The following is a 52852-nucleotide window of genomic DNA, read 5'->3' as shown; positions in this document are numbered from 1 at the left end:
ATATTATATCACAAAACAATTATCGTTTATCGTAAACAGGTGTGATCATATTATTACATCTATATAATGTGCAGCACTAAAGCACAATATCAACTGTGTTGTTTCCTGACCTAGATGTCCTTTCTTTAGAAGGTTTTAATACCAAAACTCTTTCAGTTTTGTGGTTAGATGTTGCATATTCCTAAAATAATGATTTTAATCAGGCTACTAGAGCAAATCTGTGGTCGGCTAATATTTAAGCACAGAAAACCTGTCCACACTCCTTTACTTTCCAATAATGTTTTATAAGAGGCTAGTATTTTATTCATATAAATCTATAATGAATTATATAGCAAATGTATGGTAATAAGGCCATATATATTATATAGGGCTGATAGACCCACTATGCTTGTGAGAATACATGACTTGTTTTAGGGAGCATTTCAGTCCTTTTCTTTTTGAGAAAATGGAGAAATGCCAGATGTTGGTTTTACTGTACTTGTTAAGCCTCATTCTAACATGAGTGTGTGTTGTTGCAGTGTGAAGTTCCCGTTCTCCTGACTGACAGCCAGACAGGAAGGAGAATCTCTGCTCGCCAGGCAGAGAGCGTGAGGAGGCCCTCAGCCTGCAGACAGTGTGCATGCTGCAGGGACGACCAGGTGAGACATTCCCACATTGTAAAATAAATTTCACCTTAGAATCCTGTAACGAGGACAGAATTTGTGAAGGGTGTTTTATTTTGACAAAGTTGTCCTCTGCAGTGTATCTGATGTAGATTTTCCTCTTGTGAGACTGTAAAAGTATGTTGTTTCGTAAGAAGCTTACTGACATCCTCTCATGTGTTGATGACCAGGGGCCGACTCTAAAGAGAAAGCGCCGGCTCTCTGCTGCTACTGGAGACCTTCCCCAGAAGAGGAAGCGCACCTCCGTGGCCCGTCCCCTGCCTGAACATCCAGAGGTTTTGGACAGTGTCCCCACTCCGCAGCCCTCCACTCCTGCTCGTGACGTTCCAGGGTCTTTGGATTTGGTCCTGAAGCCTCGAGCCACCATCCCACCTGATGACCTTCCAGTAGTCCCCAGTGTGGCCCCCAGCCTCCAGCCCTCCACTGCTCCACTGCACCACGACGGCCCTCTGAAGATACTCAACCTTTCAGTAGACGGGTACCAGCAGCTCTACCACGAGGTTGTTGATGATATGCTGAGGTACGTTGTGTCAAAAATCTGTGATAATTATCTAATTTTACATTCACTTCAAAATGTATTGGTTCATTTGTCCACGTACCAACATTTAAATCACATATGACATTATGATTTAATTTCCAATTCTTCCTCTGCTTACAGGTTCAAGAACGGCCGTCTGCGTCCATACAGTCTAGACCTGGGACGCATCCTCAAGCAGAAGCTGTGGGAGAGACTGGACCGTCCTCTGTTTACCCAAACAGTCAACGGAGACGGACTGGTGAACGTGGAGGTCTCCTACCGGGTTGGAGTCTATCCTCCTCTTTACGAGGTGGACACTTCAGGGGAACCAAGACCGGGGACCCCACCAAAGAGCTAAGAACTCTGTTATGATCAATTAAGATCAGATCTGTACATAATATTGCAAATAAGTTTAAGAACTGTAGTTTTAAGTTTTATTAAGTATTTTTAAGTTAAGTATTGTAGTTTTAAGTTTTAGTACGTTAGTTTTAAGTTAAGTATTGTAGTTCTAAGTTAAGTGTCGTAGTTTAAGTTAAGTATTATTGTGTTAAGTTTAGTATTTAAGTTTCAAGTTTAAGTATTTTAGGCTTAAATTAAGATTTGGAGTTTAAGTTAAGTATCGTAGTTTAAGTTAAGTATCGTAGTATAAGTTTTAGTTAAGTATTGTAATTTAAGTTAAGTTTCGTAGTTTTAAGTTTTAGTATTGTAGATTTAAGTTAAGTATTCTTAAAAAGTTTTATCAGTTTTTTAATCAGTAAATGCAGCCTTTGTTAACCAACTCTGTTATCCAGCTTCAGCCTCAACAGGGACCAAAAGCACCTGCCAGGACAGGACAGCCCCTACAAACATCTGAAGTACTATCCTCCACCCTCCTCCTACAACCGCTACCATCCAACCTCCAGCCAGACATCCACCTGAGAAATCACAAACTCCTCTCCACCTTCAGCCTCTTTCACTCTGCCACAGATCCAACCTCTGCTTCCAGCCGACAATAGCCATCTGTTGCCTCGACCCAACTGCTGCCCCATGCTCCACCCACAGATCCTGGAAGGTAGCTAGGGACAGATCTCCACCTACAGCCTCTGAAGTGTCGTGCTCCAAACAAGCTGCATCAACAACTTCCATTGACCATTTTTCCACCTGCTCCACCAGCTGCAACTTCCGCCAGCCTCCACCTGTAGCCTTTGCCAGCAAACTGAGGTGCCGCCTCCACCTGCAGATTCTGGCACACCGCTGCCGCTAAAACCTCCACCTACAGCCTCTGCCATAACATGCAGCTGCCGCCTCCACCTGCAGATTCTGGCAGACAGCTGCCATTCAAACCTCCACCCACAGCCTCTGCCATAACCTGCAGCTGCCGCCTCCACCTGCAGATTGTGGCAGACAGCTGCCATTCAAACCTCCACCCACAGCCTCTGCCATAACCTGCAGCTGCCGCCTCCACCTGCAGATTCTGGCAGACAGCTGCCATTCAAACCTCCACCCACAGCCTCTGCCATAACCTGCAGCTGCCGCCTCCACCTGCAGATTGTGGCAGACAGCTGCCATTCAAACCTCCACCCACAGCCTCTGCCATAACCTGCAGCTGCCGCCTCCACCTGCAGATTTATGGCAGACAGCTGCCATTCAGACTGCCGCCTCCACCTGCAGATTTATGGCAGACAGCTCCACCCACAGCCTCTGCCGTAACCTGCAGCTGCCGCCTCCAACTGCAGATTCTAGCGGAAGGCTGTAGACTGAACCTCCACCTACAGTTATCAACTTGCAGCCCCGCCTCCACCTGAAGATCCTTGAAGACAGCTGCAGCCTGAACCTCCACCTAAAGACATCACCGAGCACCTCCGCCTCCACCTGAAGATTCGGCCAGACAACTGTACCTCCACTTACAGCCTACTCCATCATCCTGGACACCTCCAACCTGTTGACATGTGAAGACCTAAGAGTGGAACAGAAGGGACCAGAGACACACTGGTAAATAGAACATTTGAGATAACATGTAAAGAGTGTCTCAGTGTCTAGCCATGTATTTTAAGTTCATGTGGACTTCAGAAATGATCAAGCCTGTAGAAGTGATTAATTGAAAACAAGGATGTTATATATTTGAGTGATCATCTTAAAACAATATCTGACGTGGAAACTATTCATGAAAGGAAAGACCTGAAATGTTAGAAAGTCTGATTCCATTCTGAATGTAGATACTCCTAAAATTGACTCTTATTGTTATCTTTTTTTAATGGAGGTTTGGTTATTCATGGTGTTTTAATACAACACATTTTCTTTGTGGGTTTCTCCAGACGCTGTTGGACTTCACACATCCAGATCTACCAGGAGTTGATCTAGGGCCGTCAGGACAAATCCTTCTACAACACGAGCCGTGTTCCAGAGATGTTTATTCTTCCTCCACATTCACCACCAACTCCTGCTCTTCATCCAAAATGAGAACGCCCCTCCCCATCTCTGTTCCCCACCATCAGTTTCTCCCAAAGCAAGTTACTGGAGATCTGAAAGCAGAGACGCTCCAACCAAAGCTCCCTAAAAATAATTTGCTCCTTATTGTGTACGTGTGAACCTTTGCACTGATGTTCATTAAATTAAATCATTGTCTTATCAGATCAGTCTTGTTTGTGTCACCAGGTATTCACATAAATACAGATACATTCATATCAGAGATCCAAGTAAATTTGTGTAACATCATATTTTTCCTCACACTTTTCACAATCTTCTTTTCAAGAGGAAAAAAACATCGCAAATATACATATAAATGTTTATTTTAAAACACTTTGTTTATTTCTTCCATAGATTTCTCCTAAATTCATTAGATAATGCCTTATTTTGCATATTAAGCATTTCCGATAACTTATAATACAAAACATAGTTGTATTATTGTAAGTAATCTATTGTGGAAGTTTCATGGTGAAATCTATTAGATATACTAGTTTTAACCTATTGCATTTCACAATCATATCTTTAAAGGCTGTTTTCTCAAAATGGCTTTTCTTCTCATACTTTGAGACAGTAATCTCCACTTCAGTAACTCTAACGTACAACAAAAAAGGTTTTTACAGAGGGGTTTGTTCATTTATTCTTAAAAACCTGGACGAACATTTTTTTTATGGCTGTTGACAGTATTTTCTGATTTATATAGTGATGCAAATTTAGATCCCAAATCAATATGTAAAAAAAGAGTTTGACTCTATTTTCTCAACAAAATGAAACAATAGTTTTGAACCTGGCTTCATCCAGATTTCAGAAATGTGTTCCAGAAACTTTTACAATTCCAAACATATTTAATGAGATTGTTCCTAATTTGCATATCTAAACAAAACATTTCAGGAAAATTGTAATAGAAAAATATATTGTCTTTATGTAAATATTCAACTGGAGAAGTTTCATGGTGATATCTGTCTTTTCTACCCTATTCACCTGTAGTGTTGTCCCTTAATGAAAAAGTAAATGACTCATTAAAAGGCATTTCATTCGTGCTTATTAAGGATGACTCATCAGAAAGTGGTTCCCAAAAACTTAAGCCATCAGTATAATTTGAAAGATGCAATACAATATTAACTATTTATAATTACCGAAACTATATGTGGGCAGGTTCATTATTTACCAAAGAATCCAGTTTGATATCAGACCTCATGTTTCAGGAGTTAACCTCCAAAATATAAAGTGGTGAATAAATGACCACATGGTGGTGCTATCACATCAAAAATCACTTGTTCCCTTCATGGTCTAACTTTTCAACAAATGTTGATAAAGTCTGATGTTTTTTAGATATCCTGGGAACAAACAAACAATCAGGACCAAATAGCCTATATCTACTTTATGTGCCTGTCTGTGAAATAAACATTTGCAGTATTTTTACTATCAGAATCAGCTTTATTGGCCATGTATGCCCACACAACCTGCACACTCAGGTTTCTCAACATAAATGCACAGAAATAGATAAAAAAAAAAAAAAAACAAGAACAATAAGAACAACAAAGTTAAGCATAAACCTTTAACAGCTATGTATAAATTAAATATAAATATATATACAAATGTATTCATATGAACATAAAACACAACAACAAAAACAATGAAATGGAGAAAATAGTGCAATGATGCAGAGTGCAAAGACGCTTGAATAAATATGGAAAGATTGTCAAAGGATACTTTATATGCATGAGGTAGGCGGAATATGTATTTATATATCTGACACTGTAAGACTGATTAAGTTCTCATCATAGAGACTGCCAGTGGAAAGAAGCTGTTCTGGTGTCTGGTAGTTTTGGTGTACAGTGCTCTGTGGGGCCTACCAGAGGGGAGGAGTTGGAACTGGTTGTGTCCAGGGTGTGACGGGTCTGCAGAGATGTTTCCTGACTCTGGAGAAGTACAAATCCTGGTTCGAGGGCAGGCTGGGGTCAATGATTTTCTCTGCAGACCTGACAGTCCGTTGCAGTCTGTTCCTGTCCTGTTTGGTGGCCGATCCAAAGCAGACAGTGATGGAAGTGCAGGAGAAGCGGAGTAGAACTGCGTCAGCAGCTCCTGAGGCATGTTGAACTTCCTGAGCTGCTGCAGGGTACATCTTCTGCTGAGTCTTTTTCAGGATGGTGGCGATGATGGAGGCCCACTTTAGGTCCTGGGATATTGTGGATACCAGAAACCTGAACCCAAAATTGCCCTCCCTGACCAGTCCACTTTCATCTCCACAGTTTTGAGCTTGTTCACCTCCAGGTTGTTCTGAGCACACCAGAGGGCCAGATGTTCAACCTCCCGTCTGTACGCAGACTCATCACCGTCCCTGATGAGGCCCATGACCGTTGATGAGACTCCTGAAGTACAGTCGTTAGTGTAGAGGGAGAAGAGCAGTGGGCAGCTGTGATGTCCTTCAGGTGGGTCAACACCAGTCTATCGACTGATTTCATGACTTGTTATTTTCTTGTATTCCACCAATGAACAGTTCAACAACTAACCTGAGGTTGAAAATCTTTCCGGCGTGTTTTGCACCGTCGGGTAGTGGATGACTGCTGCTACACCTTCCTTAATAACTGACATGTCACTGCAGTTTTTCTCAATTGTTTACAGACATTTTCTGAAAGCAGACCTCGTACTCTCAGAACTCTACACACAAATCCAAAAACGCACACACAACACAAAACAAAACAAAACACAAATCTCCTGCTAAATTAAACTATTTATTCAAAGCAATGTTGTTTCACACACACACATAAACATACACCATCATGTGAATAGACATTTCTAAGAACTTATTGAAGAGAGATCAGACTTAACAGAGGCCATTATTGTAAAATAGGAAATCATAAATACAAGGGAACACTTGGACTGAATGTCCACTTTGCTCCATGAAGAGATAGATCTGTATAAAGCACATGTAGTCATGGTCACATTAACCTGTTGAGGAAACCAGAGAAAAAGTTAACCTCCTCGTCCTGCCCTCTGTGCATCTTTATATACCTGCTGCCTCCACGTTCCCATCAACAATAACAACAGAAGTATTTTGCATTGATTTTTTAAATATAATTTGTATATGATGAAGAAATAGCGATGACGATCTCTCTCCTTCATGAGTTTATAGAGATTCATTGGACTTATACAAGCTACTGACTAAAAGACTTCTCTTTGTTATGATGTTATTTAACTACATGTGTACCATGTTATTTAAGAGTGATGATTAAATAGGAATTAAAAAAAATGTCAGCAGTCTAAACCAACATCACGTCATTCATATGGAGGAGAGTTCTGGCTGATTCTATTACAAAAATGACATATTATTATCATTGTAATAATTACTATATGATCATTCAGACGCATACAAATAAAAAAGACATTCACGTTTATATTCTATATAATTATTCCAGGGACATGCAGCAGAGCATCATTAATAAATCAATATATAATGATATAAAGACTAAAACAACATTTTTTAGCAGCAATAAGACTGAGCACGCAGTCAGATGTGGAGATAGATATTTAGATATGGACTTGATCTCAGGCTGGTGGGATAAAACATTAGATTACTGAGGTGAGATGTGATGGAGACACAGACACAAAATGGACGCGGAGGATTCCATGGTTGCTATGGTTTCTCTTCAGGTACATCGTTTATATGCGATCGTCATTTAAACACAAACAACAACTCAAGCGGTCAACAAAAGTTTTTTCTCTTGAACTCGAAATATTTTTGCAAATTACCTCTTCTACTGCAGACTTCTTCCTTCCTGACAAGAACTAAAGACTCACAGAGACTGACGAGAGCGACTAAACTAACTTCCATCATGGAAAATGTGAGATTTGAACACTTTGAAAATCGACATTGTTTTCTATGTGTTTTACCGTCGAGACTTTCAGATATGTCAAAGTGAACTGATCATCGTCTCTGTCATGATCACTCCTCCACCCCGGGGGGTCACACACAGGAAACATACGATAATACACTGTGTTATGAATAATGGAGGAGACGGTCGTTGTTACTGTAATGATTTACACTGTTAGAAGGCTGCTGGACTAAAGTACTGAACTGTACAGGATACATCTGTTTAGTAAAAAAAGACCAAAACTCACTCATTAATCAATCTAAATCACTGCTTTACTGTACATCAATGTTTTCATTATAGTCTTATATATATAATATATTATATCACAAAACAATTATCGTTTATCGTAAACAGGTGTGATCATATTATTACATCTATATAATGTGCAGCACTAAAGCACAATATCAACTGTGTTGTTTCCTGACCTAGATGTCCTTTCTTTAGAAGGTTTTAATACCAAAACTCTTTCAGTTTTGTGGTTAGATGTTGCATATTCCTAAAATAATGATTTTAATCAGGCTACTAGAGCAAATCTGTGGTCGGCTAATATTTAAGCACAGAAAACCTGTCCACACTCCTTTACTTTCCAATAATGTTTTATAAGAGGCTAGTATTTTATTCATATAAATCTATAATGAATTATATAGCAAATGTATGGTAATAAGGCCATATATATTATATAGGGCTGATAGACCCACTATGCTTGTGAGAATACATGACTTGTTTTAGGGAGCATTTCAGTCCTTTTCTTTTTGAGAAAATGGAGAAATGCCAGATGTTGGTTTTACTGTACTTGTTAAGCCTCATTCTAACATGAGTGTGTGTTGTTGCAGTGTGAAGTTCCCGTTCTCCTGACTGACAGCCAGACAGGAAGGAGAATCTCTGCTCGCCAGGCAGAGAGCGTGAGGAGGCCCTCAGCCTGCAGACAGTGTGCATGCTGCAGGGACGACCAGGTGAGACATTCCCACATTGTAAAATAAATTTCACCTTAGAATCCTGTAACGAGGACAGAATTTGTGAAGGGTGTTTTATTTTGACAAAGTTGTCCTCTGCAGTGTATCTGATGTAGATTTTCCTCTTGTGAGACTGTAAAAGTATGTTGTTTCGTAAGAAGCTTACTGACATCCTCTCATGTGTTGATGACCAGGGGCCGACTCTAAAGAGAAAGCGCCGGCTCTCTGCTGCTACTGGAGACCTTCCCCAGAAGAGGAAGCGCACCTCCGTGGCCCGTCCCCTGCCTGAACATCCAGAGGTTTTGGACAGTGTCCCCACTCCGCAGCCCTCCACTCCTGCTCGTGACGTTCCAGGGTCTTTGGATTTGGTCCTGAAGCCTCGAGCCACCATCCCACCTGATGACCTTCCAGTAGTCCCCAGTGTGGCCCCCAGCCTCCAGCCCTCCACTGCTCCACTGCACCACGACGGCCCTCTGAAGATACTCAACCTTTCAGTAGACGGGTACCAGCAGCTCTACCACGAGGTTGTTGATGATATGCTGAGGTACGTTGTGTCAAAAATCTGTGATAATTATCTAATTTTACATTCACTTCAAAATGTATTGGTTCATTTGTCCACGTACCAACATTTAAATCACATATGACATTATGATTTAATTTCCAATTCTTCCTCTGCTTACAGGTTCAAGAACGGCCGTCTGCGTCCATACAGTCTAGACCTGGGACGCATCCTCAAGCAGAAGCTGTGGGAGAGACTGGACCGTCCTCTGTTTACCCAAACAGTCAACGGAGACGGACTGGTGAACGTGGAGGTCTCCTACCGGGTTGGAGTCTATCCTCCTCTTTACGAGGTGGACACTTCAGGGGAACCAAGACCGGGGACCCCACCAAAGAGCTAAGAACTCTGTTATGATCAATTAAGATCAGATCTGTACATAATATTGCAAATAAGTTTAAGAACTGTAGTTTTAAGTTTTATTAAGTATTTTTAAGTTAAGTATTGTAGTTTTAAGTTTTAGTACGTTAGTTTTAAGTTAAGTATTGTAGTTCTAAGTTAAGTGTCGTAGTTTAAGTTAAGTATTATTGTGTTAAGTTTAGTATTTAGGTTTCAAGTTTAAGTATTTTAGGCTTAAGTTAAGATTTGGAGTTTAAGTTAAGTATCGTAGTTTAAGTTAAGTATCGTAGTATAAGTTTTAGTTTTGTAGTTTTAAGTTAAGTTTTAGTATCTTAAGTTTAAGTTAAGGATTGTAGTTTTAAGTTAAGTATTGTTGTTTTAAGTTTTAGTACATTAGTTTTAAGTTAAGATTTGTAGTTTAAGTTAAGTATCGTAGTTTAAGTTAAGTATCGTAGTATAAGTTTTAGTTAAGTATTGTAATTTAAGTTAAGTTTCGTAGTTTTAAGTTTTAGTATTGTAGATTTAAGTTAAGTATTCTTAAAAAGTTTTATCAGTTTTTTAATCAGTAAATGCAGCCTTTGTTAACCAACTCTGTTATCCAGCTTCAGCCTCAACAGGGACCAAAAGCACCTGCCAGGACAGGACAGCCCCTACAAACATCTGAAGTACTATCCTCCACCCTCCTCCTACAACCGCTACATCCAACCTCCAGCCAGACATCCACCTGAGAAATCACAAACTCCTCTCCACCTTCAGCCTCTTTCACTCTGCCACAGATCCAACCTCTGCTTCCAGCCGACAATAGCCATCTGTTGCCTCGACCCAACTGCTGCCCCATGCTCCACCCACAGATCCTGGAAGGTAGCTAGGGACAGATCTCCACCTACAGCCTCTGAAGTGTCGTGCTCCAAACAAGCTGCATCAACAACTTCCATTGACCATTTTTCCACCTGCTCCACCAGCTGCAACTTCCGCCAGCCTCCACCTGTAGCCTTTGCCAGCAAACTGAGGTGCCGCCTCCACCTGCAGATTCTGGCACACCGCTGCCGCTAAAACCTCCACCTACAGCCTCTGCCATAACATGCAGCTGCCGCCCCACCTGCAGATTCTGGCAGACAGCTGCCATTCAAACCTCCACCCACAGCCTCTGCCATAACCTGCAGCTGCCGCCTCCACCTGCAGATTGTGGCAGACAGCTGCCATTCAAACCTCCACCCACAGCCTCTGCCATAACCTGCAGCTGCCGCCTCCAAGATTCCTCCACCCACAGCCTCTGCCATAACCTGCAGCTGCCGCCTCCACCTGCAGATTCTGGCAGACAGCTGCCATTCAAACCTCCACCCACAGCCTCTGCCATAACCTGCAGCTGCCGCCTCCACCTGCAGATTGTGGCTGCCATTCAAACCTCCACCCACAGCCTCTGCCATAACCTGCAGCTGCCGCCTCCACCTGCAGATTCTGGCAGCAGCTGCCATTCAAACCTCCACCCACAGCCTCTGCCATAACCTGCAGCTGCCGCCTCCACCTGCAGATTGTGGCAGACAGCTGCCATTCAAACCTCCACCCACAGCCTCTGCCATAACCTGCAGCTGCCGCCTCCACCTGCAGATTGTGGCAGACAGCTGCCATTCAAACCTCCACCCACAGCCTCTGCCATAACCTGCAGCTGCCGCCTCCACCTGCAGATTTATGGCAGACAGCTGCAGATTCAGACAGCTCCATTCCCTCCACCCAGCCTCTGCCGTAACCTGCAGCTGCCGCCTCCAACTGCAGATTCTAGCGGAAGGCTGTAGACTGAACCTCCACCTACAGTTATCAACTTGCAGCCCCGCCTCCACCTGAAGATCCTTGAAGACAGCTGCAGCCTGAACCTCCACCTAAAGACATCACCGAGCACCTCCGCCTCCACCTGAAGATTCGGCCAGACAACTGTACCTCCACTTACAGCCTACTCCATCATCCTGGACACCTCCAACCTGTTGACATGTGAAGACCTAAGAGTGGAACAGAAGGGACCAGAGACACACTGGTAAATAGAACATTTGAGATAACATGTAAAGAGTGTCTCAGTGTCTAGCCATGTATTTTAAGTTCATGTGGACTTCAGAAATGATCAAGCCTGTAGAAGTGATTAATTGAAAACAAGGATGTTATATATTTGAGTGATCATCTTAAAACAATATCTGACGTGGAAACTATTCATGAAAGGAAAGACCTGAAATGTTAGAAAGTCTGATTCCATTCTGAATGTAGATACTCCTAAAATTGACTCTTATTGTTATCTTTTTTTAATGGAGGTTTGGTTATTCATGGTGTTTTAATACAACACATTTTCTTTGTGGGTTTCTCCAGACGCTGTTGGACTTCACACATCCAGATCTACCAGGAGTTGATCTAGGGCCGTCAGGACAAATCCTTCTACAACACGAGCCGTGTTCCAGAGATGTTTATTCTTCCTCCACATTCACCACCAACTCCTGCTCTTCATCCAAAATGAGAACGCCCCTCCCCATCTCTGTTCCCCACCATCAGTTTCTCCCAAAGCAAGTTACTGGAGATCTGAAAGCAGAGACGCTCCAACCAAAGCTCCCTAAAAATAATTTGCTCCTTATTGTGTACGTGTGAACCTTTGCACTGATGTTCATTAAATTAAATCATTGTCTTATCAGATCAGTCTTGTTTGTGTCACCAGGTATTCACATAAATACAGATACATTCATATCAGAGATCCAAGTAAATTTGTGTACATCATATTTTTCCTCACACTTTTCACAATCTTCTTTTCAAGAGGAAAAAAACATCGCAAATATACATATAAATGTTTATTTTAAAACACTTTGTTTATTTCTTCCATAGATTTCTCCTAAATTCATTAGATAATGCCTTATTTTGCATATTAAGCATTTCCGATAACTTATAATACAAAACATAGTTGTATTATTGTAAGTAATCTATTGTGGAAGTTTCATGGTGAAATCTATTAGATATACTAGTTTTAACCTATTGCATTTCACAATCATATCTTTAAAGGCTGTTTTCTCAAAATGGCTTTTCTTCTCATACTTTGAGACAGTAATCTCCACTTCAGTAACTCTAACGTACAACAAAAAAGGTTTTTACAGAGGGGTTTGTTCATTTATTCTTAAAAACCTGGACGAACATTTTTTTTATGGCTGTTGACAGTATTTTCTGATTTATATAGTGATGCAAATTTAGATCCCAAATCAATATGTAAAAAAAGAGTTTGACTCTATTTTCTCAACAAAATGAAACAATAGTTTTGAACCTGGCTTCATCCAGATTTCAGAAATGTGTTCCAGAAACTTTTACAATTCGAAACATATTTAATGAGATTGTTCCTAATTTGCATATCTAAACAAAACATTTCAGGAAAATTGTAATAGAAAAATATATTGTCTTTATGTAAATATTCAACTGGAGAAGTTTCATGGTGATATCTGTCTTTTCTACCCTATTCACCTGTAGTGTTGTCCCTTAATGAAAAAGTAAATGACTCATTAAAAGGCATTTCATTCGTGCTTATTAAGGATGACTCATCAGAAAGTGGTTCCCAAAAACTTAAGCCATCAGTATAATTTGAAAGATGCAATACAATATTAACTATTTATAATTACCGAAACTATATGTGGGCAGGTTCATTATTTACCAAAGAATCCAGTTTGATATCAGACCTCATGTTTCAGGAGTTAACCTCCAAAATATAAAGTGGTGAATAAATGACCACATGGTGGTGCTATCACATCAAAAATCACTTGTTCCCTTCATGGTCTAACTTTTCAACAAATGTTGATAAAGTCTGATGTTTTTTAGATATCCTGGGAACAAACAAACAATCAGGACCAAATAGCCTATATCTACTTTATGTGCCTGTCTGTGAAATAAACATTTGCAGTATTTTTACTATCAGAATCAGCTTTATTGGCCATGTATGCCCACACAACCTGCACACTCAGGTTTCTCAACATAAATGCACAGAAATAGATAAAAAAAAAAAAAAAAAAGAACAATAAGAACAACAAAGTTAAGCATAAACCTTTAACAGCTATGTATAAATTAAATATAAATATATATACAAATGTATTCATATGAACATAAAACACAACAACAAAAACAATGAAATGGAGAAAATAGTGCAATGATGCAGAGTGCAAAGACGCTTGAATAAATATGGAAAGATTGTCAAAGGATACTTTATATGCATGAGGTAGGCGGAATATGTATTTATATATCTGACACTGTAAGACTGATTAAGTTCTCATCATAGAGACTGCCAGTGGAAAGAAGCTGTTCTGGTGTCTGGTAGTTTTGGTGTACAGTGCTCTGTGGGGCCTACCAGAGGGGAGGAGTTGGAACTGGTTGTGTCCAGGGTGTGACGGGTCTGCAGAGATGTTTCCTGACTCTGGAGAAGTACAAATCCTGGTTCGAGGGCAGGCTGGGGTCAATGATTTTCTCTGCAGACCTGACAGTCCGTTGCAGTCTGTTCCTGTCCTGTTTGGTGGCCGATCCAAAGCAGACAGTGATGGAAGTGCAGGAGAAGCGGAGTAGAACTGCGTCAGCAGCTCCTGAGGCATGTTGAACTTCCTGAGCTGCTGCAGGGTACATCTTCTGCTGAGTCTTTTTCAGGATGGTGGCGATGATGGAGGCCCACTTTAGGTCCTGGGATATTGTGGATACCAGAAACCTGAACCCAAAATTGCCCTCCCTGACCAGTCCACTTTCATCTCCACAGTTTTGAGCTTGTTCACCTCCAGGTTGTTCTGAGCACACCAGAGGGCCAGATGTTCAACCTCCCGTCTGTACGCAGACTCATCACCGTCCCTGATGAGGCCCATGACCGTTGATGAGACTCCTGAAGTACAGTCGTTAGTGTAGAGGGAGAAGAGCAGTGGGCAGCTGTGATGTCCTTCAGGTGGGTCAACACCAGTCTATCGACTGATTTCATGACTTGTTATTTTCTTGTATTCCACCAATGAACAGTTCAACAACTAACCTGAGGTTGAAAATCTTTCCGGCGTGTTTTGCACCGTCGGGTAGTGGATGACTGCTGCTACACCTTCCTTAATAACTGACATGTCACTGCAGTTTTTCTCAATTGTTTACAGACATTTTCTGAAAGCAGACCTCGTACTCTCAGAACTCTACACACAAATCCAAAAACGCACACACAACACAAAACAAAACAAAACACAAATCTCCTGCTAAATTAAACTATTTATTCAAAGCAATGTTGTTTCACACACACACATAAACATACACCATCATGTGAATAGACATTTCTAAGAACTTATTGAAGAGAGATCAGACTTAACAGAGGCCATTATTGTAAAATAGGAAATCATAAATACAAGGGAACACTTGGACTGAATGTCCACTTTGCTCCATGAAGAGATAGATCTGTATAAAGCACATGTAGTCATGGTCACATTAACCTGTTGAGGAAACCAGAGAAAAAGTTAACCTCCTCGTCCTGCCCTCTGTGCATCTTTATATACCTGCTGCCTCCACGTTCCCATCAACAATAACAACAGAAGTATTTTGCATTGATTTTTTAAATATAATTTGTATATGATGAAGAAATAGCGATGACGATCTCTCTCCTTCATGAGTTTATAGAGATTCATTGGACTTATACAAGCTACTGACTAAAAGACTTCTCTTTGTTATGATGTTATTTAACTACATGTGTACCATGTTATTTAAGAGTGATGATTAAATAGGAATAAAAATTAAAAATGTCAGCAGTCTAAACCAACATCACGTCATTCATATGGAGGAGAGTTCTGGCTGATTCTATTACAAAAATGACATATTATTATCATTGTAATAATTACTATATGATCATTCAGACGCATACAAATAAAAAAGACATTCACGTTTATATTCTATATAATTATTCCAGGGACATGCAGCAGAGCATCATTAATAAATCAATATATAATGATATAAAGACTAAAACAACATTTTTTAGCAGCAATAAGACTGAGCACGCAGTCAGATGTGGAGATAGATATTTAGATATGGACTTGATCTCAGGCTGGTGGGATAAAACATTAGATTACTGAGGTGAGATGTGATGGAGACACAGACACAAAATGGACGCGGAGGATTCCATGGTTGCTATGGTTTCTCTTCAGGTACATCGTTTATATGCGATCGTCATTTAAACACAAACAACAACTCAAGCGGTCAACAAAAGTTTTTTCTCTTGAACTCGAAATATTTTTGCAAATTACCTCTTCTACTGCAGACTTCTTCCTTCCTGACAAGAACTAAAGACTCACAGAGACTGACGAGAGCGACTAAACTAACTTCCATCATGGAAAATGTGAGATTTGAACACTTTGAAAATCGACATTGTTTTCTATGTGTTTTACCGTCGAGACTTTCAGATATGTCAAAGTGAACTGATCATCGTCTCTGTCATGATCACTCCTCCACCCCGGGGGGTCACACACAGGAAACATACGATAATACACTGTGTTATGAATAATGGAGGAGACGGTCGTTGTTACTGTAATGATTTACACTGTTAGAAGGCTGCTGGACTAAAGTACTGAACTGTACAGGATACATCTGTTTAGTAAAAAAAGACCAAAACTCACTCATTAATCAATCTAAATCACTGCTTTACTGTACATCAATGTTTTCATTATAGTCTTATATATATAATATATTATATCACAAAACAATTATCGTTTATCGTAAACAGGTGTGATCATATTATTACATCTATATAATGTGCAGCACTAAAGCACAATATCAACTGTGTTGTTTCCTGACCTAGATGTCCTTTCTTTAGAAGGTTTTAATACCAAAACTCTTTCAGTTTTGTGGTTAGATGTTGCATATTCCTAAAATAATGATTTTAATCAGGCTACTAGAGCAAATCTGTGGTCGGCTAATATTTAAGCACAGAAAACCTGTCCACACTCCTTTACTTTCCAATAATGTTTTATAAGAGGCTAGTATTTTATTCATATAAATCTATAATGAATTATATAGCAAATGTATGGTAATAAGGCCATATATATTATATAGGGCTGATAGACCCACTATGCTTGTGAGAATACATGACTTGTTTTAGGGAGCATTTCAGTCCTTTTCTTTTTGAGAAAATGGAGAAATGCCAGATGTTGGTTTTACTGTACTTGTTAAGCCTCATTCTAACATGAGTGTGTGTTGTTGCAGTGTGAAGTTCCCGTTCTCCTGACTGACAGCCAGACAGGAAGGAGAATCTCTGCTCGCCAGGCAGAGAGCGTGAGGAGGCCCTCAGCCTGCAGACAGTGTGCATGCTGCAGGGACGACCAGGTGAGACATTCCCACATTGTAAAATAAATTTCACCTTAGAATCCTGTAACGAGGACAGAATTTGTGAAGGGTGTTTTATTTTGACAAAGTTGTCCTCTGCAGTGTATCTGATGTAGATTTTCCTCTTGTGAGACTGTAAAAGTATGTTGTTTCGTAAGAAGCTTACTGACATCCTCTCATGTGTTGATGACCAGGGGCCGACTCTAAAGAGAAAGCGCCGGCTCTCTGCTGCTACTGGAGACCTTCCCCAGAAGAGGAAGCGCACCTCCGTGGCCCGTCCCCTGCCTGAACATCCAGAGGTTTTGGACAGTGTCCCCACTCCGCAGCCCTCCACTCCTGCTCGTGACGTTCCAGGGTCTTTGGATTTGGTCCTGAAGCCTCGAGCCACCATCCCACCTGATGACCTTCCAGTCCCCCAGTGTGGCCCCCAGCCTCCAGCCCTCCACTGCTCCACTGCACCACGACGGCCCTCTGAAGATACTCAACCTTTCAGTAGACGGGTACCAGCAGCTCTACCACGAGGTTGTTGATGATATGCTGAGGTACGTTGTGTCAAAAATCTGTGATAATTATCTAATTTTACATTCACTTCAAAATGTATTGGTTCATTTGTCCACGTACCAACATTTAAATCACATATGACATTATGATTTAATTTCCAATTCTTCCTCTGCTTACAGGTTCAAGAACGGCCGTCTGCGTCCATACAGTCTAGACCTGGGACGCATCCTCAAGCAGAAGCTGTGGGAGAGACTGGACCGTCCTCTGTTTACCCAAACAGTCAACGGAGACGGACTGGTGAACGTGGAGGTCTCCTACCGGGTTGGAGTCTATCCTCCTCTTTACGAGGTGGACACTTCAGGGGAACCAAGACCGGGGACCCCACCAAAGAGCTAAGAACTCTGTTATGATCAATTAAGATCAGATCTGTACATAATATTGCAAATAAGTTTAAGAACTGTAGTTTTAAGTTTTATTAAGTATTTTTAAGTTAAGTATTGTAGTTTTAAGTTTTAGTACGTTAGTTTTAAGTTAAGTATTGTAGTTCTAAGTTAAGTGTCGTAGTTTAAGTTAAGTATTATTGTGTTAAGTTTAGTATTTAGGTTTCAAGTTTAAGTATTTTAGGCTTAAGTTAAGATTTGGAGTTTAAGTTAAGTATCGTAGTTTAAGTTAAGTATCGTAGTATAAGTTTTAGTTTTGTAGTTTTAAGTTAAGTTTTAGTATCTTAAGTTTAAGTTAAGGATTGTAGTTTTAAGTTAAGTATTGTTGTTTTAAGTTTTAGTACATTAGTTTTAAGTTAAGATTTGTAGTTTAAGTTAAGTATCGTAGTTTAAGTTAAGTATCGTAGTATAAGTTTTAGTTAAGTATTGTAATTTAAGTTAAGTTTCGTAGTTTTAAGTTTTAGTATTGTAGATTTAAGTTAAGTATTCTTAAAAAGTTTTATCAGTTTTTTAATCAGTAAATGCAGCCTTTGTTAACCAACTCTGTTATCCAGCTTCAGCCTCAACAGGGACCAAAAGCACCTGCCAGGACAGGACAGCCCCTACAAACATCTGAAGTACTATCCTCCACCCTCCTCCTACAACCGCTACCATCCAACCTCCAGCCAGACATCCACCTGAGAAATCACAAACTCCTCTCCACCTTCAGCCTCTTTCACTCTGCCACAGATCCAACCTCTGCTTCCAGCCGACAATAGCCATCTGTTGCCTCGACCCAACTGCTGCCCCATGCTCCACCCACAGATCCTGGAAGGTAGCTAGGGACAGATCTCCACCTACAGCCTCTGAAGTGTCGTGCTCCAAACAAGCTGCATCAACAACTTCCATTGACCATTTTTCCACCTGCTCCACCAGCTGCAACTTCCGCCAGCCTCCACCTGTAGCCTTTGCCAGCAAACTGAGGTGCCGCCTCCACCTGCAGATTCTGGCACACCGCTGCCGCTAAAACCTCCACCTACAGCCTCTGCCATAACATGCAGCTGCCGCCTCCACCTGCAGATTCTGGCAGACAGCTGCCATTCAAACCTCCACCCACAGCCTCTGCCATAACCTGCAGCTGCCACCTCCACCTGCAGATTGTGGCAGACAGCTGCCATTCAAACCTCCACCCACAGCCTCTGCCATAACCTGCAGCTGCCGCCTCCACCTGCAGATTCTGGCAGACAGCTGCCATTCAAACCTCCACCCACAGCCTCTGCCTTAACCTGCAGCTGCCACCTCCACCTGCAGATTGTGGCAGACAGCTGCCATTCAAACCTCCACCCACAGCCTCTGCCATAACCTGCAGCTGCCGCCTCCACCTGCAGATTGTGGCAGACAGCTGCCATTCAAACCTCCACCCACAGCCTCTGCCATAACCTGCAGCTGCCGCCTCCACCTGCAGATTCTGGCAGACAGCTGCCATTCAAACCTCCACCCACAGCCTCTGCCTTAACCTGCAGCTGCCACCTCCACCTGCAGATTGTGGCAGACAGCTGCCATTCAAACCTCCACCCACAGCCTCTGCCATAACCTGCAGCTGCCGCCTCCACCTGCAGATTGTGGCAGACAGCTGCCATTCAAACCTCCACCCACAGCCTCTGCCATAACCTGCAGCTGCCGCCTCCACCTGCAGATTTATGGCAGACAGCTGCCATTCAGACCTCCACCCACAGCCTCTGCCGTAACCTGCAGCTGCCGCCTCCAACTGCAGATTCTAGCGGAAGGCTGTAGACTGAACCTCCACCTACAGTTATCAACTTGCAGCCCCGCCTCCACCTGAAGATCCTTGAAGACAGCTGCAGCCTGAACCTCCACCTAAAGACATCACCGAGCACCTCCGCCTCCACCTGAAGATTCGGCCAGACAACTGTACCTCCACTTACAGCCTACTCCATCATCCTGGACACCTCCAACCTGTTGACATGTGAAGACCTAAGAGTGGAACAGAAGGGACCAGAGACACACTGGTAAATAGAACATTTGAGATAACATGTAAAGAGTGTCTCAGTGTCTAGCCATGTATTTTAAGTTCATGTGGACTTCAGAAATGATCAAGCCTGTAGAAGTGATTAATTGAAAACAAGGATGTTATATATTTGAGTGATCATCTTAAAACAATATCTGACGTGGAAACTATTCATGAAAGGAAAGACCTGAAATGTTAGAAAGTCTGATTCCATTCTGAATGTAGATACTCCTAAAATTGACTCTTATTGTTATCTTTTTTTAATGGAGGTTTGGTTATTCATGGTGTTTTAATACAACACATTTTCTTTGTGGGTTTCTCCAGACGCTGTTGGACTTCACACATCCAGATCTACCAGGAGTTGATCTAGGGCCGTCAGGACAAATCCTTCTACAACACGAGCCGTGTTCCAGAGATGTTTATTCTTCCTCCACATTCACCACCAACTCCTGCTCTTCATCCAAAATGAGAGCCCCTCCCCATCTCTGTTCCCCACCATCAGTTTCTCCCAAAGCAAGTTACTGGAGATCTGAAAGCAGAGACGCTCCAACCAAAGCTCCCTAAAAATAATTTGCTCCTTATTGTGTACGTGTGAACCTTTGCACTGATGTTCATTAAATTAAATCATTGTCTTATCAGATCAGTCTTGTTTGTGTCACCAGGTATTCACATAAATACAGATACATTCATATCAGAGATCCAAGTAAATTTGTGTAACATCATATTTTTCCTCACACTTTTCACAATCTTCTTTTCAAGAGGAAAAAAACATCGCAAATATACATATAAATGTTTATTTTAAAACACTTTGTTTATTTCTTCCATAGATTTCTCCTAAATTCATTAGATAATGCCTTATTTTGCATATTAAGCATTTCCGATAACTTATAATACAAAACATAGTTGTATTATTGTAAGTAATCTATTGTGGAAGTTTCATGGTGAAATCTATTAGATATACTAGTTTTAACCTATTGCATTTCACAATCATATCTTTAAAGGCTGTTTTCTCAAAATGGCTTTTCTTCTCATACTTTGAGACAGTAATCTCCACTTCAGTAACTCTAACGTACAACAAAAAAGGTTTTTACAGAGGGGTTTGTTCATTTATTCTTAAAAACCTGGACGAACATTTTTTTTATGGCTGTTGACAGTATTTTCTGATTTATATAGTGATGCAAATTTAGATCCCAAATCAATATGTAAAAAAAGAGTTTGACTCTATTTTCTCAACAAAATGAAACAATAGTTTTGAACCTGGCTTCATCCAGATTTCAGAAATGTGTTCCAGAAACTTTTACAATTCCAAACATATTTAATGAGATTGTTCCTAATTTGCATATCTAAACAAAACATTTCAGGAAAATTGTAATAGAAAAATATATTGTCTTTATGTAAATATTCAACTGGAGAAGTTTCATGGTGATATCTGTCTTTTCTACCCTATTCACCTGTAGTGTTGTCCCTTAATGAAAAAGTAAATGACTCATTAAAAGGCATTTCATTCGTGCTTATTAAGGATGACTCATCAGAAAGTGGTTCCCAAAAACTTAAGCCATCAGTATAATTTGAAAGATGCAATACAATATTAACTATTTATAATTACCGAAACTATATGTGGGCAGGTTCATTATTTACCAAAGAATCCAGTTTGATATCAGACCTCATGTTTCAGGAGTTAACCTCCAAAATATAAAGTGGTGAATAAATGACCACATGGTGGTGCTATCACATCAAAAATCACTTGTTCCCTTCATGGTCTAACTTTTCAACAAATGTTGATAAAGTCTGATGTTTTTTAGATATCCTGGGAACAAACAAACAATCAGGACCAAATAGCCTATATCTACTTTATGTGCCTGTCTGTGAAATAAACATTTGCAGTATTTTTACTATCAGAATCAGCTTTATTGGCCATGTATGCCCACACAACCTGCACACTCAGGTTTCTCAACATAAATGCACAGAAATAGATAAAAAAAAAAAAAAACAAGAACAATAAGAACAACAAAGTTAAGCATAAACCTTTAACAGCTATGTATAAATTAAATATAAATATATATACAAATGTATTCATATGAACATAAAACACAACAACAAAAACAATGAAATGGAGAAAATAGTGCAATGATGCAGAGTGCAAAGACGCTTGAATAAATATGGAAAGATTGTCAAAGGATACTTTATATGCATGAGGTAGGCGGAATATGTATTTATATATCTGACACTGTAAGACTGATTAAGTTCTCATCATAGAGACTGCCAGTGGAAAGAAGCTGTTCTGGTGTCTGGTAGTTTTGGTGTACAGTGCTCTGTGGGGCCTACCAGAGGGGAGGAGTTGGAACTGGTTGTGTCCAGGGTGTGACGGGTCTGCAGAGATGTTTCCTGACTCTGGAGAAGTACAAATCCTGGTTCGAGGGCAGGCTGGGGTCAATGATTTTCTCTGCAGACCTGACAGTCCGTTGCAGTCTGTTCCTGTCCTGTTTGGTGGCCGATCCAAAGCAGACAGTGATGGAAGTGCAGGAGAAGCGGAGTAGAACTGCGTCAGCAGCTCCTGAGGCATGTTGAACTTCCTGAGCTGCTGCAGGGTACATCTTCTGCTGAGTCTTTTTCAGGATGGTGGCGATGATGGAGGCCCACTTTAGGTCCTGGGATATTGTGGATACCAGAAACCTGAACCCAAAATTGCCCTCCCTGACCAGTCCACTTTCATCTCCACAGTTTTGAGCTTGTTCACCTCCAGGTTGTTCTGAGCACACCAGAGGGCCAGATGTTCAACCTCCCGTCTGTACGCAGACTCATCACCGTCCCTGATGAGGCCCATGACCGTTGATGAGACTCCTGAAGTACAGTCGTTAGTGTAGAGGGAGAAGAGCAGTGGGCAGCTGTGATGTCCTTCAGGTGGGTCAACACCAGTCTATCGACTGATTTCATGACTTGTTATTTTCTTGTATTCCACCAATGAACAGTTCAACAACTAACCTGAGGTTGAAAATCTTTCCGGCGTGTTTTGCACCGTCGGGTAGTGGATGACTGCTGCTACACCTTCCTTAATAACTGACATGTCACTGCAGTTTTTCTCAATTGTTTACAGACATTTTCTGAAAGCAGACCTCGTACTCTCAGAACTCTACACACAAATCCAAAAACGCACACACAACACAAAACAAAACAAAACACAAATCTCCTGCTAAATTAAACTATTTATTCAAAGCAATGTTGTTTCACACACACACATAAACATACACCATCATGTGAATAGACATTTCTAAGAACTTATTGAAGAGAGATCAGACTTAACAGAGGCCATTATTGTAAAATAGGAAATCATAAATACAAGGGAACACTTGGACTGAATGTCCACTTTGCTCCATGAAGAGATAGATCTGTATAAAGCACATGTAGTCATGGTCACATTAACCTGTTGAGGAAACCAGAGAAAAAGTTAACCTCCTCGTCCTGCCCTCTGTGCATCTTTATATACCTGCTGCCTCCACGTTCCCATCAACAATAACAACAGAAGTATTTTGCATTGATTTTTTAAATATAATTTGTATATGATGAAGAAATAGCGATGACGATCTCTCTCCTTCATGAGTTTATAGAGATTCATTGGACTTATACAAGCTACTGACTAAAAGACTTCTCTTTGTTATGATGTTATTTAACTACATGTGTACCATGTTATTTAAGAGTGATGATTAAATAGGAATTAAAAAAAATGTCAGCAGTCTAAACCAACATCACGTCATTCATATGGAGGAGAGTTCTGGCTGATTCTATTACAAAAATGACATATTATTATCATTGTAATAATTACTATATGATCATTCAGACGCATACAAATAAAAAAGACATTCACGTTTATATTCTATATAATTATTCCAGGGACATGCAGCAGAGCATCATTAATAAATCAATATATAATGATATAAAGACTAAAACAACATTTTTTAGCAGCAATAAGACTGAGCACGCAGTCAGATGTGGAGATAGATATTTAGATATGGACTTGATCTCAGGCTGGTGGGATAAAACATTAGATTACTGAGGTGAGATGTGATGGAGACACAGACACAAAATGGACGCGGAGGATTCCATGGTTGCTATGGTTTCTCTTCAGGTACATCGTTTATATGCGATCGTCATTTAAACACAAACAACAACTCAAGCGGTCAACAAAAGTTTTTTCTCTTGAACTCGAAATATTTTTGCAAATTACCTCTTCTACTGCAGACTTCTTCCTTCCTGACAAGAACTAAAGACTCACAGAGACTGACGAGAGCGACTAAACTAACTTCCATCATGGAAAATGTGAGATTTGAACACTTTGAAAATCGACATTGTTTTCTATGTGTTTTACCGTCGAGACTTTCAGATATGTCAAAGTGAACTGATCATCGTCTCTGTCATGATCACTCCTCCACCCCGGGGGGTCACACACAGGAAACATACGATAATACACTGTGTTATGAATAATGGAGGAGACGGTCGTTGTTACTGTAATGATTTACACTGTTAGAAGGCTGCTGGACTAAAGTACTGAACTGTACAGGATACATCTGTTTAGTAAAAAAAGACCAAAACTCACTCATTAATCAATCTAAATCACTGCTTTACTGTACATCAATGTTTTCATTATAGTCTTATATATATAATATATTATATCACAAAACAATTATCGTTTATCGTAAACAGGTGTGATCATATTATTACATCTATATAATGTGCAGCACTAAAGCACAATATCAACTGTGTTGTTTCCTGACCTAGATGTCCTTTCTTTAGAAGGTTTTAATACCAAAACTCTTTCAGTTTTGTGGTTAGATGTTGCATATTCCTAAAATAATGATTTTAATCAGGCTACTAGAGCAAATCTGTGGTCGGCTAATATTTAAGCACAGAAAACCTGTCCACACTCCTTTACTTTCCAATAATGTTTTATAAGAGGCTAGTATTTTATTCATATAAATCTATAATGAATTATATAGCAAATGTATGGTAATAAGGCCATATATATTATATAGGGCTGATAGACCCACTATGCTTGTGAGAATACATGACTTGTTTTAGGGAGCATTTCAGTCCTTTTCTTTTTGAGAAAATGGAGAAATGCCAGATGTTGGTTTTACTGTACTTGTTAAGCCTCATTCTAACATGAGTGTGTGTTGTTGCAGTGTGAAGTTCCCGTTCTCCTGACTGACAGCCAGACAGGAAGGAGAATCTCTGCTCGCCAGGCAGAGAGCGTGAGGAGGCCCTCAGCCTGCAGACAGTGTGCATGCTGCAGGGACGACCAGGTGAGACATTCCCACATTGTAAAATAAATTTCACCTTAGAATCCTGTAACGAGGACAGAATTTGTGAAGGGTGTTTTATTTTGACAAAGTTGTCCTCTGCAGTGTATCTGATGTAGATTTTCCTCTTGTGAGACTGTAAAAGTATGTTGTTTCGTAAGAAGCTTACTGACATCCTCTCATGTGTTGATGACCAGGGGCCGACTCTAAAGAGAAAGCGCCGGCTCTCTGCTGCTACTGGAGACCTTCCCCAGAAGAGGAAGCGCACCTCCGTGGCCCGTCCCCTGCCTGAACATCCAGAGGTTTTGGACAGTGTCCCCACTCCGCAGCCCTCCACTCCTGCTCGTGACGTTCCAGGGTCTTTGGATTTGGTCCTGAAGCCTCGAGCCACCATCCCACCTGATGACCTTCCAGTAGTCCCCAGTGTGGCCCCCAGCCTCCAGCCCTCCACTGCTCCACTGCACCACGACGGCCCTCTGAAGATACTCAACCTTTCAGTAGACGGGTACCAGCAGCTCTACCACGAGGTTGTTGATGATATGCTGAGGTACGTTGTGTCAAAAATCTGTGATAATTATCTAATTTTACATTCACTTCAAAATGTATTGGTTCATTTGTCCACGTACCAACATTTAAATCACATATGACATTATGATTTAATTTCCAATTCTTCCTCTGCTTACAGGTTCAAGAACGGCCGTCTGCGTCCATACAGTCTAGACCTGGGACGCATCCTCAAGCAGAAGCTGTGGGAGAGACTGGACCGTCCTCTGTTTACCCAAACAGTCAACGGAGACGGACTGGTGAACGTGGAGGTCTCCTACCGGGTTGGAGTCTATCCTCCTCTTTACGAGGTGGACACTTCAGGGGAACCAAGACCGGGGACCCCACCAAAGAGCTAAGAACTCTGTTATGATCAATTAAGATCAGATCTGTACATAATATTGCAAATAAGTTTAAGAACTGTAGTTTTAAGTTTTATTAAGTATTTTTAAGTTAAGTATTGTAGTTTTAAGTTTTAGTACGTTAGTTTTAAGTTAAGTATTGTAGTTCTAAGTTAAGTGTTGTAGTTTAAGTTAAGTATTATTGTGTTAAGTTTAGTATTTAGGTTTCAAGTTTAAGTATTTTAGGCTTAAGTTAAGATTTGGAGTTTAAGTTAAGTATCGTAGTTTAAGTTAAGTATCGTAGTATAAGTTTTAGTTTTGTAGTTTTAAGTTAAGTTTTAAGTTTTAAGTTTTAAGGATTGTAGTTTTAAGTTAAGTATTGTTTTAAGTTTTAGTTTTTAAAAGATTTGTAGTTTAGTTAAGTATCGTAGTTTAAGTTAAGTATTGTTTTAATTTAAGTTAAGTTTCGTAGTTTTAAGTTTTAGTATTGTAGATTTAAGTTAAGTATTCTTAAAAAGTTTTATCAGTTTTTTAATCAGTAAATGCAGCCTTTGTTAACCAACTCTGTTATCCAGCTTCAGCCTCAACAGGGACCAAAAGCACCTGCCAGGACAGGACAGCCCCTACAAACATCTGAAGTACTATCCTCCACCCTCCTCCTACAACCGCTACCATCCAACCTCCAGCCAGACATCCACCTGAGAAATCACAAACTCCTCTCCACCTTCAGCCTCTTTCACTCTGCCACAGATCCAACCTCTGCTTCCAGCCGACAATAGCCATCTGTTGCCTCGACCCAACTGCTGCCCATGCTCCACCCACAGATCCTGGAAGGTAGCTAGGGACAGATCTCCACCTACAGCCTCTGAAGTGTCGTGCTCCAAACAAGCTGCATCAACAACTTCCATTGACCATTTTTCCACCTGCTCCACCAGCTGCAACTTCCGCCAGCCTCCACCTGTAGCCTTTGCCAGCAAACTGAAGTGCCGCCTCCACCTGCAGATTCTGGCAGACAGCTGCAGCCAAACCTTCACCTACAGCCTCTGCCATAACATGCAGCTGCCGCCTCCACCTGCAGATTCTGGCAGACAGCTGCCATTCAAACCTCCACCCACAGCCTCTGCCATAACCTGCAGCAGCTGCCGCCTCCACCTGCAGATTGTGGCAGACAGCTGCCATTCAAACCTCCACCCACAGCCTCTGCCATAACCTGCAGCTGCCTCCACCTCCACCTGCAGATTGTGGCAGACAGCTGCCATTCAAACCTCCACCCACAGCCTCTGCCATAACCTGCAGCTGCCGCCTCCACCTGCAGATTGTATGCAGACAGCTGCCATTCAAACCTCCACCCACAGCCTCTGCCATAACCTGCAGCTGCCGCCTCCACCTGCAGATTTATGGCAGACAGCTGCCATTCAGACCTCCACCCACAGCCTCTGCCAAACCTGCAGCTGCCGCCTCCAACTGCAGATTCTAGCGGAAGGCTGTAGACTGAACCTCCACCTACAGTTATCAACTTGCAGCCCCGCCTCCACCTGAAGATCCTTGAAGACAGCTGCAGCCTGAACCTCCACCTAAAGACATCACCGAGCACCTCCGCCTCCACCTGAAGATTCGGCCAGACAACTGTACCTCCACTTACAGCCTACTCCATCATCCTGGACACCTCCAACCTGTTGACATGTGAAGACCTAAGAGTGGAACAGAAGGGACCAGAGACACACTGGTAAATAGAACATTTGAGATAACATGTAAAGAGTGTCTCAGTGTCTAGCCATGTATTTTAAGTTCATGTGGACTTCAGAAATGATCAAGCCTGTAGAAGTGATTAATTGAAAACAAGGATGTTATATATTTGAGTGATCATCTTAAAACAATATCTGACGTGGAAACTATTCATGAAAGGAAAGACCTGAAATGTTAGAAAGTCTGATTCCATTCTGAATGTAGATACTCCTAAAATTGACTCTTATTGTTATCTTTTTTTAATGGAGGTTTGGTTATTCATGGTGTTTTAATACAACACATTTTCTTTGTGGGTTTCTCCAGACGCTGTTGGACTTCACACATCCAGATCTACCAGGAGTTGATCTAGGGCCGTCAGGACAAATCCTTCTACAACACGAGCCGTGTTCCAGAGATGTTTATTCTTCCTCCACATTCACCACCAACTCCTGCTAATCGTCCAAATTGAGAACGCCCCTCCCCATCTCTGTTCCCCACCATCAGTTTCTCCCAAAGCAAGTTGATGGAGATCTGAAAGCAGAGACGCTCAAACCAAAGCTCCCTAAAAAAAGAATTTGCTCCTTATTGTGTACGTGTGAACCTTTGCACTGATGTTCATTAAATTAAATCATTGTCTTATCAGATCAGTCTTGTTTGTGTCCACAGGAGCTTGCACAAAACAAATGCATTCATTTTAGTAATCCTAGCTTGTGTAACCTTGTCAGACATTTTCTTGTCAAATTTGTCAATATGTCAACAGTATTTTCTGATTCATGTAGTGATACAAATATACACCCAAATTTTCATCTGTGAAAAATCATTGACTCTTATATGGTAACAAAATGAAACAATGATTTTTAACCTGGCTCAGATGTGTGTTCTTGAAGTGTATGCAAAATATTTAATAAGAAATTACCTTATTTGCATATCTAAACACATCCTGTCAGGAAACTTGTAATACAAAAACATATTGTCTTAATATAAGTAAAGTGGTACCCAAATACATAAGCCATCGGTGTAATTTAAAAGATGCTTAACAATATAACCTTTAAATTTACAGAAACTGTTTGGGCAGATTCATTATTTTCCGAGAAATCCAGTTTGATTTTAAACCTCATGTTTCTGGAGTTATCGGCCATAATATTGAGTGCTGCATAAATGACCACATGGTGGTGCCATCCCATCAAAAATCACTTTCCACAAGGTGTCAATGAAGTCTGTAATGTCTTTTTTTTTTTTAAATATCCCTGACAGCTGCTAAATCAGGCCTAATATAGGTGCCTTGCAGCTGGAAAACTATTTTTTTTACATATTGACACAATTCTGTAAAATTAAAAAACAGACTTTACAATTATGACTTCTAGTGGCTTGGTAGATTATATGCAGCAGCCTGCTTTCTACCACATAATGGTCCATTTGTGTAGGAGAATCCGGACAGAATGAATCTACATTAAAAAATCTCCCAAAGACAGATAATAGATGAGGCCTTCAGCCAAGATTTTTGTCTCAATAAGATTTATTTCCATTAGATAGATGGAAAAAATAAATCTGATGTTATGAACTTTTAAATTGTATATGGTTTTTCATTCTGTCAGTCAAATGGGAGGGAGAAGGTCTGTTTTTAGCAGGAGAGGCAGGACCTTTTATAAGGTGTATTGTTGTAAGCTAGGTGATTGTTTGCACGAATAACTTACATCAGTGATTGAAAACGTTCAAACAGTACTGCGTATGTGGATTGAAATTAAGAAATGTCTTCACGCACAGCCTTGCCGTTAAACCATAGACTCACATATTAACCTCGTAGGCTACTTTACCTAAACTAGTCCCCACACCAATAGCTCACATATTGCCATGTATTGTCATATCTCTTACATTTGTTTGCTTCGACTTATCGGACAAAAACTGCAGTAATAAAAGGATTTTACAAAAGAAAAGTTGAAATAAACTACTTAAAAGAGTTGTCAGGAAACAAAAGCTCACAGCTTCCTGCATCTTCTCTCTGTCAGCTTTCAGCTCTGAGGACAGCAGGGATAGTTCACTTCCCTTTTCAGTAGGAGGCTATAATACAGAGCATACACAGGCAGCAGTGTGCAGAACAGCACAAAACATGATTAAAAATGTAAATGAACGCCATTTACAAGTGCCAGTTGTAAAATTAGACAAAAGGAGATTACATTTTACAACAATATCCCATTTCTGCTATTCGACTTTAACCAAATCTCTTGTGTTAAAAGAAGTAGGCCCTAGACATTCGGGGGGAAAAAACAAAGTATGTTTTACAATTTTTTTTTCTTTACTCTTATCTTTTCTTCTGGTGAAATATTGGATGAAACAGTAATCATTTTACCTCTCTGGACCTCAACCAGTTTAGAGAAGTTGAGAGGGGGAATGTCACTTAATCTGTAAAGATACTAGTTAAACCTAGTCAAGTAAATATAGTCCAGGAAAAAGTGCAATAACGAATACAAATAAACATGCAATAACATTAAAATTCCCTGTGAAATGTGATGGAGTATACGTGAAAATTAAGAATAATACTAGGAAAAATCAATTGTTGTTATTCAGAATGAACAGAGATATTATTTATGTTATCAATAACAATAAGTATATACTATATAGACTTACATATGTAGGAACTGTATTTATAAAAAATAGTTTGACACTGTATATAGTCAGCTGCTAAAAATGCTCATCAACAAGGTCATTGGTCATTTATTTTATTATTATTAAAATATAATGAAATTATTCACTTCATGACAATATACATGAAAACATGAACAAACAAATATGTACAAAGACAAATCAAGTAACATAGTTAAAATAACAAAATCATGTTTAATTAGCCATGGTAGTCTGTCCGTTAATCTGGGGGGATAAAAAATGTAAGAGTGGTCAATATGGCAGTGTTTGACCTCATTAATCTCAATCACGTTGCTGTTTTTTTACACACGTTGAAGGAATAGTTGACAACTATGCAATTTAACAGTAGGAAATTATATCTGACACAAATTTGCTATGTTTCTTGTTAAAACTTGTGAAAAACAACTGCTAAATCCACATTCTCTGCTTTGGACTGTTCACACTTTTGTACATGCACAACAGTCACAACACAGTCTGTGTGGAATCCGATGGTAGAAATGGGCTTCTACCCACAACTTGGATTAGCGCCTTAACATTGATGAAAAACATGAAGCAATAAGAAGTAAAATCTTGTGTCACACATAGAACCGATGCTGTTCATACAAACTCAGGGGGCGTTAGGCATGGAGGTGTTAAGGGCTTTTATTGTGGAGGTGCATGTTTACTGCTTTTGACAAAAGTGGCATTACGCTCCAGAGTTACGGCCCTCCTTCCAGGCGTCTGGTTCAGTTCGCTCATATCCACTCCAGAGTCTAAGCTGGTTTCACGCCTCTCGACTGGCCTTCGCCGCCTCTGCTGCTCTGACACAGCGTAATGGATCTCAGCTAATGGTTTACCCTCCAGTGACACAAACCAGGCTCGAGGAGGCTGGGTTGAGGGGATTTTAGAAAGTTCTGCCAAGGTGTGCACCGAGTGTCTGCCACTGGCCCTTATTTTATTCAACGTCCCTGGGACTGACGCTGACTCCGTAAGGGTGAAGTGACCCCTGGATGTGCTGCTTGAAGTTGCAGCCTCAGAGCCCTCTAGAACCCCGAGCTGGTCCTCATTTTCCTCTGCCTGGTCCTGGGTGGCAGAGGGACCTTTTGGCAGAGTCTTAGTGTAGGTGTCTTGACTCGGCGGCTCAGCTGCAGACCCAGCGCAGGGAAGAGTGGACGACCTGCTCCACTGATCCTGCTCCAGCTGCTCCTCCAAGTGGAAGAATGCAGGAGCATGAAAAATGGCAACAGGCTGGTTGTAGAAAAACAAATTATCTGTAAGAGAGGCCGGAGCTCTGATCAGATCTGTGGGTTCGTTCAAACCCATCAGATCGTTCAGGTCAGTGTTTTGCCCCATTTCATTACGCCCAACCCTGATGGTCACAGCATTGGGGTTGGCTATTACATCGGCGTTGTGCATAGAAATAACAGTGGCATTGTGCCGATCATCCCCCCTTTCTGCTAATGAATGGTTCATTCCACCCTCCGCTGAAGATACTTCGAAGACTTGACAGTCACATGTTGAGGTGGTTTGGTCTTTTCTCATCACTGATTGGATCTTTGTTTTAGTTTCTCTCAGTGAACGTCTGTAGACAGAAACATTTGCATCAATCAAAGCCAGGCCAATGAAACTCACGCTGCATACACTTCATGATAACACAGTAAAAATACAGACTTTATAAGCATTAAATCTGCGAGAATAATGAATTTAATGATATCAAAGTGCTTCTAAAGGAATACTGAATCTGATAAAATACTCATGCCATGCTCATTCACTTAGCCACAACTTTTAGTAAATACTGTATGGACAAATATGAGCTGAAAGCCTCTGTTACCTGCAATAGAACAATAACCCAACCAGGAGACAGGTGACAGTAACAAGCATTCCTCCAAGGACAAACATCAGGAGAGATGAATGGTGTGAGATGAGGATGGCAAGTCCGAAGAAACCTAAAGCATATAGATAGTCAGAAGAATTAGTTTGGATGAAATATAATACATTCATACAATAAAAATGAAAATAAACAAGGTGCATTTTGTATGCATAATGTTATAAAGGCCATTAAATATATATTTAGCTTTTTTCCCACTGACCCAGACCAGTTTTGGTCCAATTATTTTCAATAAAAATGTAAAAATAAAATGTCTTTATAGTCATTGGGTTTTTTTTGTTAGAAAAAACCCCACAATCAGAGCAACTCCATTTTAAAATACCTTTAAAACAACCATTACAAAGGCGATGCTTGTCATTCATAAATTTCCATCTGACACATTTAATTTACTACCACAACATTGTCCTGTGACATTGGAACATGCCAAGGTTGGTAGTGTCAGAAAAAAACCAAAAAACTGTATTACATTAGATAAACATATTTAGGGTGAGAACTTGCCTCTGGTGGATGACAAAGGTGCTGCAATCCAGTAACCAAGGTGAGGTGCCGTGAATGTCCACATGAGTTTCCCTTCTACTGACACCACCTTCCCGAGCCCCTTTCTCATCCATCCACCTATGTTAAACAAACAGACAACAAAACAAACTCAACACTGTTTTTACAACATTGTCTTGAATTTTTTCCACAACTAGCACAATCCTGTAAGACCTTAAAAAGTAAACGTGCTCATTCCCTTCCAAAGACATTGTTAATGTGAAGGGAACGTAATGAAACAGCCTTATTAATCTATATCCCATATTACAGTTAACCACGTTTGTATCTTTTGACCGTTTTGTAGACCCAGAATGACCCAACACTTTCTTGAGAATCAGAATTAGGTCCTACGCATTAGGCCCCATCTGTATTATCTCTATATTTATGTTAACATATTTACTTATATCTATTAGCCTTCAGTTAATTAAATTATCTAAAAATATTCCCATTAATAAGTGGGAAGGATTTCTAGGTCAGATAATGAATATCACTTTGAGGAATCTTTACAGACCACCTTTTCTGTTTAGCCAATGCCATGCAGATCTTTTTTATACAATACATGCCAACACATAAACAACATGATCTTATTGACTTTTTGTTTGGACTTTGCGAGACAACAGTTAATTTGCCTCATGACATTTTGGACATGGGAAAGTTTGCTCTGGTTGGTGGACGGTGCTTGGTTTTGGCTCGCCGGTTTTCAACATGACGCTCAGGTCACAGTCTTTCTCAATTTACAGCTGAACAGTACACTAAAATATGTTTCTAAAAACCGAATGTTGATTCATATTTAACAAGCAGTGATGCTTCAGAGACTCATTGGCTCTGATTGGTGGTTTTTCCTCCTGGCTGATGCCATTAGGAGAACTAAAAAGAGGCAGAATAACTCAACGTTTTTATAGATTATCTATTTTATGTACTACAATCAGGATACAGTGACAGTTGGCGCAAAAATGACAAACATTTATTTTTATTAAAGTTACCAACTGTTGCGATGAGTTATGTCTCTGTAGAGGCCATGGAATCCTCCTTACTTTCCCAACTCTTCTAAAATCAAATAGGCTAGATTTTTGTGTTTGACTTTGAATTCTACTCACCAGTGGTCCGGTTAAGGAACCACGCTGGAACCACATTGGAAGCCTGAAGTCCACAGCTGTCTGGAATGCTGAGGCTGATCTGTATTGGCCCACTCACATGGAGCTCCGTGTCTCCTGAGAAAAGCTGCACACTGACAGCCGCCACCGGACTCAACTCCACACTGACGTATCCTTAAAAAACAGAGGAGGTAAAGCTTAAGAGGATACGTGGATTAGACCAACTGAATTCATGAAATTGTCTTAAATTAAATATTCATGAATAAACACACTATCTAAATGGTGACATTGTAACATTGTTACAATTTGAATGTGTTTATTACAGCCTCAGAAGGAAAATGTTCGTTTTTTTGGTAGAAATATGAGACAGTCCCGGTTCAAATGAGTATGTAATCTACATATTGTCTGCAGTGTTATGACCAATTAATTGTTTTCAGAATACTGTCACTGCATACCTGATTTACTGCTCATGATGCCCAACGTGTGAAGAAAGCTTTCCTCCTTTGACGGCAGCTTGGGGATGGTCAGGTAGGCTTTAAACGAGGTGGCATTACTGCTGTCTGTCAGATTCAGCAGGCTCTTGGGAAACTGGACAAAAGGCTGTGCAGCAGCATCTGCAACTACAGGAAAACTTGAAAAATAACAGCTGGAAATATGTGTACATAAAATATGTGTATTTTCCTTTCAGTGCCATAATTTTTGGACTATACAATGTGTTTCTTAAAAAGAAAGAAAAAAAGAAAAGAGTGAATTTAACAATATATACAGTACTCACTTTTGCCAGTGATCAGGACAGAATCATCGAAGAGCCAGATGTTCCCCGGATTCAGGCCAAGTAGAGACATGGTCACGGACGAAAATACTACATAAAAGATAAAATAGGAAGGGGAATGATGGTAAATTAGTAATGAGTACTTCCTTTAAAAATGTGCAGTTTTTTCCAATAGATGGCAGTGTGACATTGTGTTATATCTACCTTGGCACTGAGGCAAGAAATGGGTGAGTTCACTGTTCTGGCAAGGGCTTATCTAAACTGTTACTTGAAAAACAAACATTCTGTCCATCCTAAATTATGCGCAAACATCCCTCAGTTTACTGTTCCCCCATAAACTTTTTGTCCATCCGAAATAAGGCCCTTAGTTCCCTCAGCCCTATGTTCCCTCATAAACTTTATGTTCATCCCAAATAAGTTATGTGTTCCCTTCACCCAATGATCCCTCATGATCTAATTGTCCAACCCAAATTAAGCCCTATGTTCCCTAATTAACGTTTTTTTCCATCCCAAATTAGACTATATGTTCCCTCACATACTTTTTTTCCGTTCCAAATTAGGACCTTTGTTCGCTTAGCCCCATCCTTGGCCCATGTTAAAATCTGTCTGAGACTTCTTGAAATGCCGCAATAACAATATCCGATAACAGGCAGGCAGTTTGGCGAGTACTCATTTCCTGTTGGTTGGATTAGTTAGGTTAAGTCATGAGGAGTTAAACTGGTTAGGGTTAGAGTGAGAATATCAGGGTAAACCAATCAGGATTAGGGTTACAGGTTGGGGTTAGGGTTAGGGCGGATTATGGCTTTGACACAGTAGGAAAAATATAAGGATGGTGCAGAATTACATAAAATTAGCCATGTATTTTTAGAGCAATGGGCCTTTTGAAATAATGGACCATCAGAACCATAGCACCAGTGGATGTACTGATCTGAGGGAACATAGGGCTGAGAGAACATATACATGTTCCCCACTGAAGATGGCAGATGAGCAACAGAGACAGGGGGAGGCACATACACTCCAGACGTGGGTTATAAAATGTTCCCTACTAGCTTTGCTTGAGTGCTGCACCTTGTTAGGTTTCAAATGCAGTTGGGTGAAGAAAAAGTATGCCCTGCAATATCAACCAGTGTAGAAAATCACTTAAATATTTGAGCTCACATTTTCTATGATTGTTTTTTTACATGACCCTGTTTGAAATGTCCTCATTTAAGAAAAAAACCTGCTATCTATCCTTCTGTGTGGATTTTAAATTCAGATTCACATAATGTGACTTTGTGTGTCAAACAAACACACACAACCGATTGTTTGTAAGTTATACAATGACTTTTTAGAGGCTGAAACGATTGGTTGAGCTCCACCTCAACAGACAAAAGCTCATTATCTGTGGTGATTCAGCTAAACAATTCCAACATGGAGCACAACCACACTTTAAATATCTTACTTGGCATTCTGTTGGTTTTACAAGGCAGCAGTGTGCAAATGTAGCCATCCTTGCTGGCCACAATTGTGATTGGCATCCCAGTTTGGTAAGGTACATGGAGCAAAACACTGCCATCCTCCCCAGTTAGAGCGGTGTTGGTCCTTGTGTAGTTGATGTAGACCTCCACCGCCGCCTGGCTCAGGTACTGACGACTCAGCACGTTGTTAACCTGGACCTTTAGGTCAAAAGCAGAATCTAGGGAAAAATAAAAAATGTGGTTAAGACAAAGATGGATTTGGAATGGCAATAGTACTGCTTTTAAAAGGATGAAACAATTCCTACAAGTTCAGATTCACACATTATATACAAGGGATGGTGAAAATAATAAGAACACCTAAAAATATAATGCAATCAAATTAAACAGCACAAATTATAATCTCAAAAATTCCACCCCCAGCAAACTCTTAGCAAAATGTATTATTATAAACTCCTCGAAGTCAGTAGTTGTTGCAGATTGGACTGCATTAAAAGTAATTGTAAGGTGTCCAACTGCATGCTTTAACACAATGGAGTTGCCTGCCTTTCCAATTAACCTAGAAGGGACCTTATTGACAGCACAACAGGAAAAGTAATTTGCAGAATCCCTGGAGAATATCAATCAAGTAATCCCAGCAGATTTTACAGAGGTGGACACAAATACAAATGGTAAAATTGGCCAATTAGTTCAGCAAAGCTTGCATTCAAGACAACATTATGCTACATCAGCATGCAGACAGCTAAGTACAGTGCATATTTCCAATAATCGTTACATATTTTCAGGTAGCTCCTAGAGAATCCCATTTAGGGCCAAGTGATAATGTGTCACCTTATCCACAAACCAAATTAGCCACTCTCACACTGCCCACCGACACCCAATAGTGGGTCAACAAGACGACAAGACTTTATTTCTCAGAGGTATAGTGTTGTGTTGCATTACAATGAAGGGATGCTCAGTGATACATCAGTTGACCATATGAATAAATGGTGGTCATGGAAAAGATAAATATCCCACCAAGGATTAGTGCATGCAGGCTTTCATACACTGTTTCTATCTATACATATGAAAACTAATGCACTGTAAATTGTATATAGCCCAGTTTAACCCAGAATGAAGAGCAATAAAGATTACAAAGACAGGAGGTTAGGTTGGACAGATGGGTCCAAAAACACAGGACTTTCATCTAGGAGACCACTGTTTGTGTCAAGTGTGAAACCAGAAGTTAACGTTGACCTATTTGTCATACGATTTCAGTACTTCAAGAACAACCTTTCTGTAGTTATTTCAACCCAAACCCAACAGTCATTAAGTTACTATGAGGAACTATAGTTATTCTTAAGGCTTGTCATCAGAGCCACTGGGTCGGATCCTGTACCAGGTTCACCAGAAAGTACTTCAGCTCAGACTCCGTCGGGGCCTCCGGCAGCGAACAGCCCACCGCGGACCCACCCAGATTGGGTTAAGCTGCAGCCTTCAACTTGCAGTATAGGAAGCACGGGCAAGAGCAGAGCTTTGCCTCGCTGCTCCATCGGACTCCCCTGAGAGCTAACATCAACCCTGTGCTGCTGGAGGCCCAGTCCGTATTGCTAGGCCTGTTGGAGGAAAGGGAGACGCCTGCTGAAGTAAAATTAGGTTTTCTAAAGGGATTGTGGGGGGATTGTGTCGACGAGTGGTTGAGCAACACATAAACGTGGCCAGCTACATTGTCGGGGAGTCAGCGTTGAAGTGTTGCTCAACCACTCGTCGACACAATCCCCCCCGCAACACTTCAACGCTGACTCCCCGACAATGTAGCTGGCCACGTTTATGTTGCTTTTGCCGCTTGTGGTGCAAACATAGCATAACTTGTGTATTCTGCTGCCCCCAAAGTGACAAGAAAAAATTGGGACTTTCACCCAGGACATCGCCCTTAGTGTCCCGTATCAAACAAAAAGTAAATCTGGAGTTTCGCCGGTTAAGTAAAATTGTTACAATTGTTACGTAAGCAGGTCCGTTAAGGGCGGCTGTTATTTAATTATACTAGTTGCGGTGCTATGGTTGTTACTTTGCATTTTTATGTTATTATTTCAACACAAATCATGATCTTTTTTCTTACCTTAACCAAGTAGATTGTTTCACAAACCTAACCTATTGTTGCACAATCTTAACCACATGGTAACCAATGCTAGCGTGATCCGAGGCTGATATGAAACGTATTTATGAAACGTATTTTTGGTTCAGAAACATCAACAGTCTATGTTTCCCCTGGTTTGCAGAAACAAACCATGGCAATATGTTTTCTGGTGACATGAATGGATGTTCCGAACACCTGCAGTCATTCAGCTGTGAAGGTGGCCTAGCATTGGATTAAAACAGCACATTTAAGACCAAAAAACAACAGCAAAAATGATTGCACGGACCAGTTTTAAAAAAACTGGGCCTCAACAACGTCATGAATCCATGAACAGCTCTTCAAAAAAACTTCTAAGAAGCAATAGTACCTACTTTGTAGAGCTGCAAAAGTCTGCCAGGGCTGGGCAGCAGCCAAGGTATCTTCCTTTCACCTTTTGCCCTGCCATAAATATTATCAACTGAAGTGTACTGTTCCTATGCAGTCCGGTCCAGAAAGAGCCAGAGAGTTTTGGGAGCCATACATCTTAGCAGGCAGCTCATCATCAACCCTCCGCAGCTACAGTACCATAGTTAGTTTCATGCTAGGAGGCTATAAAAATGTCCTTACTGCACTTTTTATTAGTAGCTGGATACTGCAATATTGCTATAGCAGCTATCTCACTGGGTCATAATGTCTTCATTTTTCATTAATGGTGGCATTCCGACACTGATGCTGGTGTGATGCTGATAATCCTGCTGCTAAAAGACCAGAGCTTTACTGAAAACTTACAAAGCCATGCCTTATGTTACCAGCTTTCACAATATTTCAGTAGGTGCCAAAACCAGATCGTCCCATATCATTGCCTCAAACAATTCCCTTTGATAAGGAGCAGACAAATGCCAGGAGCTACAGCGTATTGGAGGAGTTGGCAATCTTTCTGCTAGAAATCTCCTTTGGTTTCTGCAACAAATCTATTTGGATAGGTTTCAAAAAAGAGCATATTTTGGGTAAAAATAAACCAGTTCTGGCAGAATGCTTTGGAGGCGAACTTCTCCTGTTGTGAGTAGCTGGAGTATGGAAGCCCATTATAATAAGCCTGTAGGATAAAAACAAATAAAAATCCCTTAGGTCATTATAATCAAGAACTATCTGATACTGTTGAGTTAGCATCTAAAATAATGACTAAGTATCTAAAAAATAATGAGAATCTTTTCAATATTCTGACTAAGTAGTGAGTTAGTCTCTAAAAAGAAAGACTTTTGAAAAAAAGAGAAACTATCTGAATATTTTGACTTAGTATCACAAAATTATGAGTTACTAACTTAATCTTCTGACTTAGTATCTCAAAATAATGTCTTAGCACCTCACAATAATGATTTAGTATCTCAAAAATATTAAGTAAGTACTCCAAATAATGACTTAGTATCTCCAAATAATGATTTAGCATTTCACAGTATTGACTCAGTATCTCAAAATATTTTTTAGCATTTCACAATAATGGCTTAGTATCACAAAATAATGGTAGGTAATCAAAATAATGACTAAGCATCTCACAATAAGGATCTTAAAATAATAGCTTAGTATCACAAAATAATGAGAATATAATCACTTGCGCTCCGATACGCTTTCTTCTGTTACACATATTGAAGCCCATTTCCACAAATGTTATAACTTACTGGCCCTTTTATTTTTCATCACAGTGGCAGAAATGGGCTTCCATACAGGAGTGCTTGGGTTTTCATCCTCAACATGAAAGACTATATTTGGCAGTGTTAGTGTCAACCCACTGGGATACATGCACCAGTGCAGATGGACAAGAGGATGCTTGTTTTGGGAGCTTTATGTATGCTCTGCTGTAGTGGCCAAACATAACAGAAGGGGGTCACTGGATCTGAAGTGGAGATGATTCGTGCCAGATTACTATAATCTCCCCATTTGGCGCACTGAACCACGCCACAAAGAGGTTTATGAAGTGGATTGAAATGGGCCGTCTGAGGCCGCTGAGGCAGATGAGAAATTGATCCCACATTGTGAGTGATATTGCTTGAATACTGTTATTACCGAGCAAATGACAGCAATGGTGTCCAATAAAATAATGCATTTACCGAAGTGAAGTGTTTTCAAACCATTTATTTATCCACTTGTGAACTCTTACTAAATACATTTTCATTCATAGAGCAAGGAAGATGTTTCCACTGATCAAAGACTAAATAACAAAGCTGCGTTTTCAAGAATTGAATGTGGCAAAAATTAGAATGGAAAGGTATTATTATAGAAAAACACCATATTTGCTTCGGCTGACGTATCAAGCAATTTCAGTGTTACATTATTATCTTTTCACCACAGATTGTGGTCAAAATCAAGAGGCGAAAACATGATGACTGGTCAGTTCTATGAGACCACCAGGCAGCACAAACAGATGGTCCAACAGGGACTTATCTCTGCTGACCCCCACCCCCCAACCCTCCCCACAAACATGCTTGTTTTTGTCCGTGTGTTGGAATTAGGCCATACATTCCACCGATGGAGGAAAACACAAGTGCACCCTTTCATATGTGGGCCAAATCGCCCTCGGGCACAAGTCAGCAATATCAAACTGAACTGAGACGAATTGAATAGAAAAGATGCTTAGGGTGGAGTCGGGTTAGGGCACAAAGGCTTAATGTCTGAACAACCACCAGTACTGTTGTCAAATAACTAAAATCCTCCCCTGGGGTGATTGATTAAATCTTTAAATCCGTTGCTTTGCCCATCATGAAGGGACAACAATAAATCTCATAAATGAGTGTCATCAGGATTATTTTTGGTGTACATTATTATATTTAAATATTCTCTTTTTGTTTAAAAGTAGAAGTGGAGAGTGAGCAATCCTTCTCCTGAGAGCCAACTCTGTACAGAAGGGAGGCTAAGACGAGAAGGCTTGGCAGGACACAACGCATGTCGGCGGGGTGGGGTGGGGGGGTCGGGGAGGGTGAGAGTGACAACAGCATGCTTGGGTGCATTTCCAAGTGTTTGGGCCGACAACGCAGACCCGAGGATCATGTGATGACGGATGGTAATGTACTCCCACAGCGGCATGAATAAGTCATGAATCAGTTGATGAAAAGGGTCACAAATCCCTCTTTCAGCTCCTCTCCGCCGCTCGGCTGTGAACAAGAACATTGCCATGACAAGCACATGCATCCGTGTGTGTGTGTGTGTGTGTGTGTGTGTGTGGGAGAGAGAGAGAGAGAGAGAGAGTGAGACACGCTTTAGAGAGGGATTTTTTCTCTTTGGAAATTAAAACAGCCTCGTGACACAAAGAAGAAGGAGTGTAAACACTTGATACGAGTGACATAATAATGCAGAGTGGGTAATATTAAGGGCCCTCTAAGTTGAGCATCCAAACACATGTTTAACAATAATGGACCAGTTTTTTTTTACTTTAATGAATATTTTGGCAATATCCTTTGAAGGGTTACTATTGTTACAATGTATGAATAATGCTCATATGAACTGATTAATTGCTGTGTGAGTGATGGGGAGGCAGTGAAAAAAAAGGGACAGATGGGAGAAGCAGTTAGTCATGAGATGACAGCAGCCAGCTCCATCATCACACAGGCTATTACTCATGAACTGATCAGCAGATTTGCGAGCAAATCCTGATACAGATGGTCTGGGCAGACAAAATGAGGACATGGGAGTGTTTAATCTGTTGGAGAAAAACCTATAATATGATGGTTAATAGAGTAGAAATAATAATAAAAAGTCAAATTACCAACATTAATCCTCATTCTCCAGCTACAATGTCATTTATGTTCAGCTTGCATCAAAGATATATAATGCACATTTGTAGGCCTATAATGATAAATCTGACAAGTTGGACTAGAGTTTAAGACGCCCAGTGAGACAGTGAAGGCCACACAAACCTGACAAGGCATCGAGAGCTCGTTGTCGGTGCTGAAAAGCCTCTTGTTTCATGTGATCCCGGTTTGAAAAGTTCCTGTCATTGATATGCAGAGACTGTCCGGCAGAAGTGAACTCTCCAGTCCCGTTCCCATCCCCGCATGAAATCAGCGCAGATAGCACACAGATCAACAGGCGCATGACTTTGGGAGGAAAACAAAAAAAAAAAAGCTGTAAATCGAAGTCACTTTTCATCCATCACAGGTCCAGTTTACATCCAGTTTATAACTTGTAGACGAACAGAGATGGCCACTGCGCCGCCATCCTCACGACTCTGCTGTCAGACTGCTCTTCAAACTGCGCAGACAAACTCCTCCCCTTTTAAACGGCCTCTGAGGCCCACAGATTATTATTATTATTATTATTATTATTATTATTATTATTATTATTATTATTATTATTATTATTATTATTATTATTATTAATGATTTATTCATAGAGTTATAGGATCAGTGCTGGTGATGCGTTTGAAGACTCATTTTTATAAACTGGCATTACATTTTTCGAAACATTTATAAAAAAAAAAAAGATCTGTTAGATAAAAGAAAAGAAATCTATTTCTTGACTGTTAAATCTATTTTCTGTGTTTATGTAAAGCACTCTGTAATTGTTTTTGTCTTAGAAAATATAATTTAAATATGTATAATCATAATAATAATAACAATAACACTTATTATATTTAATAATAATATTCTTATTATATCCTTTATTTATATTTTCAAAAACAAAAAAGTCTACAAGGTGCTTCACATAAACACAAAAAATACTCCCAATATGTGTACTACTACTACTACTACTACTACTACTACTACTACTAAGTTACTCTTCTTTGTAAATAATAGCTAAATGTTTATGTTTAGTCTTGTTCATCTTTGTTGTTCTTGTTTTTAGCTATATTTCTATTTATGTGTATTATGAGAGCCACAAAGACCAGAGTCCAACTCCTAGTATCTTCTCATCCCTGGCCAATAAAGCTGATTCCCATTCTGTTAAAAAAACAAACACTTGCATCAACGGATTTCTACCACTAGATGGGGATAATGCAATGCTTTACCAACTGAAACACTGAGTCTCAGTGAGCCATTAATAATCCCATACATTTTTTAACATATCTGATGAAAATCATGATAAAAACATTTAACCTGAAAGTCTGCCCTCGATTTGTACATAACTGTACTTTTGGTCAGTTGTGGTGGTAGTAGTGAATGACACATATAAATATAACTACTGCTATCAATGTGACTGTTAACAGTTCTGTGGGACTCCCTCCAGGTCTAATAAATAGATTCATTAAATATTTAACATTTATTCTACATCTTTTTTTACCTTTCTTTTCATTTCATTTTGTGTTCACAAAATGTGTCCACACTGCAGTCTGCACACCTGCATGCAAGCAGTTATCCTAGCTTTGCAGGAAACTGTATTTTCAGTCCTTTTTGTCCTTTTTTTTAAATAGCTTAAAAATACTCAATGGAGAATGAACAGATTTAGAGAAGTGTTTACTTATTGTATTGTATACTTGAATGTCCATCCTAAATGTTTCCAGTTTCCCCCTTTCTTTTTTTTTAATCAAGCTTCTTTGCTTTGTCTTAATGTCATCTTCAACATTTAGAAGAGGCCTAAATATAAACACTCCCATTCTAACCCGTCCACCTGTACACCCTGTCTATAATCATACTTTTCTAAAGGGGCAGACACATCAAAACATATTTCCTCATTCAGTGTTTTAAAGTTTGCTGAAAGCTGCAAAATATTCCATAGGTATTAAATGTGGTAGATACCTGGTGACTGTGAAGGCCACATCATATGATTCCCATCATTTCTAAGTCATCGACCCATACAGTGACCCCTTCCTGCCCTCTGAAGCATCTGCATTAATTATGTTTCCCCACTCATTTTTCAGTTATTTTTCTTTAATTTGTCACCTGTCCCTTCATATATTGCGTACTCTGCATTAAGTCAAGGTGTCAAACTATATCATGCACACACATCATCAGCAGGGTGTGCCGGGTTTGTGGCGCTTAATCTCTGATGATTTAAAGAACATCAACCACATTCCCGCCCACATTCAGAAAGCATTAACTGCAGACTTGTGCTTTTAGGTGGAACCTCGGTAACGAGTCAGAATTGCTATCAACAAGTGGATTCCTGCTCTGGTTGACCATTTATCAAGCAACATTCTTTGTGTTTTCTATTTGTCTTCCAGTAACCTTTCCAACAAATTACCCATTAACACCTCTTTCATGCAGTCAAGTCATGCCCTGCTTCACTGTATCATATCCTTCACCTTGCACCTGAAGATTGGCTCCTTTTAACGTCTGCCTGCGGAGCTTCCTGTCGGCCCAAAAACATGAGTGAATCCTTCCTCGGCTGGCTTCTTAGCTCTTCCTTGACAGAGGCCCACGGAGATGCAGTGAGCTGACACATTTGTCCTCCCAGCTCCGGTCCCCTCTGACAAATTATAAATCGGAGTCTAAACACACAAGCAGGAGGGATGGATGACAGCCTGAGTCTCCGGGATCAATTTGCTACAAATTAGATACAGTAATGGTTAATTTCTCATTATAAATAGCGGCATCTACGGGGACTGTTTTGCAAATCTGCTCACTTTCACGATGAAAATCTGTGCCCGCTCACTGATCCATCCCCGGCCGTTCTGCTCTATTAATCTTATCACAGTACAGATAGACTTGCTCTTTGTTTTTCTACTCACTGCCTAGTTCATTAGATTTTGCCAATAAAGCAAAGAGATTATTTTCTTCCACAATTTTTGATTTTTTGCTCTTTCTGGACATCATTTTCAATTATATAAATTTGTGGTCAGTGGTATTCAAAATAAAATGAACTGACAATAACTTGCAAAATAGAAGTTTGCCCTGTCTTTAAAGGTGTAATGTGTAACATCTGGCCACCTGCTCCAAAGAAATAAGGGGCAGCATTTCAGCTCTATTAATGGAGCCATACAATCTTAATGTACAGTCAGTTAGAAAATAAAGTCTCTTATTTATTAGTTTATTTGACCAAAATCCAAAGTGACAGAAACAAGCACTTATACTATTACTTCCACTTCCTCCTCCGCCGCCACCACACTACTACTTCGCCAGGGGTCTGATCACCGTGGACCTCCCCGACTCCCTGCTGGATCAGCAAACTTTCTGTTGCTGTCGTTACACAGGTTAGACCCCACCACGCCGCTGTGACTCCCAGCGCTGGGGATTGTGCTAGCTGAATGCTAACTGTTGGTTGCTACAGCTAACAATTTACTTGAGGCCCATCTTCCGCAGCCGCTCCCCGCCTTCCTCCCAGCTAAAGGTTGCAATTCCAGTTCTGTTAGACAAGTTTACATGCTTATTTGAATGCCAAGTGTTATTGATTTAGATTGGTAGATAAGTAATGAAAACATGAATCAAGTTAAAGGTTAAGGTTATTTTAGTTTTGTGTTGATTTTGACATCCCTGCGGACAAAAACGGTATCGTTTCAAAGCATCAGAATCCCTTTAGAAAACCTCTCATTTTACTGCAGCAGGGTCTGACAGTCTACCCTGTACAGTCCTGGTCCTGGTTCTCCTGTGCTTCTCTTCCTCAAGAGGGCCCAGCAGTTCGGCCTGGGCCTCCAGTCAGCGTAGTGTCTGCTGCCGGTTGCTGAGCTCCGACTACAGAGAAGCCATATCTTTAGAGGCATCAGTATGACATTTAGACCTTTCATAACCAGCTAAAAGTAACAGATAATCAACACACAACAATAATAAGAAATAATTATCTACTCTCCCCTGTAAAGAGCATCTAATCAGAAAATGCAATTACTTCCAAGGTTGTTTTTTTCCCCAGAGTTGCTAAGATTACGAGAATGTGACGTCATGTTTACACAAGACGGATCCTTTCATGCGACAACCCCCTTGGGGCAGCTCAATGAACCATCCCAATGTCCATCCTAAGGCGTTAAACCCTGAACCCTCATGGACTTACTGACGTCACCCGGTCAATGGTGCGTCTGTGAGAGACTGTAAAGGCTTGAAATGGTGTAAATACGAATGGGACAGCTCTTTGCTGCAACATATCACGTTACCTTGACCTTACCTATATTATGTACATCCATCCATCCATTTTCCGTAACCTGCTTATCCAGTTAAGGGTCGCAGGGTGCTGGAGCCGATCTCAGCTGTCAATGGGCGAAGGCAGGGTACACCCTGGACAGGTCTCCAGTCTGTCGCAGGGCAGACATATAGAGACAAACAACCATTCACACTCACATCCACACCTACGGGCAATTTAGAGTCTTCAATGCACCTAACCTGCATGTCTTTGGACTGTGGGAGGAAGCCGGAGAACCCGGAGAGAACCCACGCTGACACGGGGAGAACATGCAAACTCCACACAGAAGGTTGTCCAGCCCGGGAACTGAACCCGGGCCCCTCTTGCTGTGAGGCGACAGTGCTAACCACTACACCACCGTGCAGCATATTATGTACAATTGTGGGTATTTATTTTATACTTTTTCCTCATTGATTTCAACGTCTACCAGGCTCTTTTCTTTCAATAAAAGAGGTAGTTTCGAATAATCTATTTACTCGTTTTTGTAAAAACAGCTTCAATGACAAAATTAAATTTTGATGAATAAATATGTGTAATATAATATCTGCTTCATGTTTTTATGTTCCATCTTTAATCCTTAATGTTTCTGATTAACGTCTTCATGCTTCCACTGGTAACCCCGTGTTTCAGAATCAGAATCAGCCACATGAATGAAATGTGGAATTGTGGGTAATTCCCTTGGGCTGCAGAAAAGCAGACTTACGGAAAGAGTTCATAAAGGGCTAAAAATGTCTGCGAGAGAGCCCTCAAACACTCAACAATTTAACCGTGGGACAGCCCAAAACCCTCACAAACTTTGCATGAATGCGCATCAAAATACCCAAGGCCTCGAGTGTAGAGATTGTGATTCGGCCTGAATCTTTGTCTGCTCATGGACATTGACTCACTATCGCCTCTCGGGGTACAAGTGGTTTACAAGACAGGACGATATGCTCATTTCAATAGGTTTCTCTGACAAAATACATTGACGTCAGAACTGTAGTCTCTTCAAATTCTGTTGACTGTGGATTTTTTAAACTTACCACATCTTAAACATTGCACCCCCAAAAGGCTGAATGCTAATAAATGTTGGCATGACAATATCTTTATTTGAACATAATATCAGCATTGATTGCATTTTTTGTATCTTCAAACTTAAATTTTGAGTTTGAAGACACAAATGAAAAACTCCATATTTGGTCTGGTGGTATATTTCAATGGGAAAGTTCATAAGGTCCCTAAAAGCTACATTTAGTTCCTTTTAACACTTTTGAACACTTATTGCTAGTTCAGCCATTAATGACCAACGTCTGTAGGTCAAATCTTAACAGGAAGATGAAGAGATAGATGCAGGATGAAATAAAGTATTTTCTTTACATCGAATAAGTGGCAGTTTCAGTGCTATTAAATCCATTAAAGTAAAAGAAAAGTGGTTGTGCTGATATCATGTTGCATCTCAAACTACCTTTAAAATGAATATATCAGTTTTTAACAATATCATAAAGTATAGTATGTCTTAAAAATACTTATTATGACACGTTCTTCTGGTAATAGGTCCAAGCCGTTTTGGAAGCGACGACAGCCTGCCAGGTGAAGTCTGCAGCTGGTGGATTGGAGTAAATGAAAGGCTTTGCAGCTGTGCTCTCTTTCAAAATACCAGAGATGGACCAGAGGCAACAAACTGATGTGAGGGTGTAAGACAGGAAACACGACAAAGTGATAGACAGTGTCACACGGTGAATGCGCCCTTGCCCGGAGAGACAGGTGCATGACTTTCCATTAATACTGATAACATCAGCAAGGATGTTAGAGGTGTACTGACATGCCGCGGAATATAATTCAAAGATAATAAACACTTTTTAAAAGTTTAGAAAGTCAGACAGCCTAGAATGAGCCCATCATATATACATGAAGTTACGAAGTCTGCCATGATACACTGCCACTTTTCTACAGTAGCCCAGAATGGACAAACCAAACACCAGCTCAAGCCTTTTTGTGTTTTTAAGTTCCCTGTCGCCGCCGTAGTTTTCTCAGAGGCGTAAAACTGCCATTACGTGAGCCACAAAACAATGGTACGACCAGCTGCCGTCTGACTTCCACTGCTCCTAAAGTAGTGTTATATCAGTAGGGATAACCACTCAGAGAGGTGAACGGCGTTTACCAGGGTTTTGCACTTGCGGGCTAAAGTTAGTGCCGTGTTGGAAAGGGAAAAATGAGCGTGGGGTATTCAGTTGTTTGTAATCTGAATCCACACCACTAGATACCACTAAATCCTACTCACTGTCCCTTTAATTAATATACTTTTAATTACCTAAAATGGGCAAAATATGTGTCTAGAAATATAGCCTCTCTAGATGAAGGGATCTACGGTAACGAATGTAGGTCCGTTAGTCCGCCACTTAAAAAAACTATTAGCTGCCATGCAATTTGATGCACATTTTATTGTCCACAGTATGAATCAGGAGAAGACGACTACTAGCTAGTAAAAATGGATGCAAACAATGCTGGATTTTTAAGCGTCAGAAAAATCGGACTTCCCCAGTCCCAATTATGACTGAAATGTTGACATTAATGCCATTTCCAAGTCGGGAACTGTTAATTACGTTGACTCTGATATGAGAATCATTAACACAGATCTGAGCTGTAGATAATTAAAGAAACCTCATTTCTCTAGCAGAGCTTATATTTTGTCAACACTGGTTGCCCCTCCCTTTTGCAAGTGGTGAAATATTGCCTTTTGATAATGACCTACAGTAGTGTCTGTAAGCTGTCTTTAACTTAACATCCTGTTCTCCACCTCAGACAGAGGATGTGCATGAAGGAACGTCGCCTGACACTGTAATGACAGACTGATAAGGAGGTGGTGTGTAAAAAAACTCAGCTACTCCGGCTATAACCATCAACACTTCTTGTTATGTAACACGAGAACGTGGCGTGACTTTTACAACCGTGGAAGGCTAATTTGAGGGCAATCAGGGTGGAGAGGTGAGATAGGAAGGGATGCCTATCCCTTCCCCTACAGTTCTTTATTTGTAGGTTGATTTAGAACGTATTCACCTGGTACAATATGGATTTAAAGGTCCAGTGTGTAGGATTGACACACTGGACGTCAAACTGAATACTCACCCCTCACTTTCGAGAGCTGCGGTGGCCTTCAGGTAAAAAAGAGAACTCTAAAGCCTGTGTTTGGTTTGTCCGTTTTGGACTACTGTAGAAACATTAAGGTGCAACATGGCAGACTTTTCATTCTAAGCTTACAAAAACACGACTCCTAGTTTCAGGTGATTATACACTAATTTAAGTTACAGAAAGGTAAATACTGCATTGTGGGTGTACAATCAACTTCAGATCAATTTTATAAATGAGTAGAATTCAAACAGCACTGATAAGTTATTGGAATTCTCAACATAGAGGATTCAGACCGCAAACTTCATTACAGAAACTCGGCATCCCTTCTTACGTTAGCTAATTCTTACACCTCAGTCTCCAAAACTTCTGAGCTTCAGTGGAGCTTTATGTATTAAGAATTACCCAGCCTGAGACATGAAACCCAATCCCAAGAAGGCCTTTGCTGATCAAAAAGTTTGTTGGTTGTTTGTCAAACTATTTATTTTTTTATCCCAGAAGAGGTCAATTCTAAATCTTTTACACACTGCATTTGTTCTGTGAAATGAGCTGGATTTTGGGATTAGGGGAGAAGACGAGGACAAGCACAATAGGACTTTAATGGATGTCGTTTATTCTTGCCTTGTCAGTGCCGCTGCTCCACAAGTCCAATTACATCAGTGCTAATACTGCCCCCCTGCTCAGCAACCGAAACAACAGGGCTGAGAGCCGACGTGCTTTCTGAGTGATAGATAGAGTTGGTGTTGAGAGCATCAGCTGTGATGCTCCAGACTGGTGAAGCTGCAGCAGACTATCGGAGCTGACTTTCCATGAGCAGAATGCAGGATCTCATCCAATTGCATTATCAAGAACAGCTGCTTCATTTCCATAAAAAGAAGTGAGAGCCAGTTTCCCCACATGTTCTCTTAAATCTGTAACTGACCTGATTCTGATTTACGAAAACCTATTACCTCGGCCAAAGGCAGTCTATCCTGCCTATCTTTTATCCATTTCAATGTCTGTCCACCTGTTTATGACCAACGTATCTGTGAATATGCTGCGCTCAGAGCTGGTGATGTAGAGAGGTGGAGGGATCAAACTAACATGACTTTCAACCAGGAGACCGGTGTTTGTGTCCAAAAGTGTTGTTGAGTTATTTTGAAGTTACGTTGGCGACTTTTGTGCTGCGTTTTCCATACTTTTATTAAGTTGTTTACATTTACTTAGTTTACGCACTTTTTTTAAGGTAACCATGATATTTTACCTAAACTAACTGAGTAGTTTTTTTGCCTGAACCTAACTATGGCCGTTTCAGGGTAACAATGTGGCCTAAAATGACAAGCCAAAAGCCTTAAATGCATTATCGAGTCCTTAAAATGTTGTATTATTTAAACGCTTTCCCATAACATCAGGTTGGTCTATCCCTTAATGAATCCCAAACTTAAGCATAATTAAAATATATATATATAAATATGGAAACTTAATTTATCTTTGCCTTTTTCAAACCAAATGTACATATTCACTCTACTAAATGTTTTTTAGTTCTTATCTTCAACCAAAACCTGATTGTTTTCCATTGTTTATTTTGTAATCGATTGTTCACTAGGCCAAGGTCCTCCTTTTCTAGCTACTGTTGCTATGTTTGTAAAGCTGTTCTTGTACGGCAAATATGCACTCACAATGATATTTGTGGAAGACTTACGTTCGCAATATTTTGTAATTTTTCAAACCATGGATGAATGTTTTCAGACAGAGGAAGACAAAAGCGGGTATTTCATTTCTACCCATTTTGCTATTGATCTGTAACTTGTAGATTTCATTTGCTGAAGCTAGTAAGCTCGAAAAAAATAAAAAGCCTTTATTGTCATTGTACAGAATACAACGGATTTAGGAGCTCTTCCCCTGATCAGTGCAGTTAACAGACACAGGAATAAAACAGGAAAAAACACCAGTATAACGAAACAACTTCAGCAAACACACATCCACAGTCGACAACACAGGTACTAAAACAATAAGTCAAATAAATAAACTAGAATAAGAGTTATAATTGCACTACAATAATGTAACCATTACACTAGTATGAATATCATTATTGCACAAGATCCAGTGGGTTTGCACTCTCATCTTGCATGCGAGGGGTCATTCAGTGCTTGATAGAGTGCTCATCGCCCAGGGAAAGAAACAAATCTTAAGTCTGGTGGTCCGTGCTCTGATGGTCCTGTAGTGCCTGCCAGAGGGCAACAGGTTAAGCAGGCTGTGTTCAGAATGAGAAGAGCCCTTCATAACGTTTTTTTTTGCCTCCGCAGAGGCAGCAGGAGCTTGTGATGTCTTCCAGGGAGGGCAGAGGGCAGCGGATGATTTTGATTCTCTTTTCTGCTGCCGAGCAGCTTGCGTACCGTACCGAGATGTAGTATGCTGGTACACTCTCAATGGAGGAACGTTGGAAGGCCACCAGCAGCTTTTCTCCCGGCCCATTTAGAAAAATGGACTCAGCCCTTTAGAGAGCCGGTGCTTGTGGAGTTTGTGGTTGGAGGAGAGAGTTGGGGGCCAAATTCAACAATTTGTAGGCAGTTGGTGAGGAAGTCCTTTATCCAGGCGCAGGTGGGAACGGGGAGGTCTAAGTCAGACGGATTGAAGACAAGTATGTCTGAAGTGATTGTATTGAAATCTGAGCTAAAGTCAACAAAGGGCATCCTTAAAAAAGCTCCTCCGGTGTTCTAAATGATTCGGCAGCCTTCCTCTGGTTCACCAAACTTTGCAAACATCTCACTTTATGTTCCTGTAGATTGAGTGTGTGGGTGGTGGAGGCTGGTGGAGGCCGAGAATGTCTTTTGGGCCTTTTCTTTTTAACTCAAAGCGAGATAAGAAATAGTTCCTATGCCAGTGAGGCGACGGCGTTGACAGTTACATGGTGCCTGTTCTGTAGCTGCATGGGCAAGTGCTCCCTCCGGCCAAATTTGTATGGTCTTTGTGTTTGGCTTTGTTTTCTTGGATAAGCCCAGGTCTCGGAGAGGTACCGGCTCTACAAGCATGCTTTACATTTAAATATACATGGTTGAGCGAGAAGATTGTGTTTTTCTATCTGGCTATTTGTAATGCTTGTCATTGTTGCCTCAGATTCCGCGCAAAATGAGAAGAAATCACGCACGTTCACGAGAAACAACTTCGGCTCAGACTCAAGCAAGCCTTCAAGCTCACCCCGAAGATACCGAGATGCGACCTTGATGCGGCCTTCGACCAGCAGTCAATTGTCCAATTGGAGGAAGATGTCAGTATATATATATATATATTATAAATATGATATGTCATATCAAATATTATATTTTCAAACAGTATGTTTTAAACGTCACAAGAAAAAAGGCGTTGAGGATGAGGACTGTCCATTGCATTTGACAGACATGACCCCGTGTTTTAAAACTTTGGCTGGGGTTGCTGAGTGTGAACTTCCCAAAATTCAATAAAGAGCAGGACAGGGCCACTAATGTTTTCATAAACTCTGATATCATCCAGGACCGCCTTTCAAACAGTGGTCTTTACTACCAAGTGGATAGGCTATATGTGAAAAAGGCTTTTAATGCACAAGCATTGTAATTCATTCTAACATGTGATTTTCAAAACAGTCATTTTAATGTCTAGCTGCATCTTTAGATTCCTTGTCATAACAGCAAACTGTACAATATTTTTTACCCAGCTAAATGGAGAGCTGATAAAAATGACAGGAAAAGACGCGATATACATAGACTCTGAGCA

General features: G+C 40.5%; 3 protein-coding genes across 3 annotated transcripts; 2 read left to right on the top strand and 1 right to left on the bottom strand.

The window, feature by feature from the left end:
- Positions 1–7233: 7233 nt before the first annotated feature.
- Positions 7234–9348, top strand: LOC129104901 (uncharacterized). The gene is made up of 4 exons (XM_054615765.1): positions 7234–7275; positions 8330–8449; positions 8644–8993; positions 9132–9348. The coding sequence occupies exons 1-4, from the start codon at positions 7234–7236 to the stop codon at positions 9346–9348; spliced, it is 729 nt and encodes a 242-aa protein (XP_054471740.1).
- Positions 9349–23703: 14355 nt separating this feature from the next.
- LOC129104900 (uncharacterized) lies at positions 23704–25818 on the top strand. The gene is made up of 4 exons (XM_054615764.1): positions 23704–23745; positions 24800–24919; positions 25114–25463; positions 25602–25818. Exons 1-4 carry the CDS (start codon positions 23704–23706, stop codon positions 25816–25818), a joined length of 729 nt encoding a protein of 242 aa, XP_054471739.1.
- A 4561-nt stretch (positions 25819–30379) lies between these two features.
- Positions 30380–42067, bottom strand: LOC129105098 (protein FAM171B-like). Its single transcript, XM_054615985.1, has 8 exons — positions 41890–42067; positions 35874–36107; positions 34436–34522; positions 34116–34280; positions 33664–33834; positions 32531–32647; positions 31976–32090; positions 30380–31726 (listed from the first exon to the last, which is right to left on the bottom strand). Exons 1-8 carry the CDS (start codon positions 42065–42067, stop codon positions 30808–30810), a joined length of 1986 nt encoding a protein of 661 aa, XP_054471960.1. The 3' UTR covers positions 30380–30807.
- Positions 42068–52852: the final 10785 nt, after the last annotated feature.

This window comes from Anoplopoma fimbria, chromosome 16 (genome assembly GCF_027596085.1).
Source record: "Anoplopoma fimbria isolate UVic2021 breed Golden Eagle Sablefish chromosome 16, Afim_UVic_2022, whole genome shotgun sequence".
In the NCBI taxonomy this organism is placed as follows: Eukaryota; Metazoa; Chordata; class Actinopteri; order Perciformes; family Anoplopomatidae; genus Anoplopoma; species Anoplopoma fimbria.
The sequence above is the reverse complement of the archived record's forward strand: the minus strand, read 5'-3'. Positions and strand labels throughout refer to the sequence as shown.

Excerpts from the sequence above, each read along its gene's own strand:
- LOC129104900 (XM_054615764.1), top strand. The coding sequence starts at position 23,704 with ATGGACGCGGAGGATTCCATGGTTGCTATGGTTTCTCTTCAG. Across the intron at positions 23,746-24,799 it reads TTGCTATGGTTTCTCTTCAG|TGTGAAGTTCCCGTTCTCCT; the intron begins GTACATCGTTTA and ends GTGTTGTTGCAG. Across the intron at positions 24,920-25,113 it reads CATGCTGCAGGGACGACCAG|GGGCCGACTCTAAAGAGAAA; the intron begins GTGAGACATTCC and ends GTTGATGACCAG.
- LOC129105098 (XM_054615985.1), bottom strand. The coding sequence starts at position 42,067 with ATGCGCCTGTTGATCTGTGTGCTATCTGCGCTGATTTCATGCGGGGAT. Across the intron at positions 34,281-34,435 it reads TGTCCTGATCACTGGCAAAA|TTGCAGATGCTGCTGCACAG; the intron begins GTGAGTACTGTA and ends GTTTTCCTGTAG. Across the intron at positions 31,727-31,975 it reads GGGTTATTGTTCTATTGCAG|ACGTTCACTGAGAGAAACTA; the intron begins GTAACAGAGGCT and ends TTCTGTCTACAG.
- LOC129104901 (XM_054615765.1), top strand. The coding sequence starts at position 7,234 with ATGGACGCGGAGGATTCCATGGTTGCTATGGTTTCTCTTCAG. Across the intron at positions 8,450-8,643 it reads CATGCTGCAGGGACGACCAG|GGGCCGACTCTAAAGAGAAA; the intron begins GTGAGACATTCC and ends GTTGATGACCAG. Across the intron at positions 8,994-9,131 it reads GTTGTTGATGATATGCTGAG|GTTCAAGAACGGCCGTCTGC; the intron begins GTACGTTGTGTC and ends CTCTGCTTACAG.